Below are 72,089 nucleotides of genomic sequence, written 5' to 3'. Positions count from 1 at the left end.
CGCGTGTGCTTGGACGTATTGGTCAAAGTGGTCATAATAGTTATGGGGGCTCCCCCCTCACTCACCGCGTCTGGCGCTGGGTTCTCTTCCGCGGGGGCAGACGAGAGGCTCACCCCTTCAGGTTCAGTGTCATCGACATCTCCTGGTTCGTCCTCACAGACGGCTTGCACGGCCCCCTGGGACCCCCAGAGGTCCCAGTTTGCATGGGGTTCGTGCCGTTGACTTGCGAGGAGCGGGAACGGGTGCCTTTTGCTTCTTTGGGCAGTTGGCCGCCATGTGGCCCGGACCCCCGCAATATAAACATAATCCGAGGCGGCGACGCATCGAGGTGGATTCGGCGACAGGAGGTCCCGACTCGCTTTTGCGCGCAGGCGGCAGCAGCCGCTGCAGGTTTGGCAGTAGGCTTGCTGGCTGCGGTTTTCCCCGTCTTGGAACGGGTAAGTCGGGCCGCAATGAGGTTGCCAGTTGTAATCCACTCAGCAATGGTTTGTGGTTCACGCACCATATCTGCCCAGGTGCAGATTTCCGGGTCGATCGCATCATGGAAGTATTCGCACTTCATGCGTTCAGGCCAGTCTGGAAGTTTGCTCACGACCAACCGAAACTCACGCGCAAATTCCGCAAAGGTTTTGTTACCCTGCTTGATGGTTTTGATACCCTTAATGGCCTTGTTCACCTCCTCCGGATCCTGGAAAACGTGAAGTCAAGACCTTGGAGCAAGGCAGCCACATTTTGAAGTTCAGGGGCCCTCCTAGTTCATGTAATTCCACAAACCATTCTGCAGCATCCCCATCCAGCACGGATCCGATGTCTCGCGACTTTCTCGCTTCGGACCGATAGAGATCATCAAATTCGGTGCATGTAAAGGCCCAGTTGTAGGATAAAATATGGCAACCTGGAAGCAGTTCCATCAAACCGCTGGGATGTGGGGCTTAGGTAGCCCCTACTGCTATCGGCGCCACTTTCGTGGAGCCGGGCCGGACCCGTCCGGGCGGTGGTTGTGCAAGTGGGATCGGCGGGGGGGGCTGCACCGGGGGAATGACTCTACGTTGCGGCAATGGAGCCTCCATTCGAGGAATGGTGCGAACAGGGGCAATAGGCGAGTGCGGACGAGCTGCGCTGTCAGTGCTGGTTAGGATCGCCCAAGGCACTTCGACATTCCTCCGGATCAACACTTCTCTTGAAGCCAACTCTCTCTCACAGCGTGTGAGGGCCTCCCGATCCCGCTGCAGCCTGTCGCCTCTGCAGTGCGCCTCGACTCTTTGATTTTCCAGTGCTTTAAACACTTTCGCTGGACGCTGGGAGTTCGAAGTCTGGAGTGTTCTAGAACTTGATCCACGGACAGTGAGGTCTTTGAGAAATTGGTCCCTAAGAACATCCTTCTCTCGGCTAATTCTCGATTCCAATGCGACTCGGCTGCTGTTCACGCATTACCAGTTCAAAGGCCAGTCGTTCACTTTTCGAGGGCTTCACGCGCTCCTGCTCCCGTTTCTAGTTCCAGGGCCTCAAGGCGCTCTCTTCGAGGGCTTCAATGCCTCCTATTCCCAGTCACGCTTGGTTCTCTCGAGGGTTTGTTGCTCAGACCAAAGATCCGTCCGAAATGGGGATGCAAGTCTATTGCAGGTGGCATGGGTTGCCCCCTCAAGTTCATGCAAGTCCGGAGAATCCCGGAAGGCACCCTCAGCAGGCATGGCAGTCGCCTCGAAGTTCTCGTAAGTCCGGAGGGTCCTGGGCGCGGGCATCCTCTGCAAAAGTAAGTCTGACCCTGGAACCTTTAGGTAAATCCAAAACACCCTCCATGGAATCCTGGGTGCTGGAAGTGACGCTGGAGTTCTCTGGGCGTGATCCAGTGCTTTGCCAGTGGTCTTCGGGAGGAGGTTCTTCGAGGTATTGATCCAGAAATTTCTCCAGAGATTCCTGGGTGTCCCCATGGATGGTCGATACCCCGATTTCCTCCCTCACTGTTCGCATCACCGGTTTATAATCCATATGTTGACGGGTGGTGACATGCCATTCTTGGGGGGCACGGTCCATCGACACCCCGCCACCAGGATCGTAAAATTCCTGACGCACTTCCAGGCGTCCGGCCGAGACCGTGCGCCGAGCCATCAGGGGGGCTTCTTCCACTTGCTCGTGCAGTTGGAGGAAGGCTAAGCTCCGGCTGAGCCGAGGCTTGGAGAGGGTCACCAGGGAGATTGATTCCACTGGTTCCTCCACAGAGACCATTGTGTGGAAGGAAGAGAGGGAGCCCTCTTTGGGGGCTACCACAGTCTCTTCACATTCCAAGTTCAACGGACCCTCAGAAGTCAATCTCTGCATGTTGGAAGACATCAGAGATCCACAGAACGGATGAGGATGGTGCTTGACCACGATCAAACCGAATATAGAGTTGTGAGAATCCGCATAATGTAAGGAACCTCAAAGGACTCAAAATATAGCAACTGAGTTCAGTTCTTTTATTTCATAAACTTCAACGATCACACTACACGCAATGCTGATTCTGACCCTCCCGGGCTCAAGCTGTCGCTTTTACGGACAAGACGGCCCCTCCCCAAACTCCCAAGCACAATTCCCACGACAGAGCGGAAACAAGCTTCAAACACATATGATAAGCGCAGCAAGGTTAAAGGCAGCAACCATCCCGGGCACTCAGCCCAGAACGTGGAATGTGCCAAGGCCAGGATAGCGGAGCAGAAACTAACCCCCAACCTTACATTGACCTTCCCTGGTCTAGATCATCAAAATACTTAAGCCTTTCACTTATTAAGTTATTTAAAGGTGAGTTCAATGTAAAAGAGTCATTGAGGATATATGCAAGAACAACAGATTGTCTTTACATAAATCTGCTCTCTGGAAGCAATGCATACATTAACATTCATATGCAAGTACAATAACCAAGGTGGACTGTCTCACTTTTACACCTTTAAAACTTGACTGTACTTTTAAACATGCCATTTCCCAAGAAAAAAAAAAGATGTGATAGTCACACAGTGCCAATGGATTATTAACAACACACTAGCCATTGTCTTAATAATAGTGTAGTCAGCTCAAAAGATATTTTTCTGGAGTCTGATAAGCAAAACTATTGAATAGATGTAAATCTGTTTAGACAATGAGGGACTGCAGTTATAATACTATGTATTCTTATTTGAGAGCCAGTCTCATTTAATTCATTGGGGTTAACTGCTAAATTAACATCCACAAGATCATTCTATTACTTAATAGTTCCAACTTTGAATATAGTAGGACTGATCTCATCTATTCCAAGCAAATAATGCAGATGAAACAAAAAGCCTCCCTCTGTCTTCAGTAGCTGTAGGATCAAGTGTTGCTCAGTTGCTCATTAGCTTTGGCAACATCACAATGAGTCCGGCCTATTATAATGAACATCTAGAATTTAGTCATTAAAAACCCTGCCCATTTTGAAAAAAAGTGAAATAAAGGTATGCAAAATGGCACAAACATTTAGGACCTGAGTTTTTTCAATCACCACTGATTTGTGCCACAAACATATCTCCTAAGTATTTGTGTCATTTGCTCAATCACTGCATATTGCAGACACAGTAGCAATTAATGGTGAATGCAACAATATGGTGAATGCAACAAATTTCCCAAAAGCTGTAATATTGCATTTTGTGTAGTGTGAAAATATGATATTGTTGAAACAGAAGCATCATCTTTAGGGTAGATGTGAGGACTAATAAAAAGTAAAGATGCATTTATTGCTTTTGTTTGTATAAATATCTTTATTTCATTTCCAAAACACAAAAAAGAAACAGTCATTAATACACACTAATACAGTAATAACCATTACAACAACTGACCAAATAAAGAATAAAAGGGGGGAAAGGGGAAAGTACAGAAGTTTAAAAGGATCTAATACTGCAGAGAAAAAATAACTAGTTCATGGGACTTCCTTCTGTCCTGTCCTGTATGAAAATCTAAGCTTAGAGAATAAATTTATGGTTATTTATTACATTATGCAATTGTAACTGTAGACTCAGGCTTCAAAACTGTAATATTTAAGCATTCCTATTCTAAATAGTCATAATTGTTTCTAATCTGAAATTCCTACCATCAAATAGTTAGTTTTCAATTGTTCAGACATATAGTTCATAAATGGAGACCAAGTCGTGATGAATTTGTCCAAAGAGTCATCTAAGTTAACAAGTCAGTTTTCTAACTGGACTACATGCCAAATCTTCTCTATCCATTTTTCCACTGAGGGTATCTGTCAAAAGACCAGGAGTGATGGGTGCACACCTGTCTTGTAAATCCTCCTGCCTGGCCTGGATCAGAATCCTCCTTGTTCTCTCCCCTGGATTTCCAGGTAAACTTCGCTTCCTGGTCACCCCCTGTAGATCAACCCCTCTGATCTACAACCATTTGGCCACTGCTTCCTTTGTGTAATTTATTCAAAGCAACTAAGCTTCCTATATCCAGAGATCAAAGGTCCTTGTCAGGCTAGTGTGAATCTGCCTGATACTGTAATGGAACAACCTCTTCACAGTATCTTGTTTGATTTCCAACTTTTTGCCAGTACAATCCTAGCTGTTGTAACCAAATAAAGAAACAAAACATTGTCACTCCTTACCATTTCTTTCTGACATATACCTAATAGATTTGCTTCAGGAGCCATTACAAATGTTATTGGCAACATTTTCTGAACTATTTCATGATTAGACTTTCAGTGCCTTCTTTTTCCCCACATTGCCACCATGAGTGGACAAAGTTCCTTCCTTAATTCCACATTTCCAGCACACTGGGGAACAGTTGCTACTACAGGGGTGGAGTACCATCCATATAATATTTTGTAAAAAATTTCATTTAGGTCCAGACTTAGTGTAAATATTTTAGTGTAAATTAATATTTTTCACAATTTAGTCCATTCCTCTAACTTAAATAGTTCTTCCAATAGTTCTTTCAAAGTTTTTCCACTTAATCATAACTTCTTTTATTATTTTCTCTGTCTTCAATGATAACTGCTTATATATTTTCCTATTAGTTTAATGTCATCTTTACACAGCGTTTCTCCAAAAACTGTTTTATCTTGTCCAAAACCTAATTTTTTATTGTCTGTTTTAAAACATTTTGCTAACTGAAGGCATGTAAACCAGTGGCACTCTTTTCCTTGAATCTTAATTTGATTTCTGGGTTTCAATCTAATTTCTTTACCTTTTCTTTCTCTAATGTCGCAATATTTCAACAAATTCCACCTTTACTATCTTGTTTTATTTGCAGTGCTTCTGTTCTCAATAACCACACTGGTGTGCTCTTATGGAATCTATCCTTGAATTGTATCCAGACTGTTAACAGGGCTCTTCAAATAAAAGAAGTCCTAAAACTTATAAATGTCTGTCTTTCTCAGGCCATAGTCATGTCATCCTTTGTTAATATTGTGGAGTTCTAGTTTTAAAAGTTTATCCTTTCTTAACATTATCCATTATTTTAGCCATACAATGGCACAGGTCTCAGAGTAAGCCTGTAGATCTGCTACTGCCATGCCCCCTTTTTCTTTAGTGTCAATTAACGATGAGTATTTTATTCTGGGTTTTGTTCCATTCCAAATAATGGTTTTTCTATGAGGATTATAGGAATGTTTTGAAATAGATAAATTTTTAAATGCTAAAACATTCATTTTTATTATTGCTATTCTTTCCATTAGGGAGATTGTAAGTTCTTGCCATCTTTCCATTTCCGGGCTGATTTTCCTCCATACCTCCATGGTTATTTTGAAACAGTGTTTTATTACTCTTTTCTATTATAATTCCTAAATATTGTACCCTTTTGGTTAAGCTAAATCCCAATTTTTGTTGCAATTTCAAGTCCTCTTGTTTACATTTTTAGATATCATTTTGGTCTTCTGTATGTGGCCAAATTAACAGCAGAAAGTCAATGAGCAGACCATTTTAAATTGTATTGAAGAGGAATGTCTAAATATTTAAAGATTTTAATCTGCTCTATATTGTCAATAGACCATTTTTGTGGGTACCAACCTTTAAAGAAATTAAAGCCAGAAATTATATTCACAGAATGAAGCAAGCCAAGAGTCTGACCTAAAATACAGTATAGGCAGTTAAGATAGAAATAAAGAGAGAAGTAGAAGAACTGACAAGGGACCCAGGAAAATCTTGCAGGGCAAAGGAACACAGCCAGAAGAGGCAGGAACAAAGTGTGAATGTATTGTTAGTTTTTTCCAGGAATGGAGCAATAAATCTTAAATCAACAGACGCAGGCACATATGCTGTTTGCTTTCTCTTTGCCTCAGCTTTCTGTGGGCCAGCTTCCCCTCTCTTTTCACTGAGGAAAGCACCCTTATCATCACACCTTCAGCCAGATAGTAGGCTGCTGAAGAAACTCTCCAGGTGGGGCATAGAAATTTCCTAGAATTGCAGCTCCCCAGATCAGTTTCTCTGGAGAAAAATATCTGCTTTGGAGGGTGGATTTTGTGGCACTATACTCTTCTGAGTTCCTTCTCCTCCCCCCCTCTGGCACCACTGCCCCCATCAGAGTTCTGCTATGGGTCACCACACAGACTGGGGCACCAAATGAGGGCTGCACAAACAGGTTTTGGGCTTGCTTGCACCTTGGGGTGGCAGCTGTGGACATGAGGGCTAGAGAGTGGAAGTCAACAAGACTCACACAGGTGCCTCCTGTAGTTGGTGAGGGCGGAGGGCACAGGGTGCAGCAGCCTGAGGCAGCCACCTTTGTTCCTTTTAAAGCAAGACCCCAGACCACCAACCCTCTGGGTTCTCCTCATCTGCAGGAGCAGTGCAGACAATGATCCCATAAGTAGCTCATAAGGATTTTCAGTCAAAATACTTTCAAAAGTGATTTGCCATTGCCTACCTATGCATCACAACCCTGGTATTTCTTGCAAGCCTCCCATCCAAAGCCAGGGTCAAGGCTGGAAGTGTGTGTCTGGCTCAAGGCCACCCAGCAATCTTCCGTGGCACAAGTGAGAATTTGAACCTAGGTTTCCCAGGTCCTAGTCTGACATCTTAACCACTACACCACAGTGACTTGTAAGATTAAAATAAGAACACAACATATCAATGCAGTAAAATGTTCCCCTTCATCATACAGTTATAACCCTCTGTCAATAAGCAATAACATAACTAAGTCCATAGGTCATATCAAAAAGCTTTTAAAAAAACTTTAAATAAGCTGAATTTCAGTATCAGCACAGTATAAAACCACTGGATGGCAGCAATGTTATGAACAGATTATACAGCCCCAACCTGATGCAGTCATCCAGTGTCTTCATATCATGTAACAGTATTTCATAGAATTATTGTAAGTCAAAATTATGCTACTTAAAGCACTTTTCAGTCCCTTCTCACTTGATGCCCATGTGTGAAAACTGAAGAACAGTTCTAAATGCACACATATCAGTTTTCTTAATTACCTGGCGGCTGTGCATGAAGATTGTTCTATATTTGCATTATTTCAGTCTCTCTGGACTTTACATGTGGCTTTGCTTTGAAGCTCCTACACTAAACAGCTACATGGAGCTACACAAAGCAAAATATTTCCAAAGCTTTCTCGTAGACTAGAAGCTCCCTCCTCCCTCTGATGCTTTCCTGCCAAAAAGACTGCATGACCAGGAGGAGGGTCCTTGCTCACTGAGTCCTGTCCATGCAGTTGTCCAAGACTCCCAGAAATTAAGGTTCCAGAGAAGGGGTAGCATGCAAGGGAGGAGAGGGAGGGGGCCCGGCATCTGGACATGGCATCTACCCTTCCCTTGCATGCTACATGGTGGGGCAGGAGAGAGGGAAGACCACTCAATGGACAGGTTACAGGTGAGTGCAACCCTGTTTTCATTGTTGTGGCTTCTGTGCAGTCCCACACTGGAAGATTAGTAAGCTCACTGAGTTAAGGAGGTGGGTGTAAACCTCTTAAAGGAAGAGACCATGGAGTTGTTGAGCATCCCATAATGACATACATTTAGAACTACCTTGTATGGAACTCTCTTCAAATGTCCCAACCAAAATAAATGCAGGAACGTGGCAAAGAAAAGCAGCACTCTGGTGGAAACAGCTGTGATATGTACAGTGGCACTGACAAGCCATGCAGTCAAGACAAGAGTGTGATAGCTTCAACCACCCCTCAAGGATAGGTTGTTGGAGGATGCTGACTTCTTCAAGTCTGACAGACCAAACAATGTAGTGTTGGGTCCCTAGCAGACCAAAGGCCAAAAAAAAAGGTCACATTTAAGAATGTAAACAGTGTGCAGATGTTTGGCATCAGAAACAAGTATAGAGATAAGAAACAATCCCTACTAGGGAATTCTGGCCAGGGCACTGCAGCAGAGGTGGAATACATATAAAATAAATAAAATAAAACATACATACACAATTGATGTTGCATTTAAACTGGGCCTTAAACTCAGAAAGATATTTTACATAAGACAACTCCCCCCCCCCCCCACGACTATTGCTCTCATACAGGAAAACTTAATTGAGAGTACCACACCATGCTGCAAAACAGTTTGCTGCCAACCCCTGGAGACTCCTGGTTTTGGCCTAGGACTCAGCCATGTTGAACAAAGTGGGATCTGCTTGGTGGGAAAAACCTGACTCTGTGTAACAGCTCTCCGTTGTCCCTTTGAGCTGTGTTTCTGTATGTTCAGAATGGGATGACCCAGAAAGGGGTGGAGACTGAAAGCAGCAGGAGGCTGCAAAAACTCATGAAGTTGGAGGAATCAAGGCTACCAGGCTGGGATCTTGATTGATTTTTTTTATAAGCTCTTAACACCTTGTTTAAGGTAACTGCAATGTTGTTGGGAACTGGCGGGAAGAGAGTTGTTTATTTTGCTATATTGTAAATGTTAGAATGTATTGTTTCAGGGGGGTTTTGTGTATGTAATTGGTGAGAGTTCTTTTGGGGACCTTCATCATCTTGAATCCAGTTCACCAAGCCTCTACAGTCTTCATGAGCCAACCACCAGCAGGAAGAAATGGACTTGGCATTATCAAAATGTAACTAGAAGGACTTGGAATGAAACTTGAACAGGACCTTGAAGTGTGATGTTAAATGTTAATGTTTGATAAGTGTCATATGTTAAGGAAAAGTAAACATTTTTTTTTATTTAGTTGTTGCAAACTTCTTCCAAATTCTGTCCCACAGAGCCCACAAGCAGAGATTACATTTCCATGGGATTACAAAGCTTCTGCCAAAGCTGCTGAGAGCAGTGTATCTGCGAATGTGGCCAATAAGGAAATTGTATTTGATATTTGCTTGTACTTAGACATGATTTCTTTGCTGCCTTTCTCCTCAAATAGGGGGCAAACGTCAAGGTATTAAAATTTTAAAACTGAATTTAAAATTTATATGCAAAATGTTTAACAATACAATAAAAACATATATACATGCAAACACAACACAACCAGGGAGAAGTGCCATGACTGAGAAGGCCCTCTCTTGAGCTGCTATCCATTTAACCCTAGATGGCAGTGTCACCTGTAAAGATGACCTGAGACAATAGATAGGTTCATAGGAAAGAAGTCAGTCCTTAAGGCATGCTGACCCCAAGCCATAAAGGGCTACAGCTGGCAACTATGGTGTGGCCAGAATGCTTTTTTCCTCTTTAGGATTAATGAAGCAATCCCCCCTCCCCCTTGGATTTATTCTTAATGTTAAGAGGAACTATTAATGCCAATGGGTGTTATATTTTAGGTGATTAAAGAAGATGCAACTTTTTTTCCCCAACCAGTATCTAGTTTTATGTTTGTCAGGGATTGTAATGGCCCATGGCCATAAACACTAAAGTATGAATGACTGCACTATTTTTTGAACTTTTACCTAAGATCAGGATTATTTTACAATTAATTGGCTTTAAACAGCCCCATCCAAAGCTGTCATTTGTGCAGGGATGGGGCTGTTCTGGCACCACCATCCCTCCATGAGCTTTCCTGCAGTGCAGAAAGCCCCTCCCCTGTTTTTAAAAACCCACAAACCTGTAAATCCCCTATACCAGAAAGCAGAGATGTACCTCAGAAAATGTGCTGTATCGCCAAGGTTGTGGTTTGTTAAAGATCAGCCAGCAAACTGGTCATCCACCCTCCCTGCAAGGCTTGCTGTCCCCAGAGGAATTGAGGCTAGGGCTAGGACATTGCCTGGGAGGTGACATCTGCTCATTTGGCTGACCAGGAGTGGAAAAAGAAATGGACATGATGGGAGAGTCACCATTTTGAGAGGTTCCAAAGCTGCTGTTGTGGTCAGGGAGACATTTCCCGCCAAAATTTGAGGTCGCTGAGGGAGAACTCAAGGGTCCTGATCCAAATTTCCCCATCATTCACCGGGTATAAAATGGAGCCAGTACAAGGGGTGGTAGCGTATCACCTCTGACAGCCTTTTATCTCTCAGTCACAGCTGATCTGAGGGTCCTATGAAGCAGAACAGCAGGTGCTGGGATGCACCCGGTGGCCTGGACTGCATCACCACAGGACCTGTGGAGATCTCCTTTGGATAAGGATTGTCCAGACTACGACGCCTCAGTGAAGCAAGAGACACTTCCTCCTCGCTGTAGTCAGAGCAAACTGACTTGTCTTTAATCTTCTTTTCCTTCTTAGCCCATAGATGAGGAACATGAAGCTGCAGTTTTGGAATCTTTTCTTCAAACATCTTCAGGAAAGTTAAGTCTAGCTAACCTAATAACCAGCTGTTATGTAATAGAACCTAGCCAACTAACTATTAGATCAGTGGAGCAAAATCAGTAGTGACCTAACTGAATGGCAGGATTATCAAAACTGTATGTGGAAGCCCCCTACAGTCCAGAAAAGTGGCAAAAGATTTGCACAGCCCTGCCTGACAGTTAGGCGTGACCTAACCAGCTTGGATGACAAAGCCCCATTGAAGGAGAAAAGGGAAACCCTCCAGCTTCCCTGGAGTAGTGAATAAATAGAGGCAGAGGAAGGTCTGCAGACAAAAGCTGTAAATTGTCTATAAGGAAACATTTCCATCCTGCAGAATCACACTGCTGCTTGGCCTTGACCCCATCTTCCCATTGGGATGTGAGGGGATCTTGCCAGGCAGCACACGACCAGCTAAAGGGAATGCTTTGAACTATCTGTTGTATCACCTCCTTTACCTCAGGGGTAGCACAGGAGCTCCCCATTTTTCTGTAAACCCCTATAGGGTTGTCATCCTCCAGGCAGACATACTGAAATAATAGGGTAAACGCAACTGAATAGTCTCAATCCAATAATAATTCACTCCTAATGGCTTACTACCATCTAGCTAAAGCGACACCATCTTTCAAAAGAGACAGATGTCAGTAAGCCATTGAATGCACATTATTATTGGCTGAGATCCTCCAGGCAGATCTCTTGGAGTTCTTCTAGAATTATGGCTTGACTAGTTCCTCTGGAGGAAATGGCAACTTCATAGGGTAAACTCTATGCCATGGAATACCACACCTGCTGAGTTCCATCCCCTCTCCAACCTATGTCACAAAATTCCCAGGAGTTTCTCAAGCTACAGCTGGCAACCTTTCCTCCTTCATGACAGATATTAAATATGTGAGAGACTTTTCAAATTGTAGTTTGGGCAAATGGTCTGTATGGTATAAACATCCAATCATATAAAATGTCTATCTTAATACCGTGAGCCCACTTATTCATGGTACGATAATCCAGATGACAGTTAAAAACGAACCAGAATTGAACAATTCTCATTTATAATACATTACAGAAACTTTGGGAATGTGTGTTATTTCATGTTTAACCAAAAGACAATAATATTTATTGCAACTGAAGTCTACAATACAGTATTGCACACATGATTAATAATGTTATGATCTTACAAACTATTAATAAAAAGTTTACTTCAGATTGTGCGTCAGGTGCTTAAATATGACAACTTTGTATATTTTCATAGGATGGTAGTGCACTATCATTCAAAATGTCTGTAATCCAAAACAGACTATATAATATACCACAAAGAAAGAAAATTTAGAAGATTACACACATCAATACCACCTTTACATAGAACATGTTGCATTCACAGCTCATTCTTCATCCACGCTGATAAGGCTCAAACACTAGAGATGTTCTCAATATGAAATTTTTAAAAGCTTCTAGAATTCACAGGATGCAAGATTGCAGCAGCTGACATTCCTACATATCAATGGAGTAACATTCCTGATCTTTTCTTAATAACTGGAAATTCAGTATGCTATAAGGATACTGCCACCTTCTCCCAATAACATACAAGTTGTAGTATAACTATCTATGGCAGTTGATAAGATTACTATAGCCAGCAATCTTGTACTACAATATATGAATTACTGGGAGAGACTATGGTTGCCACTGATACAATGGTTGGTATCAGTCTGCCTACAAAGATAACTGTAACAGTACCAAAAAACAAACAAACACAGAAGGCCATTTGGGAAATACCTCTGTAGATGAGAAAGAGGCTTGGTTTTATCTTAAGCAGATGAGAAGTAAAATCATCATTTTGCAGGAAACAAGAATAACTTAGGTATAAGAGGGTGTAAGAAGGCTTTTAAAATACAAATGAAGATCACCCTTTGTTTCTCCTGCAGTATGCAGATGGCTTTGGAAGTTAACAACCCTGCTCTTATTTAGCTTTGTTAACAAAACTAGTAATAATTCAAACTGCACAGTGCTGGTTAACAAAATTGCACAGCCCAGAAATTAATATCTTTGTTGCATGATGATTCAAAAAAGACTTAGAAGGATGAACTGAAGACAGAATTTGCATTCAGAAGTAGGCGGCAAAAATGTTAATGTAAGAAAGAAGCAATGAAAACAAGGAACCATAGTAAAACACCACAAAAAGATTCTGCACTGCCTGTCACAAAATAATAGTGGTCAGAAAAGCTACCTTTTAAAAATACTGATGTCTTCCCCAATGAAGAAGAGTTTGGATTTATACCTGTTTTTCTCAACTGTAAGGAGTCTCAAAGGAGATTATAAACTCCTTCCCTTCCTCACCGCACAACAGACACCTTGTATGGTAGGTGGGGTTGAGAGAATTCTTAGAGAACGGTGACTTGTCCAAGGTCACCCAGCAGGCTTCACGTGTAGAAGTGGGAAAAGGAACCTGGTTCACCAGATTAGAGTCTGCTGCTTATGTGTAGGAGTGGGAAATCAAACCCAGTACTCCAGATTTAGAGTCTACCTCTCCTGACCACTATACCACGCTGGCTTACCATGGCAACAAAAGGATCTTCTCCATCTTACAAGGGCAGCAATGGTTGGAGTGGGGGCAGGGGGAAGGCAGGTCTCTAAAAAGTAAATATTTAAAACGCAGATTAACTGATTTCCAACCATATCCTCTCAGCATTGAGTTGATTTTAGAAAAGCTCTACAGAATTTTACAAATGAATACTCATGGAAATGTTTATCACATGTAATGTCTAGTTTTGTTTCAAAGTGCAACAGGTAATTTTTAGAACTTGTAATGTATACCATACTATAATTCATTCTGATCCAAAATAATAACTTCCTTTAGAGTCCATATGGTGAATAACACAGACAACTGAAAGCAGCCCTATAGTTTTCTGCTGATCAAATTAGAAATGTGTTATTGTACCTGTGTTCTCAGGTCTTGCAGACAAATCTCTCTGTCTCTCAAAACAGAACCTGTGAGGGCTGAAATTTAACACACGGATTAATTTGAAAATGCAGCACTTTAATTTTCTTGGAAGGCAGCCATATTTCACAAAGCCTAAAGACATGAAAAAGTCCCAAAAGATTGTTCCAGAAAGTAGTTCTGTGGTGTTAAAACCAAGGAATTAGTCCTGAGATTTCAAATGTTGAAACTTTCTCCACAGCCACAGGTTCCTTTGATGTTTGGATTATTGAAAACAAATTCACTGGACAGTTTGTCTTCTATATAGTCCATTTCAGTTCCTAGCAATGTCAGCTGTGCTTTCTTTTCGATAAACACTCTAACACCTTGACAACGAGAAGAAGGAAAAAGCTGATGAGTGTTCAAGAAATTTTGCTGTCTTTGATGTATTTGCTCTACATAAGGTTTTTTCTCCTGCAGCTCAGAGTGCATTGCAACAATCCAACCTGCTGTTCTCCATTAACATTTTTCAATCCCTAAAAAAAGACTTCATAAATATAATTCTGAAGCATTTTTCCTAGTGCCCAAGACTGTGAACAGAAATGTGCACTTAGAAGTTAGCTCAAAAATGGAGGATTTGCTCATGAGCAAGCTCATCCACTTTTCAGGACTTATAAGCAAGCATTCTAATCTACAACAAGAATACTGATACTAAATTTGTTAGTAGGAGAGTGTCCACTTCATCTTTTCAGTACACCGTGTTAGTACTGAGGTGGACACACAATTTAATGTGCCGTCCTGAGTCCTAGGATGAAGGGCATGAGAAAAATGGAGAAACACAAATATTCAGATTGATTCTCAATGATTTCACTGAGAAGTTTCTATGACTATAATTGAATACTGATTAAATTAATAAACTCTAAAGAACTGCAACAAAACATAACGCCACATTTAGCTGTCATAACATGCTTACCATCCTGTACTACTTCTTCATCAGAATCTCCCTTTGTTTTTGAATATTCCAGAGTGTAAGAAAGTCCATTACAACCTCTTGTACGAACACCAACTTTAACTCCTACCTGAAATGATTTTTAACAATTAGGAAACATGTTAGTATGAAACAAGATTCACATTTTCCAAGCAGTAACAGAAATTTCTTTTTCAAAAAGCACTCCGCTTCACCAGAGGACTTCTTCCTTTTAGTATAAATCTGTTATGACTACTGCGACACTGAATGGTTGAAGTTACTTAGTTTTCTATTACTGCAAAACTGCATCACTGAAATCAGTACACTTAGAAGAGTATCACCTGCTTAGGACTGAACTAGACTCAGTAAGCCTGAAATTTTACAAAGGGTAAGATCTCCTGAAATGTCATTTCTCCAAAGGAACTTAAGTGTCTCAATTCAGATAAATTTAACTATGCTTAAATCATGCTAAAATAAATTAAACCATTTAGGCACAACAAAAATTCCACTAATTTAAAATTTCACAACTTTAAAATGACTAATTTTTGCCAGTTTGTGAAATCAGAGAAATAATTAAGTCTATATAAACAGAAGTTAACAGCCACAGAGTATAGGATAGAGAAAATTCTACATCAAATTTCTATTCTATTTACATTGGCTCTTCCAATAGCTAGGGAAGCATGGACATAAAAATACTAGTGCTAAGCTTGCCAAAAATTAAAAACCCACATTTTCAAAGCTTATTTGTCTGATGCAATATCCTCAAAATCAGAAGCCACTACATCAGGGAGCTGCAACCTTCTTAATCTTGCAGGGACCTTTGGAATTCTGACATAACACCATGGCCACAGCCACAACATGGCTGCCAGACATGAATGTTGCAGGACATAACACCATGGCCAGCCACAAAACAACTGCCACAGCAATGTTTTTTAAAAAGCTGCACAGCCAACCAATTCTTAATTGGTCAATCAGAAAAGTATTGTGGGCCCCTTGGCACATGGGCATCACTGTGCTATCTGATACAAGAGACTCGATAAATGCCATTAACTACACAAAAAAAGTAAGCTTATATCTATCCATAAGCAGCTCACACTCCTACAAGTCTCATCAACAACACTTGTTTTCTTAAACAGTCAAACAAGCAAATTAAAAAAGTGGTATCAATATTTTACTATTTTAAATTGTATTAAATGACTACATCTCTTTCACAAATCCAGCTGCTATCATTATACTCATCAGCGGCTTACTGTGAGTTACTATTAAATATATGAGAAATATCATAAACACCTCCCTTTCTACTTACATGGTCAGGTTTGTCTTTCAGTAGCTGTTTTATCTTATTGACAGCAGAGGGAGTCTGAAAAGAGATTTTCATTTAATTATTTTGTGTGACATGAATAAGTGTGCCTGAAAGCAACTAATAGGACAAATCCTAGTAAGGTTGCCAGAATACAACAAAGATGCTCTCTGCACATTTAAACTTGAAGAAGATTGTTCAGTGCTGCTGCTTCCATCATTCTTTCCTTTAGCACTTTTGCAATTGGCCTCCCAACCGGGAAAATAATTAGGTATTTAAGATTGAAGTTTCACAGAAGACTGTGACAGATTAACCATAAGCACAACATACTGTGAATTTCCTGAAATCTAAAAGGCATCATAACAGTTCGAAGGACCCATATAAGGACCAAAATTTATGACATCATGTGGCATTTGAACAGCAAATAAAATAACGGAATACTATTTTCCTATACTGTTGACTGCTCTGTACCAGTGGTCTTCAAACTTCTTCAAGGAATGCTTTCCATACTTACTTATCCTCTAAAGAACTTCAGTATGTCTGTCATGGATAACCAGGATGATTGTTTGAAGCGCTGGGCCCTAGGATGCCCATTCTTTTCATGTGGGGTTCCAGCAAAGCCTAATAAACCTTTGTCCATGCCAAAAGAACCCACATAAACATAACACCTGTTGTCAGTGGGAAGCTTTGCATTGATAGGTAAACTGTTTTCCAGGGAGGCTGTTTCAGCATTACTGAATCTCTCTTTAAGAAACACCAGGTCTTTCTAGAACAGTATCTGAAAACTATTACCTTATAAACTGCACACATGCAGATGTAAATGGAATATATAAACATACACCTCCTACATAAATACAAGGCCCATAAAGTTTTAAAATAATTTCAGAAACAGGGTTACTGTGCAGGGTTGAGTGACTTCACATACCTAATTATTTAGACTGTTAATAAGAAAAACGAGTAGAACTATGCCATAAATTCATTAGAAGCAGGAGGTGTGTACTAACACAAAAAGGAGCAGGGGCTAAGCCTAACTACTGGGCATTCTGAAGGAGCACTAAATGTGTTGGAAAACAGAAGAACCATCACAAAGATGTCGCTCTCGACCAAGCACTGCACAAGAAATAGATTGCCACTATTAAACAGCGGCATCCGAGGCAGAAGTCCACCAGGTAAAACCTTTTGCACAGCTCAGAGACCGGAGGAGGAGTGGTAGTGGCCTCCACCCATTACACAACCATAGTAAAATACACGACCAGTGTTTAGAAGGGACAAGAACCGTGTCCAGCAGGGAGAAACAACTAACGCCCCATGCGGGTTCGCGGCTCCAACCGCGCCTCCTCTAAACATTGTCACCAAGAAAGAACCGCAGGGACGCCTGCGCACCACGCTTGTTTATCATACGGAAACAGCCCCGCCTCCACTATGGGGGTGTGCTGGGCAAAAGCCCCCGACCCGCCGCGCCTGCTCAAAGACTCACCAGCGTCAATGCCGCTCTGGTAGCTTGAATCTTCCTCTTGCTCACGGCCCGGACTGTCGCTCTGACCATCGAGGAAGCCATAGCAGCTCCAACCGCTCCTTTCCAATCTTCCCCTCCCCCTCAACCCTGTCCTCTGAGGTTGGCCATGAACACCACGGACGAACGGACGCAGCGCGTGACGTCCCGCCGCACTGTTTACGTCACACGGAGGGGCGGGAGGTTGTTGGCACGGCCTTTGTAGCTCGTCCGCTGATTGAGCACTAGCTTGGCGTTGCAATTTCAGCCGTTATAGAAGAATTCGGTCTCCAACCTCTTTTCACCACGGGCAACCAATCAGCGCTACAGGCGTGAGAGGGGCGGGGTCCGGCGAAATTCAATTCTCGTGTTGTTACAATTTGTGTGAATATGTGTGTTTGTGTGTGTGTGTATATATGCGTTTAGTACTGCCTTACAATGGAACGTCCTGAAGCGCTGGGCAAAAAAAGACCACTGAAGAGTCAATTTAGAAAAGAAACGACTAAGAGCGTGATTCAGACTACTGTTGGAGGCAGCCCACCGCCTGTAATGGGCTTTCCAGACGCACAGGGAGAAAAAAAGGTAAAACCCTCTCCGCCACCAAGAAGCCCTTCATGGGGCCAGTGGACTTACTTGGGTCAGGCAGAACTGGCTGCAAACCTGGGGTGGAAGTCAACTAAAATTGGCCCCATCCCTTGGAACGCCCCCCCCCACCCCCGGCCCAGTGTCTGTTCTGGATGCCAGCAGAACCTCAAGGGAGCCCAGACTTCTGGATTCACCTGCCACGGAGCTGAGGGATGGGACAAGGACGTAGGTAAGGGGGGGGGGGGTTCTCGGGTTCAACTCCCCCCATTTATGTCCGAAGCTCCGCCCCCCAGTTTGTGGGTTTAAAAAACATTTTTAGGGTATTTTCGGTTTTTGGCCTTCAGCGGGCGCATTGTTTAGGCTAGCAGCCCCAAACTTTCAGGGATTGTTTGGGGAAGTCTCCTGATGATACTACCCAGGTTTGGTGAGGTTTGGTTCAGGGGGTCCAAAGTGATGGACTCCCAAAGGGGGTGCCCCCATCCTCCATTGTTTCCAATGGGAGCTAATAGAAGATGGGAGCTCCAACTTTGAGGGTCCATAACTTTGGCCCCCCTGAACCAAACTTCACCAAACCTGGGAGAGTCACTCAGTAATACCACCCAGGTTTTGTGAAGTTTGGTCCAGGGGTGGTATCATTAGGAGAGTCCCCCAAACAATCCCTGAAAGTTTGGTGCTTCTAGCTTAACAATTGCACCCCTGACAGCAGGCACCCCCCAAATTTCCCCAGATTCTCCTTTTAAATCCACCCCCTTCGGCATGAATTTAAAGGGAGAATATGAGATCCTCAGAGTTTGGATTTATATCCCCCCCTTTCTCTCCTATAGGAGACTCAAAGGAGCTTACAATCTCCTTGCCCTTCCCCCCTCACAACAAACACCCTGTGAGGTGGGTGGGGCTGAGAGAGCTCCGAAAAGCTGTGACTAGCCCAAGGTCACCCATCTGGCATGTGTGGGAGTGCACAGGCTAATCTGAATTCCCCAGACAAGCCTCCACAGCTCAAGCGGCAGAGAAGAGAATCAAACCCGGTTCCTCCAGATGAGAATGCACCTGCTCTTAACCACTACGCCACATTGAAAGTGATGCTGTTTCAGGGTGGGGGATAATCCAGCCGAAAACAGCATCACTTTCAATGTTGTTTAATTGGAGACCCCAGATTCTCCCTTTAAGGTGGATTTAAAAGGAGAATTTGGCTCTCTAGTTTAAACACCATTGAAAGTGATGCTGTTTGGGGGTGGATTCCAGTATCACAGCGGCTGCCCGGGAGGGGCGCAAAACTCAGATTTTGCACGAGGCACCATTTTCCCTCTATGCTTCTGCCCAGAGGGGAGGACAGAAGGAACTGCCGGCTGCCAGCTGGGAGCCCAGCTGGTGAGGGGCAGGGCAGGGCAGGGGAGTCTGCCATCCCCGGCCTCGGAGAGCTGCTTTTATAAGCGCTAGGATGGGGGCAGGGCTTGGGGAGGAGTGGCCATGGGGCGGGTGGGGGTGTGCCCCCCTGAACCTCCCCATAAATCTATACCTACGTCCCTGGATGGGCAGCTGGTAGAACATTTGCTGCCTGCACTGGCAGGGATGGGGACATGCTGTCCTGGCCCTATACCACAACCTAAGCATGCCCCCCACCCCCCAAAAAATCTGGATTGTGCTGCTTGTAGACACCATGATTGAAGTTTATAAAATTATACATAGAGTGGGCACAGGTTGACAAATAATTTTTTCTCCCTCTCCCTATGAAACTGCAGAATCCCCATACAGCATTACTTTCAATGGGGTGCATATCTGAACACTAGATGGAAATACACTTCCATCTAATGGAAAGAAATGTACTGGGAGGAGCTGGCTTCACATGCTTTATTGAATGAACTAAAGACTTCTTCCAAGCCAAACTTCTGCATCAGGGCAAAAGTTCTAGTAGAGCTGGTCACCTATGTTTTTGTTTGTGGGAAATTCAAACCTGAATATATAACTCCTCCAAAAATATTTACATTTACAGCAGATGTTCCCTAAGCAATATTCAAGTAATACAAAGAATTCAGAAATTTACACTTTTAACTTGGCTGTTTATTTCAATGTCATAAATATCAGTGACTTAAATTTACACTGTATGCTTTCATTGGAAAGGAGGTATTGTAGCATCTCCAGAAAATCCTGACATTAAACCTTGATGACAATAATTCCTTGGTTGGCAAATGGTTCTCTACTTTTCAATAAAAACACTGTGTTTTCTTTTAACTGCCAACATACCCTTTTGTTTTCTCTTTTTATTTCACCGGATGCGGGTGTGTGTTATAAACAGTGGAAAAGTAACAGAGCAGCAGAAAAGAGAACTAACCTGCTTCTCAGTCTTTCTTTGCACAAGTACAGCAGCATATCAATTATCATAAAACAGAAGAAAGAACTCACTCAATGGCACTGGTTTTCCACAGAAATTTTACATAAAAGTTTACTTAATGTCAATGCTTAGCTCCCCATAGATTAAAATATTTCTAAATTATGGCAGTAGCAGTTCAAAAACATTTCAGACACTTAACACAAGAAATCAGTAAATGTTCATCATTAATAAATACCCCCTTTATCCTTCAAAAATAATATTTTGAAGGTGATACTATATTTGGCTTGCACACCATTAAGTGCACTCAAACATCCAACGCTTTGAAGTGATTTGGATTGAAGAATTCCCTGATCTACATATTTTACCTAGTAAATATGGACATCCTGGTTTTCTATTAAAATGCTCGAACTTATTATGAGCAGGGAAATTTATAGTAAGAACATTAAAATGCATTGCTTTTTCATCTTAAGCAATTTAATTAAAATAAAATGTTCTCTTTAAACTTAAGTTGAAGACTGCTTATGCTGCTGCTTTGTGAACCTGGAGCCTATAAACAAAAATTAACATTTCTGAAGAAAAGGGTCATCTTGTATTGCAGTTTCAAAAGATTGCTTCAGTCTTTCATGCATCTTGATGGGGCCTCTTTTGTGAAGCTTTTCCCTGAGTCATGTATTTACTGGAAAGGCTGCCTGTGCATGGGTAGAAAATACCACTTAATTGAAGATATAACCACAAAGGAAGCAATTTATACAACTTGCCATTAATATGTGTTTTAGTTTACAATGATGGAAAGCCATTTTGCAGTCACAAGGAGAAATTGGATACAGGCTAAATTTGAACTAAAAATCTCTTAGAACTTTTAGAATACTTATCATGCAACAAGCAGTGACTTCAACATGCTATGACATAATTGGTTTCAAGTACAAATTGTATGGAACATGTTTTACAACAATTTTTCAGTAATTCAAACACATACATTTTATGAAGGACTTGAGGCCTACAAGGTGCTCAAGCTAGGAGAATACAGGAAAATAGATACCATTTCAGCATGTTGTGGAAAAACAGGTTTTAAAATATTTGAAAGCTGAGCATCTAAAACATTTTTCTTTTACAATGTGCATTAGCTTTTCTCACAGCCCATGTACTTAGGCACTCAACAAGAGAAAATTAGCCAGTCCAACCCAAACCCTAAACCTCTCGAATTTATATGGGTGTACCAGGGGAAAAAAGGCTGCACATACTTGTAACTGTTGTTCATCAAGTATCTTCTGTGCAGGCCAGCTGCGTAAATGTGACCAGGAAGGCTTCTACAGCAGAGAGCAGGCTGGCTTCCTGTCAAAACAGTCAAGTGAAAGGAGGCTGCAAGAGCACTCCTCCCCCAGCTCTCCCTTTGCTGCTGTGAAAGAGCACCAGTTCACTAATAACACAGCCCACAGCAGGGAAAAGCGGAGGGATGCATGCCTGCACAGAAGACACTTGATGAACAACCATTAAAGGTAAGTGCAACGTTGCTGTGTCTTCAGTGCAGTCCTGCACGGGAGAGTAGTCAGCTCACTTATAATGAAGAGGGTGTGGGCCTGTCATTGAAATAAGGATTATAGTACTGCTCTCCCAACAAGTGCTTCTCTCCTGGAATCCACATCAATGGAATAGGGACAAAGAAATGTAGATGAAGCAGACCAGGTTACCACCTTAAAGATGTTGAGGCAAGAAAAGCAGCTAAAGAGGCTTGGGTCCTGGTGAAAAGAGCCTGACAATTCACTAGCACTGCAATAAGCTGACCTAACGGTGGAAACCACCCACCTTGAAATAGCTTGGGAGGAAACAGGCTTGCTCTAATTGAAGCCTTTTAAAGCAAACAAATAAATATTTATCTTGGCAAAAGGAATTAGTGTGACTATTGGCGAGTGGATGACACCCAACTGCTGAGAAAATCCACAGTGGTATTGGACTCTCCAACCACATGGATAGCAACCAGGGAAGAATTTTGTAGTATGGATAACCAGGAAGCGTTGGCACAGAGAAACTTGGAACCTGTCTCCCCTTGTTTGCTGATGTAACATTTGGCAGCTGTACTGTTCAAAGCTATTAAGAAGATATTTTCTGGGGACTGGCTGAAGGAGATGCAAGAGCGTACCTATCAGCTCTGACTTCCAACAGATTTATATGCATACTACGCAGTGTCTGACCAGTGACCCCAAACACAAAGAAGGGATCAGTGTAAATGGTAAAGTCATGAGAAACAGTGTCCAAGGGAACACTTTTGAACAGGTTAGCAGGAGACACCAACCATAAAAGGGACTTCACGACTACCCTAGGTATGAGGAACCAATGACATTGAAAATCAATATTAAGTCTAAGTGATCTTAGAAAGCAATTCTGTAAACATTTCACATTTAATGTTGAATGACAAAAGTTGTAGAGGCCATGTAGTCTAGAAGCTTCTGGACTTGACTAGTCCCTTGAAACGTTTCTGACAAAAATGGTAACTAGGAACTGAATGGCCTTAAAATGTGGCTGTGAGAGATATGCCTTGCGGAAAACAGAGTCCAACCCAATGAATTCAATTTTTTGTATGGACTGTAGGCAGAACTTTTCATTATTAATTGACAAACATTTGGGTGGCTAGACCTAAATCACACTCCAAGGTATGACAGGGAGGAGCTACAAACAACCAGTCATCCAGGTATGGGTTCACAGCGTAACTCTTGGAAGTAAAATACACAACCATAGAGGACATGCACATTGTGAAAGTGTGAGGAGCCATAGCTAAATCGAAAGACAATATATTGAATTGATAGACAGAACCATTGAATTTAAATCTCAAAAACTGTCGGCAGGACTCATGGATGGCTAAATGAAAATAGTCATCCTCAAGATTAAGAACTGTGAACTAAGGGTCGCCTGATTGTTTCCCCTTAGATAGGGGGTCACTAAGGGAATCAACACCATGTTTTGACTTTTGTTTCTGGCAGGAACATTTCCCCTGTTGTCTATGAATGAATGGTGATCTATAATGGGAAGACTGGCACTGCTATGGTTTCCCATATGAAGACTGACCATAATGATATGGAAAATACTTTAAAGGTTGATGTGGTCTGGGAAGCAATACCCAACAACTTGGCATTGTGATGATTTTTCCTGATCCTATTGAGGATGATATCAGCTCGCCAAAAAGTGTCTTGCCTTCAAGGGGAAAGTCTTTTACTCTAGCTCTAAAATCAGGGGTTATAGAAGAGACAGATAGCCAAGTGTGTCTCCTTAGTACAAATGCAGAAGCTGTAACCTGCCAACTGACATGTCGTGCAGATTTTAGCTGTTGTTTGCCCAATCTGGAACCGTCAGCAAATAAAAGCTTGCTCAGAGTTTTCTTTTCCTCTAGTAAGGAATCAATGAATTGCAATATGCATTCTCAAATGCAGATCATTTGGTAGCAGCCCATGACTATAGCAAAGTTGAGATCTTAAGGCCTAATGCACCTGGCAAACACACCTTGTGACCCAAAATGTCTGCTCATCTCCTTTATTTATGGGTGAGGAATGATAACTCCATGTATAAAGGGAAGGGAGGACATCTGGAACAAAATAATTAAGTATTGTGTGCTAAAACAGAAACAATTTTGTACAAACTCTCCACTTTCTTTGTAGAGGCTTGACTTTACACAGGCTTAACACAGACACTGCTGACAATTTCACAAATGTCCTTAATTTAAGGGAACACCACCAGCCATGTGTCAGTACCATCCAGCACAGTAAGACCTCGGATCTGACTGAACACATGTAATGTCTAAGTCATTCAAACAAGCTGCTCAGAGTACAATTTCAGGTCCTCTACTTTGGAGAAACCAAAGGTGGATGTCCAATGTACAGACTCAATACCAGATTTGAAGGCATGGCTGTCAACAGAATCCTGACAGGGATATGGGAATGGGACAGAAAGAGCACGTATCAATGATAGCTGATGAAGAAAAGATCTCAGAAGACAGAAAGTCATATGACACGAAGGCACCATGTCCCAATAGGTGCATGCAGGGGCATAGAATATGGACAGGAACAAGACCACTGTGAAAGGTGATGGAAGCCATGTGTCTGAGTAGGCAGATGTAGCCTTGACTTAGAATTCTTGCCTTGGCTTGCAGGCAGTAGAGGGATTTTAAAACGTCATATCTCGAGAAAGGAGAGGACTGCCAGCTAAACATAAGAGAGGGTGTTCTCCGGCGATGGAATTGAAGACTGACAGGGATTATGGAGCCCATGACTGGAGATGATGACGGACCACAGGAGATGATGATGGACCACATGGAGAATGGAAACCTTGACATGAAACTCTCCGACTACAATCATGATTAAGATTGTCATGCCCTTATATAAAACCGTGGTGCGACCGCACTTGGAGTACTGTGTTCAGTTCTGGTCGCCACATCTCAAAAAGGATATCAAAGAGATAGAAAAAGTGCAGAGAAGGGCAATGAGGATGATTGAGGGACTAGAGCACCTTCCTTATGAGGAGAGGCTGCAGCGTTTGGGACTCTTTAGTTTGGAGAGGAGACGTCTGAGGGGGGATATGATTGAAGTCTATAAAATTATGCATGGGGTAGAAAATGTTGACAGGGAGAATTTTTTCTCTCTTTCTCACAATACTAGAACCAGGGGGCATCCATTGAAAATGCGGGGGGGAAGAATTAGGACTAATAAAAGGAAACCCTTCTTCACGCAACGTGTGATTGGTGTTTGGAATATGCTGCCACAGGAGGTGGTGATGGCCACTAACTTGGATAACTTTAAAAGGGGCTTGGACAGATTTATGGAGGTGAAGTCGATTTATGGCTACCAATTTGATCCTCTTTGATCTGAGATTGCAAATGCCTTAACAGTCCAGGTGCTCGGGAGCAACAGCCACAAAAGGATATTGCTTTCACATCCTGCAGGTGAGCTCCCAAAGGCACCTGGTGGGCCACTGCGAGTAGCAGAGAGATGGACTAGATGGACTCTGGTCTGATCCAGCTGGCTTGTTCTTATGTTCTTATGTGAACTCTGATGGGGAGGTGACTTGGACTCTCACCGTTGAGGGGATGGATGACAAGGAACCAGGGTGTCTCAGTGCTGAGAGAATGACAGGGATCTATATTAAGAATCTGACTGATGTACCATGAGTCTCAATGTCAAGAAGAGAGTGGTGATACACACTGAGGAACACCCTCCAGCAGGCGAACAAAGAAAGTTGACTGTGGATGGGCTGGAGACATGCCCAGAGGTCAAGGTGGAAGCAGCCTGGCCTGAGAGGTATTGTTGACCTGCTTGTTAAGACTTCTTTACAGGGAGTTTCAAAGCAGCCCAAGAATTTAGTGAAGTTGCATCAGAAAGAGTTCATGACGACATTGTAGGAACTAACAAAGTCAACAGAGTATGGGTCCTCTTCAACAACTTAGTCAAGGGAGTAAGGGACTTCTCCCCAAAAGCAGCCTTCCACCCGAAAGCCCATTTGTGCCTAGCGTTGGGGGTAAACAGACGACAAGACGTACAAGTTTCGGGAATGCAAGTCTCACCCAGACTGAAGAGATAGTCACAGCATTGATCATATTGGGCCATTTAGTACTGTACTCCACCCACTTTTTAAATCAAGCCATTGTCCAAGAGAAAAGAAATTGTGAGGTAAGTTGAAGTTCTCAGTGCAGCAAGACCACTTTCCACAGCAGTGAAGAAAGAGCTGAGGGAGGAGCACTTTCACTGCTTCCTGTCACATGATCATTTGCATAGGAAACCAGCTCCTTGCTTTGAGGCAGGGGAAACACTCTTAGCGCTTGAAAGCTCTGGAAACCTTCCTGGTTACATCTCTGCAGCCAACCTGCACCTGTGCAGTTCCATGCAGGACTACACTGAAGACACAACAATGAACAATGGTTTGACTGTGTGTGCTAGGGTTGCCAGCTCTGGGTTGGGAAATATCTGGAGATTTTGGGGGTGGAGCCTGAGGAGGTAGGATTTGAGGAAGGGATTTCAATTAAGAGTAATGCAGTAGGTTCCATCTTCCAAAGAGGCCATTTTCTCCCAGAGAACTGATCTGTCACCTGGAGATCAGTTGTAATAGTGGGAGATCTCTAGCGAACACCTGGAGGTTATAAATCCTCGTGCACACATGCTTTTACATTTAAATAATGGGTGCTGTCAGAAAACATACAAATTACATACCTGTCTGGGGACTCAGGAGTATCTTCCCTTGCTGCTTCTTTTTTTCTTCCTGCAGAAGTCCCTTAAAACAGTTAAAATTGTATTAGTTACTGCATGATATCATTTTATTTTTTAAAAAAGTTACGACTTATTTGGGTCCTAGTGGGGTCCCAAAGCAGATTACATTGTTCTCTTCTTCCTCTACTTTACCCTCACAATAACCGTATGGGATAAGTTAAGCTGAGAGTATGTGACTGGTCAAAAGTCATTCTGCCAGCTTCCAGAGCAGAGTGGGCATTTGAACTTGGGTCTCCCAGTAACTAGCCTGATAATTTTAACCACTAAATGAAGAAACAGTGTAATACTTGAAACATCTAGCTTAGGGGCTGTCAACTTCTGGCATGGAATTCTGGCATGGTGAGTGCAGCACAAAATGGTTGCTACAGTTTTACCTTCATTCACATTGTGAAGATCCTTACATTGTGGTGGCAGTGAAGCCAAAGCAATGTTTTTTTCCCCTAAAAATGTGCACAACTTCATGTGGCTAGCCAGAAGCCTTGGTGGGCAAAAGCTTCCCCTGGACATGTCCACTCTGTAAAAATGCTTGGTAGGCAAGCGCTGGGCAGGTACCACGGTGCCAATCGGTACCACACTGGGGACCCCTGATGTAACTGAAAACGTAGGCATGTGGCGAAATGAAAGGAAATATGTTGCACACTAAAGGTGCAAAATCGGAATAAATATATTTTAATCTGATCCTAACATCGATAGTACATATATCACAATACAATATACCCATCAACCAAGGTGTATATACACTGATATTCTTATACTTGTAAGTAACAATATATTACAATAAAATCAATTCTCTAATCTTCAAGGAAATTAGCATAATTGTCCATATTGTCAATGCTTTCCTATTTTTCTTACAGGTAAGTCTTAGACATCCAATACAAGATGAAGTGCAGTCACTGTGGTGTAAATATTAGTATCACTTGTCCGTATATCCTTCCATTTCACCATATACCTGCTGTTCCGTTGAGACACTGATTTCATACTTAATTATTGTAACTTAAAATGTGACATGAATTATAACTCCTAGAAAAGAAATATTTTAAAGAACCCCATATATGACATATTGTTTACCTGATTTAATCTACCAGAGTGTTTAATACCACTGGATACATAGGACGTATATGAGACTTCTGACTTCAGAAGACCTAAAAAAGTAAAAATAAAAGGATTTTTAAATTGGAAAAACGTCCTTTTCAAAAGAAATCTATTCATGTGCACGAAAAAATATATCACCTAAAGCCAAGAAACAGTTTAGTAGAAATTAACCCTTGGGAGGTTTTAAAATATTTTATATTACATGTAATGCGAAGATTATATTTGAGGAACTACAGAAACATGAAAGAATGAGCATTGGTTCAGATTGAGCTGTTAACTGTATAAAATGGACTTTATTTTGACGGGCTTAATAAATTTTGTAATAATTATTAGTGGCAGCAATTTGTTTACACGGACAGACTGAATATTGTGTAATCTACAACTGATTACCTTATCAAATCCAATGGTGATCAGTTACCATTAGGTTAACATTAAGAAAATAATTATTATTCTTTATGCATAATAAGATTTACTATAGATATTATTGTGGTAGTGAGTTGGTAATTATCATTTTGTGCACCACCACCCTGTATCTTATTTGTCTTATCTGTGTAGATAACTATGCAGCTAGATTGTGCTACTGAACAACTGCATTTTTTGAGTTAAGGTATAAGAACCCACAGCTGAGCAAAAACTGGTTTACCGCACAATGCTAAACAGCATTATACCCTATATATTTTTAAAACTCATTGGGCTTAGAACTGCGGTGGCAAACCTATGGCACTCCAGATGTCCAAGGACTGCAATTCCCATCAGCCCCTGCCCGCATGGTCAATTGGCCACGCTGGCAGGGGCTGATGGGAATTGTAGTCCATGAACATCTGGCATGCCATAGGTTCGCCACTACTGGCTTGGAAGGTATAGCTCTATTTAGGCATGCACTGCTAAAATCCTACCTATATACCACCAATAAATGAAGTTTCTTAGGCAGCTGGCATTTGAACAAGAATGTTAAGCCAGAGTTTAATAAACCAAGATTTATAAAGAGTGGTTTATCATGAATAGAATAGAATAGAATAGAATCTTTATTGGCCAAGTGTGATTGGACACACAAGGAATTTGTCTCCGGTGCATATGCTCTCAGTGTACATAAAAGAAAAATACATTTGTCAAGAATCATAAGGTACAGCACTTAATGATTGTCATATCATTAATATATGATATTGTCATATCATTAAATATATTTAATCATTAATCACTTAATGATTGTCATATCAATGACAATTGCTTGTAGCCCCTTTTTAACATGCATATACAATAGATCAGCATAAAATGTTGAGTCACATTCCAGTGTGAAATATCATGTGACTGATATAATGCAATTTTGCTTTAGGGTTAAGAATATGTTTTCCAAAGTTATCTGGAATGACTTCCTCTATAGATACGACCACCTGTTGGATGCATCCAGCCAGCACAAGCCATTTTTACTTGTGGCAGGCGGGCTCTTGCTTGTTGTAATGCTGCTGTGCTCCTTGCCCGGTCAGTGAGTATATAAAACAAAACAAACTTTTCTGGTTTTGGAGGCCTTACATCACATTCTAATTTGACATAATATCTTATTGCAAGTATGAGGGCAAACTGGAGTTTGTGTCTTCCTCAAAATGGATTATGAACAGTGACTTAATCCTGGTTATTTTTGTGAAAAAGAATCAGACTGTAGTTACCTCAGGTTCCCATATTTCGACTTCACAGATAACTGTAGCTATTGGTGTGTATGTGTATTAATAATCGGAAGCACAATTTTATCCTTCCCAAGTATAGATACTACATAGGAAGTGATTATAGGCAAGATAATATGCAAAATAAATTTAATTATTGTAAATAAAACGAAAGAAGAAATGGACTGAACTCTGGGTATAAATTCTTCTAATTGGATTTATATCCTGCCTTTCTCTCATGGAAGGAGTCTCACAACAACTCTTTCCCTTTTTCCAAAAGAACCATGACTGGCCCAAGGTCACCCAGCAGGCTTCATGTGTACGAGTGTGGAAACAAATCCAGTTCACCAGATAAGAGTTTGCCACTCATGTGGAGGAGACTCAAACCTGACTCTCTAGATCCAATTTCACTACTCTTAATCACTACACTAGGTAGTCCTCTGTGCAAGCACTGCATTATTACTGACCATGGGGTGACATAACATCATGACATTTACTAGGCAGATTACATTTACAAGGTGGTTTGCCAGTGCCTTCCCCAGTCGTCTACACCTTACCCCCCAGCAAGCTAGATGCTCTAATATTACTATGTTCAAACACAATCTAGTAATATAAACTATTATGATAGTTAAATGTGATCATTATTACATAACACATTCACTGAGTTATACAGACATTCAACAATCTTGTTATCAGAGTCTAAAGAAAAAATATATAATTCTTAGCTACCGGGAGGGTCACTTCTAAAACCATTTAAAATATCAAAAAGAGAGAGAACATTAAGGTTCAGTGCTATATGGTTAAAGTTATGGTAGCCCTGAAATCGGGATTCCATTTCAGATGGCAAGGCAAGCTAGTTTGCTAAAAACCTGAAAATGACTAAGTCAAGCTTAGCAGCATGGGAGGGATCCTACAGTTAAGCCCCAGACCTTAAACACTGTATATACAGCACACTAATTACCTCTGACCCCTGGAATATCTTCCAGTTCATCTCAAACTTGCAATTTAGAAACATGTAAAATATTAGCATTAGACTGCACATAGATTTCATACCTGTAGCTGCTTTGTGCTGTAGGCACTCTTTTTTAATGTGGCCTTCCCTTCCACAAATAAAACAGCGCTTCTCTCTTAAATCCCTGTCTTCTTGTCGCTTCCATTTCTCTACTGGCTGCTTAGTAGTCTTCTCTTTTCCTATTTCCATTGTTCCCTTGCCCAATTTGTTTTTATGAGAAGTACATATCTGCAATTTCCCATCCTTCAACAAAACATCTCGTTCTGTAGTTTTAATTGGGGTATCTTTGTCCTCTTTACTTCTTTTTTCTTTGTTTTCTGTATACCTTTGGTTTTTGGGATCATCGCTGTCAAGCCTTCTTCTCTGTCTAAGAAAATCCAGTATGAATTATAATCTTAAAGTGAGAAAAATGCCTCATATGCCACACACTTTTATCTTGGATGTCTGGAAAAAACTGGCAGTCATAATCCTTTTGCAGTTGGATATACAACCTTTTCAGCTTTAATTTACTGCATCCACTGGGTCCTCTCACGTTCTCATTTTGTAATTTGCAGCCAACCTACCTTTCATTTGCAAAAATTTCATTTGCTAAACCCCCCTCAAAATGACCATTGGTCACTTACATTGAAGGGTCATTCTCCTCTGAACCAAGGAGGACATCTCCTAAGTATGGATGTTTCTCACTCCTTTCATAGGCGGGAGGAAATCTACCTTCCCACCCTTTTTCCCAATCCCAGACACCCTAAAGAAAAGGTGTGGCATACGCTATATGTCAGAAGGGCCCTTAAGGCTTACACTGTGCACACAGAACCTATCAGAAGCACTGATACCATGTTCATATCTCTCCCCCCCCCCAAACAAAGGGAAAGTGTTATCTAGCCGGCCCATTGGAGGTGTATTCGGGATTGCATAGTGGAGGCTTACAGGGTTTCTGGGTTAACTCCACCTGAAGGAATCACAGCACACTCAGTGTGGGCCATGGCGACAAGTGCCACTTTCACAGGGGAGGCCTCGGTGGCAGAGATATGCAGGGTGGTCTCCTGGTCCTCTGTCTCCACATTTACCAGACACTACAAGGTAGACAGATACAGTGTGGCCGATGTGGCTTTTGGCCTCACGGTTCTGGAGCATGCCCTTGTACAAACATCTAACCCACCCGTATAGGGACACTGCTTTGGAAAGTCCCATACTTAGGAGATGTCCTCCTATTCAGGGGAGAATGACCATTGGTCACTTACCATGAAGGATCATTCTTCTCTGAACCAAAGAGGACATCTTGCCCACCCAGATTATTAAAGGCAGCAAAGTCTATACTACACTAGGGAGAAGTTCGGAGTTCAGGACAGCTGTTGTTTTATTAATATTGTTGTTACTGTTATGGCCAGTTTCCTGTTTGTTTCTTAGTTCAATTGGCCCATTGGCTGATGAGGGAATCCTCCCGTTTTCCTTAGTTTTGTCTTCTACCTCTTTTGGGGCAAGCGATGGTGGATAATTTCCTTTTCTGCTACACTACTCTTTGGAGGATCCAAACCAAGAAGGAGGAGGAGTCTTCCAAGTGAAGCAGGAAGCTGATCTTCAATTTTTTGCCTCTCCAGCAAGCTGGTGGGAAACACCCATACTTAGGAGATGTCCTCCTGTTCAGGGGAGAACAACTTTTTGCTATTTTGGGGCATTTTCATATCACTATCCTATCACAGGATCATTATTAGTATACATTAAGTATCTACAAATAAATACACAAACCTATTCAATTTTATATAACTGGACATTCATCTTGAAAATGAATAACAGAGTCAAAATGCAGTATTTGTAGGAGCACAATTTGGCAACACAAAAAAGGAATATTTTGCTGGAAGCTCCTGAATTTTATTACTAAAAGATTTTTAATCCAAATGTTTCTATGAAAAAATCACCAAGAGTTTTCTACTGGGAGTTTCAGAACTCTTTCAAGACTTAACAACTCTTACAAAATCAACTTATTAATTTTCCCTTTTAATACATACAAGCAAAGGTAACAAAGCCTTGCTTAAAAAAACCTTCAAAAAAGTTGAAGAGTGCTATTATATTAGAGTTACTAAACAATGACATACGCACGCACACACCCACATAGTGCACATGTAATGTCCCCAATTCCCTAATAATAGCAGACTGGGAACACAGCATCTACACTACACTACAACTAAAGTAGTTTAGACTACCAGAAAAAGCCTGCTTTGAGACAAGAGGAAAAAGTACTCACTTCCTCCGCATAGGACAGTCTTTCATAAAATGTCCTATTTTACCACAAATTCGGCAACATCTATCATTTGGAGCCAGTTCTCCTTCTGTCAGGACTTCTGGGTCAAAAAAATATTCCTAACCAAAATAAAATAAAATAAAAAGATGATTACCATTTAACTCTCTGAAAACAGCAATGAGTTCTACTCAATAAAGACCATACATGCCATCTTAAAAGACCACGGCTTTCCTAGAATTTCACTGAATTCCTGTGAGGGATCTGGAAAATCACCAGAGACCTTTAAAATTACAAGTGTGGACAAGGGCTGTTAGATAGTGGAATGCACTACCTAGGAGTGTGGTTTATGAATAACCCTAATTTCCAGTCATGCAAATATAAATCAGAAGCATAATTTGATTGTGGGTAAGTTTTCAGTACTGTTGCATTACTCAAAAACACAACAGACTGCAAAAACCTTAGTGCAGGAACTGTGCCACAAAGCTTCAGTGAACTCTCTGCATAATCAAAATTCTTTGACAATATACAATAATGCCTCAAGGCAGACACTTATTATTTACAATTGTCCTTCAGTGAGCCCTTCAGACTATGCAAATGTTTGTGTTCTAATGGTGGAATGTGCTGTTTAATAAAAATAAATTGTACATATTCATACAATCATTTTCCCAATACTTACCATTTTGGAAGGGTATTCTTTAGGAAATCCTCTTACTGGGATACCAAATAAACGCCTGCCATTTATAAAAGCCTTCATTATAAAGTTTGTCACTAGAATAATCAAAGAAAAACAATTCATTGTATAAATGGCAAAAATAGATGTAGTTGTACAGTATACTTAAACCAAGGAGTCTTACTTTTTCTTGACAATCCAGCTCCAAGGTTATGATTCAAATCAAAAGGATCTGAAAGAAGAGTGTTGCATACGTTAGCAAAGTCCATATAAAATCTTATGAACAAATAGAGATTGGTGACCTGAAAATGAGGGAATGCACTACACAGAATCAATAAGATTTCTTTGCATTGTGTTTTTTTAATATGCACACAGACAAAACTTAACTTTTGAAAATGAAAAGCTTTTCATGAAGAAAGGGTTCAGATCTATAAGTTCTACGATTCAGAATAAGGGGGAAAGAGAATTAAAATACAGCAACCTCAAATATGAGGGAGAAAGGACTAACAGGAAAAGCTGCCCTGCACTGACTAGAGGGATGGAAGGTCAGAGGCTATGCAGATCCAGCTGCAGGGCCAAATGGTAAACGCCACTGGAGGTTATTAGAGCCCCTAGTCACCTGATATGCAGAACTTAACAGTTATGACTGTGCAAGGGATAGCTTGAGGCATTATGAATTAGGTCAGCAAAATACACGAGAAGTCAAAACCATACGGGCTTCCTTCTGACTGTATAAGAAATTCTGGATAGCTCCTATAGAACATAGCATGGGAGATGGTGTTAAAGCAGGTTTAGGATTCAAAAAACTGCAAAATATCTGAATTTGTGAACTTTATAACAATTTAACTATCTATCTCTTCCTGTTCACTTTTCCCCATGGTTAACCCTGTGTATTTAATGGAAAACTTGCTTGCAGTAATTGTTCAAAAACAGGTGATATAGCAGCTATTATGCTCTACTTGTAACAATAATTTGCTATGATCAGACTGCTACGCAAACGGGGGAAGGCAAATAAGAAACAAGAGATAAAGAAGTTCTTTAAGATAAATGACACTCAAGAGGTAAGCTTTATAGTTTATGAAATTTGGCCTTTGTAGCATGAAAATATACTAACATGCATAAAATTCTCATAAATGAAAGAAAATCTCCCATACCTTCAATAACAATGTATTTTGAAGTCCACTGTTTCTTGAATGTTGTAAGCAAATTTTGTCTCCTGATGCAGATAACGTGCTCTTTAAAATCAAATTCTTCAGTATAAAAGCGTAAAAGTCCCAGCCATAACTCTCCAATGGATTCATTATTTTTACCAAAGTCCGGCCAAAACGCTGGCTGGAAATGAAACCCACATACTAAATATTTGGCTTCGATGTTCAGTGCTTCAGAACGATAATTTACAATGACGTATCAAATAACTGTATAATTCTACACATTCAAAACCAGTGCTCTGTTTCACTAAGACATCTATGCTGTGCCCTAAGGATGTATACTAGAGAAGGACAGAATACTGATTATAGGTTATCAGTTGACTGCTGGCAAATTTCCAGTAGAATGCTACATCCGAATGAAAAACTCATACTATGGCCTCTGTGCTCTTCAGGTGTTACCACCTTGTATGTCTAAGGAACACAGAGATGGAGGAGGTACAAGTAATCTCCTTCCTTGAGAGAGTTAATGCTGTGTTTTTGTGTGCAAGCTTGCAAAAGTACATACGTGCCCTGACTAGATCTAACAAGGTGAAGTTTTTTGCAGATCTTTTAGTTTGAAATGAGCAGCCCCCAAGAAAGAGGGACAGTGCTGACTGGAAGCCTTTTTTTAGCATCTAGAGCATTCACCCATTTCCCAGCAGGATTCTAGGGAGACCTCCCCCTGAATCCAGCCATGTTCAATCCAGCTCCAGCCACCCCCTGCTGTGGCAGTCAAGGAAGGAGACCAGTAAGTACTTTCACCTACTCACTGTGATCTTCTGACACCTCCAGCAGAAGAACTGATGATGAGAGTCAGATTGAGCAGGATGGAGCCAAAAGGAAATTACTTTTGCAGATCTCTTTGTTATTGCTCTCCCTCCAAAGTAAACATGTGATTGAACACCAACTATCCAGTGCCTTGTGGTAGCAAGCAATAAAGAAAGCAGTCTCTGCAGGGTACAATGCTGACAGCGTGCAAGTAAGGGTGAAAATACTATCTATGTACGTTTGCCTAAGGGAAGGGTTACTAGTAGGGAGTTCTCTGCATTTTTACCCAACAAAGTCACCAGCATTTTTTTGATCGGATTAACAACACTACATGGGATTCACAGCGTATCACCTTAACCATGTGCATCAGATTTTCACACTCATGTGTGAAAAGGGAGGCTGTAGAAGAAGTGCACGAGTGGGCCTCAGCGTGTTTATTAAAAACAAAAAAAAGTGAAATTTGAACTCCACCCACTCTTGCATACATGTAAACCACTTATTTATAGCAAAGCACAGACTTAGTCTACAAAGAATGCTTTCAGTTGCACTTTATGTATAAAATTCTTGGCATAGAACCTGAATCCTCAGACCCTTACCTTCCATTTAAGAAATTTCTGCTTCTATCAATCAGTTGATTTATCTGATATAGACCTAATGTTTTACGTCGTTTAAAATTTTCATTGTAACTGGGCTTATCAGAGTATCATGACAAATGAGCAACTCAAAAAAGGAAAAGAATTATTACTAGATGTGGTTTAAAGTGTAAATATAACCATTAGGTAACGTGGCAGTACATTTGAGAAGGGTAAATTTTAAAGTTACATATGCAATTGGTTAATCTGAAAAGGAACTCACCAGTTCATCTATTCTGTCAAAGAAATAGACATTCCAGCCATCAACTAAAATCTCAGGCTTCTTTTGCTCTTCATAAATCTAGGAACAGATGTATTAGACCATCAAATGTAAGATGTGCTGTTTCTGAATTGTTTTGTGACTGTGCAAGTGTGCCAAAAATAAACATGTACTGTACCTCTTGAAGAACAGGAATGACAGGTGGTTTCCTTTGCTGAAGGAAATAAAGCACCATAAGAGTATACGCATAGGAGGACAGGCTGCCCCGAGATGCATCACCAATGTCACACATCTGAAGAAGAGAAAAAATTAGTTGCAGGGAATAAATTTGAGTGACATGATGTTTTCTTTCAGTGTCTGAAAGACTGCTTACCTTTGTAAAGACTTTCATTGTGTAACAGAGATATTTTACTCTGGGATCAATAGCTGCATAGGAGGATAAGAGTCTTGTGTTATGCAGGGCCTATAAAATATAAATATGTTAAATGTGAACAAAGCCAAAGATTTTCTCTCTACAAGACTCTGGCTTGGAAAACTCTTCAAGAGAATTTTACCTAAAGCAGTTCGGCATGTTTCAGATGACATGAAATTCTGAGTAACAAGTATGCAGTAGAGATGTGTATATACACAGACACCCAAGTGTGCATACACACAGACCTTTTATTTTTTTGATCCTGATAATCTTATCAATAAATACAATAACTAATTTGAGAACAGCAGGATGCCACCACACACAATTTCAAAGAAATATTCTCATAATGGCATGGATCCTCAGAAAAACTTTTTAAAAGTTTTATAATGTCTACAGTTCAGTGCCAATCATTATGCCTTTTCCTTCCCAAACTCAACTGATCAGCTATACACTTGATGCTTCCTGGTCTTTATTTTGTCATCATGATCACAGGAAGGACTCAAATGTAATTTGGAAGTTTTGGGGTTAAAAAATAAATCAGTTGCATATTCTTGCTTATAAAAACACCCACAATAACTAGCTGGAAAGATAAGCAGTTAGAACAATATTCTTACCAATGTATTATACAAGCTGATGTCTACTTCAAGACCACTTCGAACATGGAAAAACTTGACAATTGGCACTTTAGCAGTTGTTATGGGCAAGATATTTCTTAGACCTAAGGAAAGTACAAGGACCCTGATTTTTTATCCATTTCGTTCAAAGGCAAAGTAGACAACAATTTCAAACCAATACTGGTATGTATTCAACTAGGTTTATGTTGCAAGTTTATGCACATTTACTTGCCACAAAATTCAGTAGATTTTGCTTTGGTGCAGTGGTTTTCAAACTGTGTTCCAGAGAAACATTGGACCCCCCAGAAGCCTAATCAGACATTTCCCAATGAGAAAGTGGATGTACTTTCCTGAAAGATGCTTTTTCCTACAATTCATAGCCATAGGAGAATATTGGGTGCATTTTAGAGCACACTCCCAATTCATATATAGTATACTGGAGTTCTACAGGTCTAGTTTGACTTAAGACATATCCCAAATTTTCAATAACGAACAGGGGTTTCACAGCAAATAAGTCAGTATGGAAAGGGCTGTCCTTGATAATCAGTGTTTAAGTGCATCAGCAATTTAAAACACAACAATCACATCTTTCTATTAACTGTGATGAAGTTGAAAGTAACATTTTTAAAATAACCCAGATAGAATCAATATAAAGCATTCCAAGCATATTTAATCTTTGGGGAAAGCTATAGTTGTCAAACTATATTTGGTTTCAGCCTGGACAAAGAGGGAATAAGTTGTTTTTATTTATTTATCTTTATTTATTCCTAGCCCACCCTTCCTGTGATGTGTTGTTTTTCATATTAGTTGTATTAAATTGTTTGTATGGCTTTTGCATTTTGACTACTCAATGTATGTCCTTGGATTCCTGGGAAAAAGGCAAGTATATAAATATTTTAAGTAAACAAATTTGGTATTGCTCTTCCAGCTCATCCAATTTTATAACTCCCTCACTCATTAGATGTCCACAAAAATTATTTTAATGAAGCTATATGAACATTATATGAACACTTACTCCACTACTGACTGCTTGGAAAAGAATGTTTTAAAGCTAAATACAACAATGTTTTACTACTGAAATAAACTCATTTATTTATAACTTCTTTTTCTTCCTGTAGGAAGCCAACTTTGCACTTCAGAGTACACATCAGAAAATTTACAAAACAAACCAGGTCATTATGTTATTTTGCATTAAAACAAACAAAAAAATCTGTATGGAAGAAAACAAAATTTTCATTGTTTTAATCAGTTTCGAAAATTAAGGTTTTTTTGGAAGGTGCGCTGGTAACAACCAACAAGACAGCAGGAGACACAGGCACACAGGCATTAAGGTTATGGAACAAGACCGAAAGCAGAGGTACAAGTAATGTACCATAAGCAAAAAGGCACAAGAAGCCTCATTCTGGACACTGGAGCTCTTTGGAAAAACAACCATATGTATATCACGACACTTTTCAGAAGGATAAGAAATGTGATTTCCCCTCCTTAAAACTGTGGTTAATAATTCTGCAAAAGACCTGTATACCAAATCATGGAAACTGGCAAGCCCCAATTAAAATCATAAGCAAAATACTATCTTTAAGGCTATACTAAAATATGAACTAATAGAAATTAATACAAGCAACTTAAAAGGACTAAATTGGCTTTATTAGTGGCTCTTAGATAAAGCACCTCTGATGCGTCAATTCACAAACCATTTATAAGGTCTGCTGGAACTTTTAATTCCTGAGTCAAATCAGGTTTTGATGTTTACAATATATGGTATTTAATCTAAATTATATCTGCTTATTAGTTTTGCAACCACCTACTATAATATAGGTTCCTGTACAGTTAAAAAAGAGGTATTTCATTCAAAGTTACCTGAATGTTTTTTGAGTACTCTTGCAAGTTCTTCAATAATTCTTATACAATTAAGTCCCTGTAACAGAAAAAAACAACAACACTGGTACAATAAGAATGGCTACCCTGATGAAAGAAAAAAGAACCTTTTTCCAAATTATCACATCCAGTTATTACTAGTGGAAAGACTCAGTGATCAATTTCATTGTATAACTAATCAACCTATAAGTTTATTGTGCACTAAGGTTCCAATACCACTGAAATATGCCATACACCATAGTATTCGGGTGTTTTTTAATTTACTGCTTTCATTTCAGAATAATCTGTGCTACATATCTCAAAGCCCTGATAAATTGTTTGTCTGGATACTCAAATCAAATGAAGAAAGGTTACTTTTAGAGTGCCAGTTACCTATTAGACTAAGGAGGTAGAAATAAACACATTGTTTACATTACACCCCATCCCAAACCTACTCCCATCCCTACTCCTACTCCCAGCAGTGGGAAAGGTGCTTAAGTAATGAAAAATCGTCAGGCTCCAAGAAACCATTACTAGAGCAAGACTGATTTTTAATAACAAAAATGTATCCTCCCATCTTCAAAGGAAGCTATCATACACCTTTATCCTGAGTTTTTCTCCTTCAATGCAACCCCCAGATAACATCTGTTTTGTGCATGTGGAACAGTAACAGTACAGGAAACAGAAAGATGAAAGACACCAAATCAAATGAAATTTTTAATTAGCTTTGATAATGCAAGTTGATTAATGTGCACTTTCTTGAATAGTAAACTTTATTCACATCAAATTGCCTACACTTGCATTTATCTAGTTGCCAAGATTTACCTCCGCACTCTCGAGACCATCAATGGTCATACAGATATCAAGATCACTTTGCTTGAAGCCAAATCCATTTTTTGAAGACCCAAATAAACTTAATTTGGTGCCTGTAAGGAACAAGCACAATTTTCAGCATTTGTTGTAGCATTCACTATAATCAGGTCACTAGAAAGTATGAACAAGCTGCTTTGTAAGAAAGGAATGGTTAATAAATACAATGCACTTATTTTTTTTCTGCTATGTTGCACATTCCGTAGTTTTTATATCAAGTGTTAAAGACATCATTTTAAACATGTGAGTTGGATCCAAAGAGCTGTGCTTTCCAAACAGATTTTCCATACTTCTTTTTGCAGCTGTTCTGCACCAAGTGCTTTTGAAGCCTGGGAGGCAATTGGGGACAGTATGGGATGATGTGGATGGGGCTATATCTTACATGGAAAATTTACATGGGATATTACAGACACATTCTTCTTCCCTGATGAAGGAAAATTTTGGATCCTGCTGACTGACAATAAAGTTAAAACTTGGTGTAAAAAAAAAGAGACCAGAGATACCTGGAAATTCTTGTTGAATGAAACTTTCAAGATTTTGTCTTATATGTTCACGTGCCTGATCTTCTATTATATTTGGAGCAAAATCCTCTGTTGAAAAGACAGTAAATCAGTTTAGAAACGAGATAATTACAGTAATTGAAAAAACTATAAAACAGACATTTCTTCCAAAATGTTTAGGATGGTATTGAACAACACCTTGGATTGAATCTGATGCAAACCTCCTCTGACAGACAGGATTTCTGTTTGTGCAGTGGGACTTCTGCCCTTGCCCTGCAATCTCAAACCCCCCTCCCCCAAATCCTGCTTCAGAAAAGGCATGAGAGGAGAATGAGTCTGGCAAGGGATATCAGTGAAAATCGCCCCCTCTTCCACCACTGGAAATGTCCACTGAATTTTACCACTTAGTTGTCCAACAGTTTTGAGAGCTCTAGAAAACTTCTGGATAAGCACAACAGAACAAATATAACATTTGTCATTTAATGGACAACAACCTAAAGCAGTAGAATTAGTATGATTTTATAAGCCTAAGATTTGGTGGTGGGGAAGATTCTCTCTGCCTGTTTCTCTTTTTTACAGTAAGCAAGCACGAAGAAACAAAATGATCTCTTTAAACTGGTTCTGGAGGGCTTTCCGGGCTGTGTGGCCGTGGTCTGGTGGATCTCTTTAAAGTTTATTAATAAGTGTAATTTCATTCACTTGAATAATTCAAGATGTTCAGGGCAGACTACCAAATAGCACAGGGAAAGGATATTTAGCCCTTTCCATGTCCATTGCTTCCCCAGTTGATACCCCTGTCTAGTGTTTTCTTGTTCCTCTGCAAACACACATCTGAAACTCTGGTTAGGGAAACTGGCTGCAGAGGAAGTGGAGCCTGTGAGTAGGAAACGTTCCTGAATACTTGTAACTTCTCCATATACTTAAAATCTTCCAGAAACTTGAAAAAAAAATGTCTGCCAACTTACTGTAGCACTGGATACACACTTGATCTAAAATAGCAGAAAATTTGGATGTTAATGGTGGCAAAGGATCTAGTTCAATTTTTTTGAAGTCTTCTGGACAGTCCCTCTTTAAATGACCCTCTCGCTTGCATAAGCTGCATACAACTGTAGGAGTCTGTATGAATAGAAAGCAGGACACAATTAAATATTTCTCTGAATTTCTTTACGCTTTCTAGTTCCATCAGCTGCTATGGGAGGAGAAAGCCAGCAGCCAGCCACAGGTTATATGGGTAGTGGGGGCAGAAAGTGAATTTGTCTGCAACAGAAAAAGGTCAATTTTTGAATGGGCAGGTGGAGGGGAAAGCATATTACTCTTTCAATTCCTTGATAACTCCAGAACCATCTGACTCCCCTAAAGGTAATCAGGAGTTATAATGAACAAGTAGAAAACTAAAAAGGTGCATCCCTCACCTTTGCTTCCTTCTCTCTTCCCTTCTCTAACAATAATCCTCCTTTCTCCTCTTCCTCTTATATGTCAATTAACCTACATATCTTTTGCCCATCAATTTACCTCTCCCTTTTGAGTCACTCCCTATTTCCCCTTTCTCCCATCCCTCTTATCTTTCAACCACCATCTCTTTTGCCCCCACCTTTTCTCCATCAATCTACTCCACCTTTGCTGCTCCACTCATTTAACCCCACCATTGGCATTCCACCCACCTATCACCTTTGCTGTTCTCCTCACCTACCCCCCCCCCCTTGGTATTTTATTTTGGGGGAATTTAAACACAGCATTTTTTTCTCCAATTTTTTTCAGCAACAATAGGGGTTCCCTCAGATTTGCAGAATCGCCTGCTTAGTGAAAATTGTGGATTTGGAGATCCATCCATGGGGACACATTTGAGAAATACCATGCAGATATAACACATAGGTTTGATGAATCCCAAAGCTTATTGTAGAAGGTTAATAAATTTTGTTACTAGACTGATTAAAATAGAGGCCAGATTTAGCACTCCAGTTGGCTGTTGTTGGCTTATGCAATACAAAAGTAACATTACTACTCATCAAGGTAGAGAGACTCAGGAGGTCAGCATAATTCTGAATACAAACTTCCACTTTAGTATAACTTCATATTTCATCTCACATCTAAGGTATTTAATACGAAGTCCACTATATCCTCTCTCAGTCTAGTGAAGGAATACTAGATTTTGTCATGAGTAGAATTCAAACTAGTTAATCTGGTTACAGACAAAAGTTGTGAATGGGAGAAAGGTTCAGCTAAAAAGAGCTATGGGGGAAAAACAGGTTTAGATCACATGTATTCCACATTCATCATTCTGAAACAAACATTACTGTCATGAAATTGCATGCAACTCAAATGAAATACTTTTTTTTAACAATTATCATGCAGGAATTTTAAAACACAATATTTTAACACTTAGATGTTATTACCTTGCCTTTTGTGAAAGCAGCTTTATTGAATTCATAGAAGAATTCTGATGCACTATGCTGGTCTGTAGGTAAGCTGCAATTATAAGACTCTTCTTTCTCAACATCTTCTGTGACTAAAGATACCTTTGGAAGCTCATCCATATTCTTTCTGGGCTCGGTGTCTTTATATTTAACAGATATGAACAGTTCTTCCTCTTCAGAAAGAACTTCTTCATCACAAGATCCAGTGTAAATGTTGTCCAGCTCATCCTCAGTATTAGTAATATTGCCATGTTGCTCCTGATTTACGACCTGTTCTTCCTCTGAGTTATCCATTTCATATCTTAATTCCTGAGTTAGTGGTTCCAATTTGATCAGAGAATCTTCTAGGTCATCAGTTCCTTCAGAACTTCCTTCATCCATGTCAGCTTTTTCAAGAAGCATCCCACTACATTCTAAATTAAATTCATCAACAGCAACCAGAGTGTTCTGAAAATTTTCTACATCAGAAATGCTATCCGTTTCAATATCATGCTCACTGGTCAGAACTGCAAGATCTCCACTTTCACTATCTTCATCCAAACCCTGGTTAATGCCCAAATGTGTCTGCCACTGTCTAGCAGGTTGGTTCCCTTCCTCCTCTTCCTCTTCATTTCCGCTTTCAGTGTCTTCACAGTTTGGTTTAAATTCCTCATTGTCACCAGAAATAAATTCTTCGATTATGCAATCTGAGTCTCCTTGGGAAACTCCGAAATGTTCTATGTCACCTGCCAACTGCTTTTCTACAAGGCTTTCGGTACCAAATGCCTGAGAAAGATCCCCAGGAGCACGTGAACTTTCCTTGATAATAGCTGCACAACTGCTCATGACCACTTTCCCTGCTTCAGTATCAGCATCTTGCATACCAAATACGCCATGTTTCAAGGAATCCTTTTCAAGCCCTTGCACTATGGAGGATTCAGGAGCGTCCTTTTCACGGTTTTCTGTACTCTGCTTGTGGGGCAAAGCAAAATATTTGTAAGTTGCCCGTAAGCAGTGAAGGATATACTCATATACTAGTTGACTGTTAAGGGTCCTTGCCACATTCCTCTTCACAGAGTAAGGATCTGCCAGAAATAAAAACAAAGTGCTTTTTTTTTAAAAAAGTGTATATTTGTGTATAAAAACATGATTAAATCAACACTAAATACAAAATCAGATGAATATAAGAACAGTAGAGGATCCATACAAATCACATTTAGTAGAAATCAAGATGAGGAAATATGTCTTACCTAGCAAAATATAAGCATGGTTATCCCAAACTTCCTCAACAGGGAATTGCAAAGAGTATCAAAGCTGAAATTGCTCTGTTATATGCTCCATGCAAGCTTGCCAGAGTAAAGGCAGAATAAAAAGGAAAAAAAATAGAAAGGTGTAGTGGTTTGAGGGACTAGAAGCTGGGAGATCCAGTTTCAGATCTTCACTCCGCCATGGAAACCTGCAGGGTGACTTTGAGCTAGTCATATGCACTCAGCTTAAATCTTCTTATAAAAGGGTTGGGTGTAAGGATAAGATGGAAGAGAAGGGAATGTTATAAATTGCTCTGGGTCCCAGTTGGGAAAAATGGTAAGGTATACCAGAGGTGAACACACACAAAATAATGGGATATGGGTCCAAACTAGACTGAAACCATTCTGAAACTTAAAAAGTTATCCAGAGTGGTAACCAGGATAAAGGAGATGGTGGAGAATTCCACCCAGGGGGTTGAAAAAAGACTTGGAGACTGAGTGGGAGAGGATGTTATCCACAGGAAGGGAAATGTCAAAAATGGTATAAATATCCTCAATCTTGGTCTCAGCTGCTCCTTAAGGAGATTTTTCACTTTACAAAAGGCTGTTATGCTGTTATGAACATCTGCATGTAATGAATGCCTAGCTTGGTCCTAAGTATCATTTCATAAACACCAAACTGCATTTCAGGAAGTGACTTGCCTAGAGACCCTTAATAAACCAATGGGTGAGCACATGCTTAAACCCAGATCTCTCAGGTATACCATTCATCCATCAGACCACAAAGGCTATCTGAATAAGCCTGTCCAAGTAAATAGTTACATTGAAGAATGAGCTATATGGAACAAGGAATATTAGAATTGCAGCACAGAACAAATGTTTCCTTTTTTTACTAGTTCTCAAACATTTGCAAGGCTTCACTCATTGTTTGTGATCTAGCTCTTCACTGGTTCTCCAGTTGGAATGCATGAGATCTGATCACAAGTCCCAGTGATTTATTAACAGATGCTGTAATATATAGTTGGAATCACTGTGATACAATCAGAAACATTTACCAAAAATGTTTTGCTGGGAGAATTTCCTGACCAACTTCTGTGGGTTGGTACTACAACTGATTAAATTATTTCTTATGGAAAGGGAATGCACAAAGAAAGTAACCAGATGCATATGGAGCCAGGTACAAACAAATGGTTTACCAGGACCAATGTATGACTGCCTAAATCCAGCAGCTGTTTTGTGAGCACCTTCCTTACATCAGGATTTCAGTGTTCATAGTACTCAAGAAAAATAAGTTTGAATTTCCTTCACTACAGTTAACCCAAAGATGATGTTGCCCATTTGAGGGGATGCCAAAGATGAGACTGATACTACTTGCTTATAGTATCTCAGGAAAGCAAAAGGCTCGTAATCACACCACTCCCACAGCATCTGCTTTTTGTCCTTCTGCACAAACCAACTTTGGGGCGAAGGGAGGATTAGGGTCAGAAATAAGTGTACAATGATGCTTCTGCTGCACAAGGATTAAGATGCAAAAGGACAGAACTCTGTTTCTGTCATGTTCAATATAGAGCCCTAGTTTTTGAGTACATGTGAGACCATCTGTGAGCAAACTTGGGGAGGGGTGAGATGCTTCTGACTGTTGAATATGCAGTCTTTACAAAAGCTATCAGTTCTCCATTATTCAATATGCTTCCCCCTCCATGCAGGTAAACTAATTCCAGATACCTTCCACAGCAATCCGTTTTTTAGGCCAGTCCTTGGATTCACGAGAGACTTTTTCTTTGAGGCGTATACTGATGACCAATTCTGCCAAATTGAACTCCAGGGCGTAGAAACGTAGCAGTTCAACCCAGAGCTGTCCAACTGGGACTGAACACTGATGGTCAGAATCAAATACTAAAGGAACCTGCCAATTAAAGACTGAATTATTCTTTAAGCCAAGTACACATTCATATATTATCAAATGTTTCAGAACAGAAGAACACAGTGATAACAGTTTCTAGCAGGGGAAAAAAATGGAAAAGAGAACATGAATAATCCTGTTTCACCCAATATTAACATATGGAATTATTTTGTTCTGTAATATGGAATTAATATAAGAAATTTTGTACTTAACTTCAAGAAAAATCTTCTGGGTTCAATTATCTCTAAGTTTGGCCAGGTGCAGAGTGTTGCTTGGTAACTGCTTATTTCTCAAGGACACTTTCCCACGCCCATTCTAATTAAGCATATTTGGTACAGCTGAAGAAGCTTCTAGTTGGGAGGGGTGAACTACTCATTTCAGTTGAGAGGGGGCAGCTTGCTCCAAGTCTGGATGGTTGAGTCTGGGCAGTCCCATGATTGGTTGAAAGGGGTCACCAGACTATGGTCAGCGTTTTCCCTAAAGAGTCATCATGGCACTGATAGGCATTCCTTTTCTGCTCCCCCACCCCCGAAGTTGCTGCCAGAAAGAACTTTGCTTATGCTTTGTACAAGACCAAAAATGTTGTGTAGGACTTCAATGGGCATGCAGAGTTAGCTTTGTTCTTTTCTGTGTACCTATTATTGCCAAACTGTAATTTTGTTTTAACCGCCTTTCTAAATTTCTCAGTAAAGCTCTACATTGCTTTTTAAAGTGGTGTGAGTGCACTGATCAAACTCAGAGTGCTTTGTTACTGACAGGAACAGGGGATTTTGTCACTATACTAATATTAAAAAAGAATACAGCTATTTCAAATATTGCAATATTGGCTACAATTTCTATCACAAATATATTCATACATTTTAGTTATGTAGTAAACAAGATTATCTCTCCCTCCCCCTCTCCCTGTACTGCCAAGTCACTGGTGACTAAAGCTGCCAAAAAGCCAGACATTTTTCTGCAAACCTGAAAAAAGGCCCAGATTGCCAGAAAAATACATTGGGAGATTGAAAAAACTTCAAAATGACAGAAGGAGAGCTTATAGCTTTAAGCAATGGATTGCTTTGGTGGCAGCTCCTAGGCAACCTCAGCATTCCAGTCGTAGAGTCCTTCCTCCAAAGCAGCAGCCATTTGCTTCAGGAGGTCATCTCAAATTCAGTGGTAATTCTGGGAGATTTCTAGGATATCCCTAAAGACTGGCAACACCAGGTCTGGAAGCAACTTCTGAGTGACCTTGTACCAACCAACTTGCATGACTCAACTAAGCCTGGTTGCTTGCTACTGTTCCCTATGAAAGTTAGTGTGCTGCAGCACTTAAGACTTCACAGTACAGTCTGAGAGACCCAGGTTCCAATCCTCATCTTGCTGTGGAAGTTCAATGGGTGATTTTGGACCAGTCACATACCTGCAGCCTGATGTACCTCACAGTGTTATTGTGAGAATAAAAAGCAAGACAGCAGAATGGTGTAAGCAAGATAGGAGAATGATGTAAGCTGCTTTGTGGAGAAAGGCAGGGTATAAATGAAATAAACAAATAATAAACATAGCTGAAAATTTCAGGCAGATAAAAGACAGGTTGTTGAATTGCTGAGATGAAGAGAATGAGGCAGGGAAAGATGAGATGACATGGGGGTGCCAGAAGATGAGAAAGAGAAAATAATATGGGAAAGTGATATGTCCCACCCAAGTCACTGAGAGTTCCCCACCATGCCAGCAGCAACCAGATTGCAAAGACATTCCGATTTAAATTAGGAACAGAAAAGTTTTCTTTAATAATGACTAAACTATACTACCTGACCCTCAGCTGGAGAGCACCACTAAGCACAATAATTTATTCTCTGTTGCTAGGAGGTGGATGATATCATTGCTTAATTCTTCAGTTTCCCAATTCTATGGCAGGTCCAAAGAACTGATTTTATATTGCAGCAGCTATTAAGAACTGTTGAAGTCAGTGTGAATAGTCTAACCTCAAATATTTTCATGATGCTACCATAGAAACATAGAGTTGGATGATGTAATTGCTCCATGCTTACTTTGAAGTATATAAGCTGAAAATTGCAACTAATTACAACTAACTGCATCAAAAACCTAGCAAAGAACAAATGTTCTAAGATTTATTCTTAAACTTAATTTTATCCTCCATAAAAATACGTTAACATACCTTGCCATTCTTGGGAGAAGATTCCTTTGAAGAATCAAGTTCATCAACAGAAGGATTGCACTCCCACATCACAGTGTCATTTTCAACTTCCTTTAGATTAAAGTTCACTAATTTGTTTAATGAAAATCCTCCAATCTGACATCAGGAATACAGAAAATAATCATCATTAGAAATAATCATATTTGAGGATAAAATTCAGCGTAATAAATATAAAGGACACCGCATTGTAAGTGATACTATTAGATAGCTACTAAAACAAATTATGAAGTACTGTTATGCTACATCCAGGGATAGTTAGCCTAGCAGTTTATACAGGAGCTGTATTCTAGTTACTAAGCTTAGATTTTAAACATGACTCAGTTTACTCCTCTCTGCGTTTAGCTACTCTTATTCTATACTCCAGGAAGGCATACACATGAGTCTGATGAAATACACACATGAAGAAATTAACACATGAGGGTATTAGCTATTCTAATTTCCTGACAACTAACCAAGCAAAAATGTATAATCTTGAGTTTATTCATATAAATGTGAATTCAAATTTTATGAACATTTATACAACCATTAAGCAAAATATACATACCCATGATCCTAAATAAACAGGCAGAAAGGGTTCTCTCCTCTGTTGCAGAAAGAAAATGACCATTAAAGCAAACACATAAGGTGGTAAGCCACCATCTTCAGCGTGATCTGCACAACATAGCTGTAAACAGATGGAAAAAAAACATTTTGAAAAATTCTTCATCAGATAAATATTCCAAAACAACAGTATATAGAGACAGACGCCCTTCAGTAATAACACAAACTAAAAGAGTCATTAGAACAACCAGCAGCCTGATTTCTTCTGCCACTTTAACTTCACTAACCCAAAACAAACGACGCTCCTACAGCTACAACAACACTCCATACAAGAGAAGTGCAATGCGGTCGCAGAGCTGTAGACCAAAAGCACAAGAAAAATGCAGTGAGGTAAAGGCAATACTCCTATGTAAGCACAGGGCAATACTAACCTATGGGTTGATGTCACATCATAACTTTTACCAGGCAAACTTTGTTTATGGGGTGGTTTGCCACTGCCTTCCCCAGTCATCTACACTTTATCACCAACATCTAGGTACTCATTTTACCAACTTTAGATGAAAGCCTTAGTCATCTTTGAGCCAGCTACCCGAAATTAACTCCTGTCAGGATTGAACTCAGGTTGTGAGCAGCGTTTTGATTGCAATACTGCAGCTTACCACACTGCACCACAGGGCTCTTACCGGGGTAGAGGAAAAAGAAATAAGTCTGTAACATAGTAAAAAGAGGGGCAGAAACCACAGCCTAGAAAAATCTAGCAAAATTAAACACCTGTTGTTACACATAATACTACATCGCTGTTACTTTCGAAAATGAAAAGGATAGAATTCCTGATATCAGGGAGGAAGTAAACTCTGTGTGAGCCCAATCAGCAGCTAACCTCCTAACAAAGGTTAGGAAATTAGGAAGCATCATGGTTTGGATCTTGTATATACTGTTGTCCCTTTTATGCTGCTGGGGTTAGGAATGCAGTGCCCCCCACAATCTGGGAAACTGCCTAAAAATTCTTTTTTTACAAGGTAGCTGCCTCCAGGTGGAAGTGAGCAGCGGGGCTACAGGCTTTTTTGATGGCCTGTATACAGCGATCATTCGGCTTCTCTTGGTCTGCTCAAGAGGTAGTAGATGGCAGCATTGGCAGTGGGGGCTCCTTGATAGTGATGGACATGGGTGGCTTTTCATCGGCAGCCGCCCTTGTAGTACTAGGGTCCACTTTGGAGGGGGCTCTTGTTGGGGGGTGGGGTCCCACAACAAGCCGAAACTGCAATGTGGAAAGTCATGATATGGAAGGGACAACTGTTTTTCATTTCCATAGCCCTGTAACAATTATGAAAATTAAGTAGATGTGTATACATTTGCTCATTTTGATAGTGAACTCTGGGGAGGGGGGAGTCTTGGAGAAAGGTCCAGTTGTACCTGCAGAACCAACACATTTTTTCTTTAAGTGCTACTGGAAGAATCTTATTCTAGTACAACACTATACCACAGTTAGTCAACTGAACCTATCTTTTAAAAAACTGAGTTAGCTCTGTCTTAATTGAGGCAAATTATCTATTCCAAAATGTAAAGAGCGTCATGCTGAGCCTTGATCTTGGTTATAGGCAGTCAAAAGGAACAAATCTTCACACCTCCAAGGTCCTGTCCAAATGGTGGGTCAAGAAATATTTACACCTCTCCGTTACAAGTAGAACTGATCACACAGCTATCACCAGGAAGAACATACAACAGATAAAATAATCTTGATTTAAACATTCATTTTATAGAAATGAAATGAAACCTTTAATGGCATATCTGTTATACACTGGGAATTAAATTAATTTTAAAAAATCTGTTTAGACATGAAGCATGAAGAAACTAAAATATTAAACCGTTGAATTAAAATTGGTAAGCATTTGAGAGCGTATCGTAATCACAGCACACAGAAATCTGGCAGTTGGTTCAAGAGTGGCAATAGAGTTACTGTCCAGCAGGAACAGAGTTTTGGCAGCATCTGCAGAGTTGCCTAATCCAGCCATAAAAGGATTGAGGAGATTTTTCCGCTCGGCTTCATATAGAGGACAATGATGGAGAACATGGTGAACAGTTTCCTCGAGACCAAGGTTACAGCTGCAAGATTTGTTTTATATATATAAATATAAACTAGTCAGACTTACCTTCGCCCAGTACCTGAAGGCTACAACTAGGGACACCAGATGAGGTTCTAGCTTTCCCAGAGCAGCCAAATGATTTGTTGTCAGACAAGCATTTTCATTCCCTGCACTTACTCGGCAAACAAGGCCACTAAAATGATAAAGACAAAAATGTAAAGGTCCTTTTAAACATCATAATTTAAAACAGAGGAAGGAACTACAGACAACACAGGAAGTTGAAGCTGTGTATTTCCTTCTGCCCTCTTCCTCAGTAGTAAGTACTAGAAGTGTGATCACATGTACGTGATCATATCACATGTTTTTAACCAAGGCATGGAAAAAGGTGAAGCAATTCAGCAATATTGCCCTATTTCCCATGACCTACAGTTCTAACCATCACATAAAAAAACAGTTTGCATTCTTAACTCTTATAGCCTTTCTAAAAAGGCACATAACTGAATTGGGAAGCTGTATCCTGGATCCAGTGTTGCTTAATTTGGGGAATTATCTGGTACAATAATAAAAACCGCAAATCACAGTACATAAATTATCTGGTACAATAATAAAAACCACAAATCACAGTACAAATCACATACTCTGGTTTCTCTTCAGATCGCATAAATCTTTCATAGGTAACAAGCCTTTATTGGCATAAAATAAACATACAAAATCAGCATACAAAATTTGCCCATTATTGCTCACAATTATAGACACTGGTACTAAAATACTAAATACTAAAATATATGCATGGTCCTTCTGTAACTATAGGACATTCCTTCAGCTAAGTTAACTCACTTAAACGTCATCGGATACTGACAGAAGCTAGAAAAATTACTGCTGGCTATATGTGGTCATAATACATAGACATTGGTTGGTATTCATCTAGACTTACGTCTATTATTGTTAGCAGAAATTTTGCTACATTCTCACACACTGTGGGATCCATGTTGTTCAAAAGCATAAATCTTTCGCCTTTTACATAATATCATATTTTTAATTAATAAACATAAATTAATTAATAAAAATAAGCATCTGTACTTTAATCATTAGTGCTTTGTACAACAGGCACATTTAGGAAATAGTTGAGGAATTTTGACAGAAATGTTAATATCTGTATCAAAGTGCATGTTATGTTTGACTAAGTGCACATTGCATTTCCTGGTGAATCGTTTTTGTTCTTACTAATAGCTTCAAACCTTTAGTATCTATAAAGAGATACATATTTACTAAAATATTGGTGTTGCTTCCAAGTACAGTGTTATAAGTCTTAACATTTATATTAGCTTTCTTTCAAGTATCCTACTGGGGTCACTTAGAATGCAATCCAAAGCAGAGTTACATCTGTCTGTCCACTGATATGAATGAATTTAGGATATAAAAGTGTTTAGGACTGTATTGCTGGTTAACCACATGGCACATCTAAGCTAATTAACTATGCTACTAAAATGTGAATTGTTTCTAGAATCAATAATGAAGCTGGAAGATCTAGTGCAGGGGTAGGGAACCTTTAACACTCAAAGAGCCATTTGGACCCGTTTTCCATGGGAAAAGAAAACACTTGGAGCCGGAAATAATTTTTGACATTTAAAATAAAGATAACATTGTATACATTGGGTTTTTTTACCTTTTATTCCACTCATTCTGAGAAGCGCATGGATGCGTCTGCCCTGCTGCCTGCAGGGCGAGCAAGGATGGGGCCAGCGGCTCAGCCTTGCCAGCTGCCGGGAAAGCGCCCGCCCCGCTCCAACAGGGCAGGCGAGAGGGGAAGCCCGCGGCATGGCCCAGCCGGCTGCGGGCAGTTGGTGCGCCCGCCCTGCTGCCTGCAGGACGGGCAAGGATGGGGCCAGCAGTTCGGCTCGTGGAGCCGCAGTGCAAGGGCAGAAGAGCCGCATGCGGCTCTCGAGCCGTAGGTTCCCTACCCCTGATCTAGTGACTAAGTAATGATGGCAAAAGTTAGATAAATCTAACATATAGATCAATACATAACATGTCTTTATTTAATAAAGAGTATGCAAGCTAATCTTTCAATATGCTATTTTGTTGAGATTAGGATATAAATTTTTAAACTTGCTGGGAAATGGCTGTAACACCCCCTCTCCTCCAAGTCCAACTGGCAACTGCTCAGGGACATTAGCAGCTGAAATCTCTCCAGAAGCCAGGATAGGAAACAGACCATTTCCTGCTGCAGGGGTAAGGGTGGGGATGGATTGATAGTAGTCACATTGCAGGACAAAGGCTGGGTGCTATACAGAGCTGTGAGGCAGTTGCTAGGCCTTTAAATCCTGGCTCATTTTATCACTTAATGGTGGGCCAGAACTGACACAGCCACTACCAAGCAGTAAGGGGTGCCTGGGTCTCTGCCCACACTCCATCTGTGGATAGGCTTTCCATGTGAGGGCCTGAGACAAGTGCCAGTTTTGAATAGCCTGAAATGCAGCTTTTACAAGCGAGCACAGATGGCCTGTGTAGACCTTCATTTCTAAACAGAGAATATAAAGGAAGCTGGAAAGTAGGAAGATGATCAGGGTAACAAATGAATTCCTTTCCCTCTCAATTCAAAGGCCTTGGTGAAACTAGCTCAGTGGAGCACAGGTGTAGGGCCAGGACCCCATCCCTCAACAGAATACTTCTATGAAACAGCATCCTATTGAATGCCACATGGCTTACTTCTGAGATAAGGCTATATGTCTACACTTACAGACAAGGCTTTTGTTTTCCCTAATCAAACATATTCAAGGGAAAGGAACAGAATGAAAACATGATTAGAGAATTAAGTAGTACAGAACGAATAACCATCTTAATTCTAAGCTAGAAATGATTTCATCATATGATTATTTTTGCATGTAAACTACTTTGGAACTGCTGAGACAGAAAGAATCCTGTTCATCTATGGAAATGTGTAATTTCCATTGCCATATGTTAGAACACCAGATAGAATTGCAGAGACCTTGCTTTTGGGGGGGGGGGGGTGCTGTGTGGTTTCCGGGCTGTATGGCCATGTTCTAGCAGCATTCTCTCCTGACGTTTCGCCTGCATCTGTGGCTGGCATCTTCAGAGGATCTGATGTTGGGAAAGCAAGTGGAGTATATATATCTGTTGGAGTGTCCAGGGTGGGTGGAGAAACCTTGTCTGTGAGTAACAAAGAAGGCAGCCAGGTCAATAGTTGAGGGCATCTGAATAGAAGTATGAGTAACAATGAAGACTATAGCATGGGCATAACACTGGAGATAACAAGGTCACTGGTGGTAGCATCTGAATAGAAGTATTCTGGCCTTTGTTTCTTTTGTCTATGGTCATCCTGTGTTTGTGTGGAGCTGGTTAGACACTGTCTTGACTCTAGTATTTTTCAACAGTGGCAGCCAAGTTCTGTTCATTTTCATAGTTTCTTCCTTCCTGTTAAAATTGTCCATGTGCTTATGGATTTCAATTGCTTCTCTGTGTAGTCTGACGTAGTGGCTTTCAGAGTGGTCCAGAATTTCTGTTTTTTCAAATAATATTCTATGTCCAGGTTGGTTTATCATGTGTTCTGCTATTGCTGATTTTTCTGGCTGAAATAATCCGCAGTGCCTTTCGTGTTCTTTGATACGTGTCTGTGCGCTGCGTTTGGTCGTTCCTATGTAGACTTGTCCACAGCTGCATGGTATGCAATAGACTTGTTATCTCCAGTGTTACGCCCATGCTATAGTCTTCATTGTTACTCATACTTCTATTCAGATGCCCTCAACTATTGACCTGGCTGCCTTCTTTGTTACTCACAGACAAGGTTTCTCCACCCACCCTGGACACTCCAACAGATATATATACTCCACTTGCTTTCCCAACATCAGATCCTCTGAAGATGCCAGCCACAGATGCAGGTGAAAGGTCAGGAGAGAATGCTGCTAGAACACGGCCATACAGCCCGGAAACCACACAGCACCCAAGTGATTCCGGCCGTGAAAGCCTTCGACAATACCTTGCTTTTTCTTTGCACACCACCACAGGCACTCTAGCATGGAAATCTGCATCAACATCAATAAAGGATTCTAAAGGGGGGAAAAAGGCATAATCACAATATCAAAGATAACTAGTATGTAAAATCCCTCTTGCCCTTTAAAGGAAAATCTTCTACTCCCTTATTTTTCAAAGGTAGATTCTCACTGATGTAATTTTAACATGTTATTTAAAGCTACTGATCCCAAAACCTGGTCAGTTGAATCTATCAAGTACGGCTTCTCTCCAATATAGTTTGATAGATGGAGGATGTTTCTGTGTTTGCTTTCACAGGAAAGCAAATGTGTTCGAATGCAGCGGAATTAGTGTAATCCGCATGCTTATGCTGATGTATAGGCAGGGAACAATTTGCCATCCTGTTCCAATGACAACAATGAATGGCATTCTGTTCCTTTCTAGCCCTGATACACAGTGAACATCACTATAATACAGCTTCTTTTAATCCCTGCCACTCTTTAGCTAATATGTCCCATTGAGTGGATCTTTTTCCAGTCTGAATGCATATTTATAAATGAAATGACAATTTTCATCAGCACTTGTGACCAATTATGGAGCCAGCACACAGTAGCTATTTCAGTGTAATCAAGATGAAGCATAAAGGTGAAATTCTGCATACTGTGCCAGGTCATGGGCAGGCTAAACAACTATTCCAGCATTCCAACACTTGTACTAAGTCTCATGGAACTTTCTGCACATGCTATATTCATAAATGAACAGTTACCTCAATTGTTAGACACATTCCTTCACATGCACTGACTCAGTAGATTTTTCTGCAGCACTACTCAGTAGACCTTTCTGCAGCACATGGTGAGAGGAAACAAATAGCTATAGATCACAATGAATGCACCTTACCACTGTTTTTCAGGCATTCTTGGACAAGTAAGAGAACATCTGGTTGGGACATCTGTGAAGAACAATAATACATATCATAGAATGTTGATATATTTTAATTAGTATTTTGAAATATTAGTGTAATTTTTTTTACATGTTAACCAAATACATATTAGGTTTTTAAAAATAATTTTACTGAAGATTTCAGAATAAATTAAGCTAATTTAATGTAAAGGAATAATATTCCAATAACTATATTGGACGCTTATTTGGATTTTAGATCACAGCAACAGTTATATGTTACACCACCAAACAACACTAAATTTTATTTTGCTTTTGAAAATGGCTCAGATTTTTTAAAAAATCCAGGTTATCATCTTATTAAAGTAACATTATAGCAGTTATCAACTGTTTTACAGATTTATTGAAAAGCTATCTCAATTTATACAGTATTTATTAATGAAAATAATTACACTCACACTGGCTGGAAACTGGGTATCGAGATTCACGTCAGAATTTTTGAAACCAAATCTGCTATAGGAAGAGCCATATAGTCTTAGAGAACAATCTATAAGTGAAGGGAAATAATATATTTAATTCAAACTTGCAGAATAAAGGAACAATCCAGGTTATCATAAATAATTTTACTGAAGATTTGAGAATAAAATAAGCTAATTTAATGTAAAGGAATCATATTCCAATAACCATATTGAAGAGAGGATTTTATATATGATTTTAAGCCTTTATGTCATTGTAAGCCATCCTGAGCCCTTTGGGAATAGGGCAGGGTATAAATAAATAATAAACACCAATTTTTCCAGTAAAGTTACAAGGACCATAAGAGGCTTCACTTCCAAAATCTTCCACTGTTTATTAAGGTTCAGGGAAAATACATGCATGGCTGAGACATCATAAATTATGATCAACAATCTTCAGGTTAAAAACAGGTATTTCAAACCGATACTACCTGGCAGTTTCTGATGAAGTACATTTTCCATTGTAGTTTTAATTCTGAGCCTTTGTTCCAAGTCTTCATTACTTAAGCCAAACTCCTGCACTACTTTTTCTATGGCAACACCAATAGCTTGGATCTGCAAAAGTGATGGTGGCGGGAGGGCTGTCAGCAGCTGTTCTTCTTGCTTTTCCTTTAAAGATAAATACAAGAAAAACTGCATATTTTCACAACATTTTCAACAAACTGTGAAAGTACACTTCTAGCAATGGTTAGCCTATCATATTGTACAGATGAAAATTCACAAATAAAATACCATGGAAAAAGACTGAAATTGTGTACTGTTACTCTGACTGATGGTACACAAGGAGTAATTCTCAACTATCAAAAAGACCTTATTTTTTGCCAGGAGAATACTGTGTTTCCCCGAAAATAAGACAGGGTCTTATATTAATTTTTGCACCAAAAGATGCACATGGGCTTATTTTAAGGGAAATATGGTACCTTCACAATTCATTAAGGTGGGCTCTTGGCAGCCCCGTTGCTTCCCCCTCACGTGTGATGCAAGCTGCATCCTCATTGGCAGGGAGAATCCTGCTGGATCACACCATCCTGATCCATATCTACCGGTAGGGCTTATTTTTGGAGTAGGGATTACATTTTAAGCCTCCTCCAAAAATCCTGAAAAATCATAGGGCTTATTTTCGAGGTAGGTCTTTCGAGGTAAGCATCACACAAGAACTCTAGGATGCCTAACTCATTTGTTATGAGGACTGGTTATGACATAAGTGTGACTTGGTCAGGACCGGCCCTGGGGTGGGTGGCTACTTTGGTTGGCAAGCCCACAGTGGGCTCGCTAGCTGAGATCAGCACTGAGGGAAGTGGTCAGCAGTGGGGTAGGGGCTGCCTTAGATGGATTTACCAGCTGAGGTAGCCACTCACCCCAGGGCCTGGCACGATCAAGTCAAGACTGGTACTGGTGTGTGGCTTGCCAGGTCAGACTGAGAGCAAGGTGTGATGGTGGCTGTCACAGTTCCCCTTCACCCACCTCTTTCTTTGGGAAAGAAGGAAGGGAAACCTATGAACCAACGTTTCATCTCCCACAGTCTCTCTCAATAGGTCAGTCAGAAACCAATGTAAACCACTTAAACCTGAATGTTCGTTTTCCAGTAAACTTTACTTTGTAGTGTGGGTTTTCTTAAAAGTTGCATTTAACACTAGAACAGCCATAACCTAAGTGACTATTCAAAGAGCCGTTTTATTCACGTTACTACTATGGGTGTCTGAGACCTTTTTCTAAACCACATAGCATAAACAACTTGGTATACTTAAATAACCATTTCTAACGCTGAGAGAACCACTTCCCCTTTTGGAAATTATCACAAGCTAATGGTTTTCCCCTTATTTCTCAGATTTTCAACCTTGATTTTTAACTTTGAATAAACAAGGCTACAGCAGCCAGCCATACATTTTGTCAATTACATTTAGAGTTGCCAAATTTTCCACTCACATTTTGTAACAATAATTCAGGCACTTGTAATCCCTATAACTGACAAACCCAGTACTGAATATACTGCTGGTGAAATGTGTTCAAAAAATGCAACAGTAAAATATGGTAGGTTGAAAATATACAGAAATAATTGCTGTTTTATAAGCCTTAATAGGTGTAAAAGTATGTTACCATTACAGAACATCAGTGCTAGCTGTTACCATTTTTTAGCATTTGGAAATAGCTAAAATATAGATATTTTGAATTGTATTTTCAATGTGTACAATACACATGAATGTAAATGCAGTTATACTTTGCCATTAGCTCACCTTTATGTTTTTCTTATGTCTTTTTTCTTTTATATGCTTATGAGCAAATGCCACAGACTCTATCAAAGTATCACATAATCTACAAGTATATTTAGCTGTTGGGTAGCTTCGGGGTCGCTAAAAAGAAAGAAACATGACAAATTATTAACAAAACTTTGTCAAAGACTCACTTGAATGCAGAATTATGTGTATACTGAAGATAATTTAATAGCACTGAAAGTAGCAGCACAATCTTACAGTAAGTCTACAAAGAGATAGCCTTGTACCATCAGTCAAGTAGATCAGATCCTATTTCTACTTGGCTTTATATGTATGGGGACTTATATATTGAAATATTCATGGATCAATTAAATTTTTTTAGCTATTATCTGTTAATATTGCTTGTGATCTAAGTTTATTACTCTAAGTCCACAATAAGCATTTGTTCCTAAGTACTGAAACCATTTTTGTATATTCTCACCGACTATGCTGGAAAGTTATCACCTCCAAGTCTTTAAGTCTAATGACACTAGCTAATATTGTGAATACAACTACCAACCACTTATCCATATTCCTGTTTCTTTGGTATTTCACATACATTACTAGCTTCAGTGTCTGATTGGAACTTTAACATACTCTATAAACTATTTGCCTCAAAGATTTTTTCCCTTGAGAAGAGATGAGTCTGATTTGAACTAAAAGTAATCTGGACTTCAATCTTCAACTGATCTGCTCTGTGGGCACAGAATATGGATAAAATCTACTATCCTAATCTTAGAAATGACCTAGCTAAGTCATTCAACTTATTTGTTGTGACACAATTTCACACCAAGGAGCACAAAGTGCATACTTGGAATCCATTTTGATTTCCCTTTTGAAAACTGTGAAGAAGTCTACTTCTACATTACAAGTGGAGGAGTTGCAAAAAGTCATATGGGAGAATCTCATTTCTCCAGCTAGCTGATCCTCCTCCCAATATTATCTCAGCATACTCTCTCCCTTCCCATAGTATCCCCTGTAGCTTCTCTTCATTCTCTGCTACATTCCTTCCCACTTTTCTCAGACACATCTCCCCTGTCTGTACTTGACTACACTGTGCAAAATTTAGATCTGCATTCTGAGTACAAGTTCATACCGTAATTAATATAGATTTTATTTATTTGATTTTTCCCATAAAATGTATATTTTTGTATAGCAATAAAATTAGCATTATACGTACACATGAAATTCCCTATATAATGCATAAAATAAACAATATTAAACAGCTACTTTGTATGTCTAAGAAAATAAATTATAGAAGCTTATCATAAGTACTGTTGTTTCTTCTACTCTGAAGGATGCAACTAAAAACATTCTTTTGAAACCATTTTTAAATACGTAGTCTCCTTTATGTACAAGGCTAAACATGCTCAGTTTTCTTATTCTTGTCTAAAAGCCATTTACTAAACATAGCTCTTCCTGGTTGAGAGTATTTAAAGGACAGGAAAGTGAAACTGCACAAAAGGTTCTCCAGTCCAGTCGATATATTCAACCCACAATATTTATTTATTCTTGTTTAAAACAGTTATATGGTGCATTTCCACCCAATTTAAGGCCTCTGAAGAAGTGAATAATCAAAACAATGTTTAAAAAGCAGATAAAATAGGGTGACCATCCGTCCCTATTTTTGCGGGACACTCACACTTTTGCGTAGAGTGTTCTGCGTCCCGCTGGGCTTATGCCATTGTCCCGATTACGGACAATGGCCCCAGCAGCACACTGCCTTTTGCGCGGCGCTCCCTGGTCAGAAACAGGGAAGCGCCCCAGAAGGCACTGCGGCAGCCGCGATAATCTTCTGGGCTTCCTGTTTCTGACCGGGGAGCGCCGTAGCAAACTTGCTTTCTCCTGCGATTACGCGCCGCGGGCTTCTGAGGCTTGCCGTTTGCCGCCTTGTCACAGGGCAGCAAACGGCAAGCCACAGAAGCCCGTGCACTTCTGTGGCCGCGCGCGCGGGCTTCTGAGGCTTGCTTGCCGTTTGCTGCCCTGTGACAGGGTGGCAAACGGCAAGCCGCAGAAGCTCGTGTGCTTCTGCGGCTGCGCGCGCGCGCAAAGCCGCTTCCCCGTCCCGGGATGGAAAGATGACCATCTGGTCACCTTAAGATAAAAACAATACTAAAAACAAATAAAACATGTAAACATAAATATAAACACACATAATAAGGGAGGAAGCCAAAGAGAGAACACAAAAAAAAAACCCCACAATAGAATTGATAATGCAGAAAGAATTACCTTTCTCAACCTGTAAATAAAGTCTCGCTTCAGTCGTTCTTCAGCCTGCTGCAACCCAAGCAATTCTTTTGCTGTCAGTGTAGACTCATCTATAACTGGTCCATCCATATCATCATCTTGATAATTCTCTTCTTTTCTTGTCCTTCTTGATCTTCTTGGCTTCCTATGTTTCTTCAGTTCTGTTCAACAGTTAGCAGAACAAAGCTGTATTTAACACCGTGGCAATAACTTATGGAAATTCTCAAAAGTTCAATGAGTTGCCATGATTAATCAAACCACTGGTGAAAAACTCTGTAATCTAAAGAGGTTTCCAGTGGAAACAAATGAATTCTGATGAACACTGGACCCCACCCCCACACCCCAAAATGAAATGACAAAGTTTTACGGGAGAAGTAGTATGAAAACCTTTATTTAAAACAACCTATGGCATTAGATAATAACAATTCCTAATGTAGACATATACAGCATTTTCAAGGAATTGTTTTCGTTTAAATGAAAATAAATTTGGCAACAATTAATATACTTTAATGCATTTAATAATAATACATTAGTCAAAAGTTCAGTATTTTCAATGTTAGGAAATTTAGCAATATCCAATTATGCTGGTAACCCTACTTATTGGGAGTCTATGAGAGTGCTTCTGACCAAATAATACACTTTCTTTCCTTTACTACAAAATTTGGTTTCTACATTCAACTTATATATTTTTCTACGTCTCAAATAGCAAAACATTGAAAAATTCATGTGCTTAAGTAGCAAAGGGCCCAATAGTTCTCAAGTCTTGCCTTAACCCTAACCCTAATTTATTATTTTTATTTAATTTATTTTTTGTTACAATCTATGCATTTCCACTGCAGGAATTTTTCCTTGTGAATTGCATTCTTGGCTATTTCATCATGATAACTGGAATTCTGCACAGTGCAATGTAACATTAGAGCCCACTAGCTGCTAGCCAGAGCCCCTGCCTTAACCCTAATCCTAACCCTAACTAATTATTTTATTTAATTTATTCAGTCATAAATTGTTCCCAAGGGTTAAGGCAAAATCCTGAAACCTGAAACTGATCATAACCCTATTCTCAGAATGCACCCTAGAACTCAATATAACACTAAGGCTAGCCGGAGTCCCTGCCCTTGCCTTAACCCTAACTAATTATTTTTATTTAATGTATTCAGTCATAAATTGTTTCCAAGATTGTAACAAAAAATAAATTAAATAAAAATAATAAATTAGGGTTAGGGTTAAGGCAAGGGCAGGGGCTCAGGGTTGCCTTAGTGTAACGTTGAGTTCTAGGGCGTAGTCCGAGAATAGGGCTATGGTCAGTTTTCGGTTTGTTACAATTTTGGGAACAATTTATGATAGCATCGCTGGAAGGAAAGGTGAATGGAGGGACTGAACTGGAGGCAGCTCCGTGCGTGAGGGTGCTGCTTTTCTCATCCCCTCCACTCACCTCTCCTTCCAACGCTGCTCTGGAGGGACACGGCCATGCTACCCTCCGACCTCCAGGCCACACAGAGCCGCAGCATAAGGCTGAAAGAGGTCCAAGGGTACATAAGAACATAAGAACAAGCCAGCTGGATCAGACCAAAGTCCATCTAGTCCAGCTCTCTGCTACTCGCAGTGGCCCACCAGGTGCCTTTGGGAGTTCACATGTAGGATGTGAACGCAATGGCCTTCTGCGGCTGTTGCTCCCGATCACCTGGTCTGTTAAGGCATTTGCAATCTCAGATCAAAGAGGATCAAGATTGGTAGCCATAAATCGACTTCTCCTCCATAAATCTGTCCAAGCCCTTTTTAAAGCTATCCAGGTTAGTGGCCATCACCACCTCCTGTGGCAGCATATTCCAAACACCAATCACACATTGCGTGAAGAAGTGTTTCCTTTTATTAGTCCTAATTCTTCCCCCCAGCATTTTCAATGAATGCCCCCTGGTTCTAGTATTGTGAGAAAGAGAGAAAAATGTCTCTCTGTCAACATTTTCTACCCCATGCATAATTTTGTAGACTTCAATCATATCCCCCCTCAGCCGCCTCCTCTCCAAACTAAAGAGTCCCAAACGCTGCAGCCTCTCCTCATAGGGAAGGTGCTCCCTCCCTTGGGCGTGTCCCTCCAGAGCAGCCACCATCCCCCCTCTGCCCCACGGAGCAGGCGGCTGCCTGCTTTATCGGGCAAAGGAGGTTTCCTGCCCGGCGCTGCTGCCTCTCGTAGTGCCGCAGCCACCATCCCCCCTCTGCTCCACGTAGCAGGCAAATGCATGGTTCGTCGGGCAGAGGGGGTTTCCTTGCCCAGCGCCTCCGCCTCACAGCACTGGAAGGAAAGGTGAGTAGAGGGGCCGAACCAGAGGCGGCTCTATGTGGAGCCAGCTCTTTGGCTCAGTAGATCTTTGGGGTTGTGGAAAACGGGTCCAAATGGCTCTTTGGGTGGTAAAGGTTGCCGACCCCTGCACTAGACTAACGCCATGCCTACAAACCTGTGATCTAATAGTTATAGTCTTTTATCTGATTTTATTGTTTCCTTTTGTCTTCTTTCCTTTTAATATTTACACACTTATCCCATCTCCTTCATGTCACCATACCTTCTTTGTGTTCCCAATTTTATTCTGCCACTAGATTCTTTTATTTTTAGAGAGAGAGACAGACAGACAGACATATACTCTTAATATATTTTATCCTTTAAATAGTGAGTATTTTATCTACCTTGTGCTGGTCTACAACTGTAAAAAATATTGATTGAGACTTACAAACGTGAAGTAATTTTCCAGCTCTCACTAGAGGGTTTAAAACATATATGGAGGATGGTGGTGGCAGAAAAGCTATGAATCAATCACCTCCCAAAGTATGCCATTTTAGCCACTGTAGGGCAAATACCACTTTTGCCACATATACTGCACACCAGGAACTGGCCTTGGCTTATTTGGCCTTCAAAACATGTGCTCTACCACTGAGCCAAGTCCACTCTATTAGGGCTGCTGTAAGAATAACAGTTTGTACTGTAGCATAACCAAATAGCATATATACATTTATTGTTGCATTATACCCTTACTATTTCTCAGAGATGAAAAACAGAATAGACAAAAACACAAAAGTAGCTTGGACTGGAATTACTAAATAAAAGCATCTAGAATAGTTTAACTTAAAGAACGTTATTTGAAAATGTGTACATTACCAGGATTTCCTCTCTTATCTGACACTTCTTCATTTGTAACATCTCTCTGAAGCTGTCCCCGTACATTTCTGCTTCCTAAATCCTCATAGTCATGAGCAGAATTCTTCCTTGCTCTGATAACCACAGGAATTCGTACTGCAGACTTATACTCTCTCCAACCGTCGAGATTGGTACGATGGTTGTCAGATACCCACTTCTTAATTTGGTCTTTTTGAGAATCATTTACTCTCATTCCTTGATTGTGAACAGTATTTTTAAAAGAGTTTGGACTACTCAAAGCACCATGTGCTCCTTTCCTGGGACTTGTTCCATAGTGACCCAGTGCTCCCTTTCTTTTCTCAGTTCCCATGTCCATCCTATTGTTGCTTCCATTTCCATAATCATCCACAACTTGGTAATCATGACGAGAAGGACATTTCTGGAAGTCCTCTTCATTTACAATTCCCCGTTCCTTATTGTGCTTGGCAAAACAAAGTTTTGCAGCCTCCCCCATCATTATAGCTATTTGCTCTTATCCTGCAGGGAAACAGAGAAGAAATACATTTTCCAAATGAAACCAGTGATGCTGAATAAGCTTAGGAATCTGAGATTCACATTGTCATGCAAGTGCCTGTGTGGTCAACTGACTCTCAGGTAATTTAGATCTTATAAAATGCTGTCATAAGTAAGAGATACAGGCTTGGATCTTGCCTAGATTTCTGTAGGTTGGGGTGTGATTTCTGCCAAACCCATCTTCACCAAGCAACTCTGATTACCCCACCCCCCACTATCCTTGTGGGTCTCCGTCCTCATTTTGGGAGCGTTTTGGGTTGCTGTGGGAGCAGTCTGGGTTGCTGTTGGAATGGGGACCAATAAGAATCACCTACTCCCGTGGTGGCGAACCTTTGACACTCCAGATGTTATGGACTACAATTCCCATCAGCCCCTTCCAGCATGGCCAATTGGCCATACTGGCAGGGGCTGATGGGAATTGTAGTCCATAACATCTGGAGTGCCAAAGGTTTCCCACCACTGACCTACTCCCACCTGCCTGAACTCACATAAATCTAGCTTGGAGCCAACCCATATCGATTATCTGAAACATAAGAATGTAGTCATAAGAATCAATTTTGTAAGAGAAATATTCTAATTTCCCATGGTATACTGATGTCACATACTGCAGTATATAACCAACATTCCATTCTTATTATTCAATAACTTAGAAAATACGCAACATCCAAAAAGATAAAAACATCCATATAGGTAAAAACAGTAATCCACATACATAGGTGAAACTTTGCAGCCAAGGATATATACCTTTCCTCTTAAATTTATGTTAATATAAGCTGGATATGAGGAGTGACATCTCTCAAAAAACATCTTTGAAGAATCAATTCAAACGGTACACAGTGGAAGCTGAGTGGGGTCTTAGCGAAAGCAGGCTGTACTAGACAAAAGCCTAAATCAAGAATTGTAAACATACTGTGAGAGAGATCCATTTAGAGAGCAACCTACTTTCTATGAACCGGGACATGCTTGCATTTATACCGGAAGGAAACAATCACCTGTGCTAGTATATTAAACTAGTTGTCCATGAGGACACATAATAGTGAGAGCCCCTCTTGGAAGGGTCAAACACTGGGCAAGAATAGAATCATACTTGTGCCCAAATACCTTCTTGTGGCTTGCTGCTCTTTGTCCCACATTACTGCTATAAATACAAGGCTGCTTAATGGAATTGGTGTACCAAAGTGTACCAGCAACCCCACAGCTGTCTGATGAAGATGTGATCTGTGGCAGGAAAGTTTTTAGAATGTTCCCAGTGGGCCATTGCTCTGGGGAGGCCAGAACAAACCAATCCCTGGCAGCACTCCAAGGTCCTCTTGCCTCGGAACAGATCAGTGGCAGCTATGACAGGTATAAGCTCGCCAGTTGCCTTTTCCATACTATCAGCAGCTCGACTAAATTTCCAGCAGAGGTGATACATGTACTCATTCTCTCTAGCCATCATTGGTCAGGTGCCAGTCAAGCCATTAGGAAGAAAGTAACAGGTGAGTCTATTTCTATTTTTGCTGCTGCTGGCTAAGTCTGAGAATACAGCGCTACTCAGCTTAGCTTGCTCCTGGGACATTTTAATGTCCCACATTTATGGGTGGCATAAGTAGACTCCCAAGCTGTTGGCTTTTCACAAGTTACACAAAACTGAATTATTCAAGAGGATTTTTTTTACACAGGTAATAGAAGTGTACTGAAACAAAACTGTTCAGAAAATAATCTGGGTAAAGGGTTAGGGACTGTGGTCTATACTACTAAGTGTAGTTCATCCTATATATGTCAGGTAAATAGATCATTGAATAGTTTAACATATCATGTTAATACTTATGCTTTGCTTCAGTTCTGTTTCCAAATTTCTATAATTCACATCCTATAGTATTGCCATTCTCATGAGTGCACTGACTTACTTTGTGCCTTGAGTCTCAGTGAAAAAGTGACCACAAATAACGTAAATAAACAATCTGAACTAGGAATGGCTAGAAATTTGTTAAGCCAATAAAAGAGGTGAGGAGGCCAGTTGCAGAAGCACAGCATACTGAAAACATCCCTCAAAACACTTCCTTAGTATCAGCAATCAGATGGGGCAAAAAAAAGATCCAATCCTTACCCTTACAAAAGTAAGTTGGCAAGAAGTTTTAACATTGTCAAAGATCTGTGATGTGTTTTGTCCATTCATCTACTGTACAAGAAGATCTGGGGCACATCATCACTAGCACTGTTAGCCCCCTATCAGATTAGTGATTACAGTATCCTTTCCACTATGTGAGAGGAAACAAATATATATTTTGCTTGTAATTCAACCTACATATACCAGCCAGGTGAATTTGGGCCTTGATTTTTTAATTGGATTATTAGATCTACTTGTGGTTTTATCTGCCCTACCTCCCCCACCCCACCACTGGTTTCAAAGTCTCAGTTGACTTAATTACCTGACATACATTAATTACAACTTTGAAACTGCCAGACCTGCCTGACACTGTATTAGCAATGATGCCACGCATCATTAACCATATGAAAGAATCAATCTTTAGAAATGGAAAAATCTCCACAGAAAAACAGCACTGGGGAATGTTCTGTCCATATCTCTCCTGGTTTTAACTGTTCACTTATAATGAGAAAGGAGCATTAAGCCTGAAAAGGGCCAAACAACAGACTTTAATAGGTACTCACAAGGTCATTGTTAATGGGACTGCAATAAACACATCTGAGCCACCTAAAGTACAGCAACACTTTAAGAAAGGATTCAAAATACATCAAGTACTGGTATAGTTTTCAGACACATGACGCTAAAGAGGATGGCAGAAGTTCCTTTTCTTATGTCCCTCATATATGAATATTAATGCTTAGCCAAAAAAATGCATAAATTGATATGTATTTATACACACACACTTGGATTTGGGACAATTTAACACACACCTGGGAAAATATCCTTTGAGTGAGATACTGAGGCCTAATGTAAACATGGCACAAAGATTCCTGTACAACTGTATATAGGTTCAGTACTGTTTTAAACTGTGTCATTGCCCATGCAAAACAGCTACACATGTTCTGTTGGCACACCAATTCAGTACCAGTAATGGTTAAAGCCTGAAATGCAAACTGCTTTGCATAGGTATGTAACAGTTTAAATGGAACCTTGAGTTACAGCAGTTTCAGGGGAAAGCTTTTTGCCCTAACCCAGGGGTCGGGAACCCGCGGCTCGCGAGCCGCATGCGGCTCTTCCGCTGCTGCTCTGCGACTCCATGAGCCGAGCCGCCGGCCCCATCTCGCCCGCCCTGCAGGCATCGCCCAGGGCCAGCTAGGCCGCGCGAGGGTGAGCCCAGGGCCAGCTAGGCCGCACGCGGCCTTGCTTCCCGCCCGCCCCACTATTTGCGGGATGAGCGCTCTCCCGGCGGCCAAGCTGAGCCAAGCCGCCGGCCCCATCTTCGCCCGCCCTGCAGGGAGCAGGGCGGGCGCATCCATCGCCCACGGACGGCTAGGCCGCACCGCGGGCTTGCTTCCCGCACGCCCCGCTAGTTGCGGGGCGAGTGCTCTCCCAGTGGCTGGCCAAGCCGAGCCACCGGCCTCATGTTCGCCTGCCCTGCAGGGAGCAGGGCGGGCGCATCCATTGCCCAAAGCTGGCTAGGCTGCGCCACAGGTTTTGCCTCCTGCCCGGCTCACTGGTTGCGGGGCCGCCAGCCCCATCCTCACCTGCCCTGCAGGCGTGAGGGTGAGCGGGCAGGGAGGGTCGCGAGCGAGCAAGTGGGCGGGGGAGCGGACAGGGGAGGCATGCGAGCGAGTGGGGGGGGGGGTGAGCGGGGAGGGTGAGCCAAATGGCTCTTTGAGGGGAAAAGGTTCCCGACCCCTGTCCTAACCGATTCCCCAGTCTCAGCTGCCACTCTTCGCTGCTTAGCCTGATGACATAAAAGCAACCTAAGAATCTTTTAACGCCTGGAAAACTCAAAAAAGGATCACAGCAAAAGCTTCCGTGGGCTAGAACTCATATGAGTCATACAGAACTCACACATGTCTCTTCGGCAAATAGGAGGAAACGAAACTCAAACGTATTCGCTCAATACAGATTTCACATTCATTATACAACCCGATTTGAGCAAATCGTCACATATGAAACCGACGCACTATTTATGTAAGTACAGCGCGTGTCACTATTTTCATCTTTAAGAGGGGATCGTGGTTACTTCGCCAACTGAGCATCTCGAAGGAAAGGGAAAAGGGACGCTGCGGAGGTCCAGCTCAGGCTCAACAACAGGAACCTGCGAGAGTCGCCTCCTTCCTCACTCTGAGCCGCCAAGGCCGCAGACACGACTTCCCCCAACCAGCCACTGTTGCCCCCCACTCGTAGGCAGGCGAGGACGCGCTGCCCCCTCCCCAAACGGCAGTCCCACGGGCGAAGGACTTGGACAGCGCCTCCCTCCGACTTGCGGGGCGAACGGAAAAGGAGGAGGAGGAACTCACCGGACAAACAACCTAACCGCCCTTGGGGCCACGGCGTCCTTACTACCCCTTGTTCTACTACCACAGTCGCCGCTTTTCTCACGGCCCGTCACTGGACTGGGTCCATCCCACCCAAGCGAGTCCGCCGCCGTAGGAAACCGTCCGCCTTCTCTGCCCGCTCTTCCCTCCGCCTCTTCCCCAGTCCAGAGTCCGTCGCACCACCGAGCTTCATCCGGCACATTGTGTTTACCTCACGCGTCACGGCGATGTGACGTTACAGGGGCGGGGAGTTTGCGCGTTCGCCGTCCCTCCTCCCTCTCGCCGTTGCCATGGCACCAGAGGCAAGAGCAAGCCTTCTTATCGCAAGCAATGCAGCCGTCGCTTTTCAGAAGGAACAGTGTTCACCCTAATACGTATTTGCAACGCCGGCCTCTACCTTTGAAGGAGTGAAGTAATAAGATTGTTTTGAGACATAAGCACGTGCTTTCCCCTCTTTTAGCAAGTCATTGTGCGTGCAGATTCCTGCTTATTCGTTAAGCCCCGCAATCTAATCTGCTTCATATAAGAAATTTCTAAGGGAAAAGACATATCTTTGCAAAGGGAGGAAATACAGGTTTACTTTTCTAAAATAAAAGCTGGGACTTCAGGAAACACTCTACATCTGTAATTAATATCGCAATATCATTGTGCTGCTTTAAAAAAAATTGTATACACCCTGGTGACCTAGGGGAGAAGGGGCGGCTACTTCCAGGGGACTGGGGTAGGGAAACTGTTGAGAAACCTGTCACAGGGAGACCTTAACAATGCTATGCTTTGTCTGCAGCTGCACCAGACCCTGCAAAATATTGTCCCTGTGTGGAGAGCACTAGGGAAGGGTGGGGAAAAAGGAAAAAAATGTTACTCAAAGGCAATATTAATTTTAGGGATACTCAAGTAACCCTAGGGTTCAGTTCATTTTCTGCTTTGTAGACATGAGCAGGGAGCCAATTTTTTTTTTGTCAGGCAGTTCAGCTGTTTGTAAGCAACTCAGGCCCTGTTCCACTGGTGCCTGTCTGTATAGTAAAGTATCTGGCTGTCCTCAGCCAGGACCTTTTTGGTTCTGCCCCCCACCTGGTGGAACTGTCTAACAAGATCCAGGCCCTTGGAACTAAGCTCAGTTCTGTAGGACCTGTAAGATGGAGATGTTCCACCAAGCTTATGGCTGAGGCAGCTACAGTTTAGTAGACCAGCTGACCTACTCTACTTGTTCTCTCCTCCTTTTGCCCTCTCCTCCCTCTTCTTTTCTATTTATCTCTGTTTTCTTTTCTCCTCTCCTGTGATGATTCCTTTTCCTTTTTTCTTGCTCTCGATGCTTTGAGAACTTCCAGGTCGTTGGTCATCTGCCTACAACTGTTTCTGAATGCATCTCACCATCAGGAAACAATATTATACAGTAGGTATGAAATTAGTACCGGTATGTAATTTTTAATTTGGCTAGTGTTATGATTTTAATTTATGGTTAACTTAATAATAGTTGTAATTTATATTATATATTGTATTTGTATATATTGATTGATTGTTGGAAGCCACCCTGCTAGGGAAAGGGTAGGGTATAAAGAAAATATTTTTTAAATGTTCGAACAGTTCAAGTATAGGTAGCACTGTGTGAGAACTAGTTACCTCCCAGTCATTTGCACTGATCTGTTCTGCAGCCAATTGGTTGAATAAAGAGTGTGAAAACCAGTATGTTATTTGTAAATAAATTCTGTGGATTTTTAGCATTTTAAGTTCATTGGAACTGAGATATTGAAGTTATCTCACACATACATGGGATATCTCACACATACATAGCCTTATGGGATATGTGGTTCCCCCCAATATCAATTATCTGGCTCAACCATTCATGACCCTGGTGGAGAAAACAAAATCACCCACTGTGGTGCAAGTTCAAAGGTAGCTTCAAGCCACAAAGAAGGAAAAGAAACTTTACCTCCACAGCTGCTGCACAGCTGTTTTCCACACTACTCAAGACACATGGGTTATCAACTCTGGGTTGGGAAATTCCTAGAGATTTTGGAGATGGAACCTGGGGAGGGGAGGGACCTCAAAGAGGTAGAATTTTATAGAGTTCACCCTCCAGTGAAAATGCAGCCATTTTCTCCAATGGAATTGAACTCTGTAGTGTGAAGATCACTTGTAATTCTGGGAAATTTCCAGGCCCCACCTGGAGGTTGACAACCCTAGCCAAGGAAAGCCAGTGCTTGGCTCACAGTTGCACATTGCAGGTGTTGCAAATGCTTTGTTTGTGTGCTGATTGTGGAGTTTGCATCATGCTTAATCCGTTTATTTATTTATTTTGACCGACATGTTTAGAGGGGAGGATGAATTTATGCTTCTTGTTGCAGTAATATCACAAGAACCATCCAACAGATGCTGCAGTTCACATCTGAAGTCATGCCCGCAGGGGTCGCAAGGAAGAGGCAAGATGCGGTGATATCATCCGGTGGAGAAAGGCAATAGCCAAAAGCAGCAGGAGGAAGCCTTGCGGGATCCTTGGATCCTGGCAACGCTCTGCTGTGTAATGCTAAACGGCCCTGGCACCTTTATTAGGGTTTTGCACAATAGAAAGGGAAGGGCGGCAATAGAGGCGTACCGGAGAAGGCGGTGAGAGCAGGGAGAGCTGAGGCGGGGAGGGGTATCATATGATACATGACATCATGGAGTTGCCCTGCGATCGCGGGGAGGAAGCGTCCGTGTCTGGAGTCCTAATCCCACACCTGGGGCAGCAAAGAGCCCTTTCGTCCCCTTTGTCCTGGGACACCTGGTGACCCGTGGAGTCCCAGGCATCTCATGACGCCTGCTTGACTCCCCGCGAGGACGAGGTGGGGAAGGGCGTGTGCGCCCAGAGGCCGCAGCTGGCACAGGCATTCCATGCGCTCTATCTCTCGCCGGTTCTGCCTGCTGGGTTAGCCAGCGGGCTCCCACCCCTACATCTCTCCCATTTCTAGCGTTTTTAGAGCGGGGAGCCAAATTAGTTAGGGACAATTTAGGGGAGCAGCTTGCCTCTCCCAGGAAGATTTCGCTCAAGCTCAGAAATACGATTTGAGCTGTTTTGTGCAACATGAGAATCTGGTTTCTCACGCGGGGGAAGTCAAAAGGGTTTCTTGCACACATTACAGGCAAAAGATAGACATACCTTGAACAAGGCAGGATCAAACAACAAGGCATACAATATCCAGAAAGAATAAAAAACAACACATGTTACATTCTCCACACCCTTGGTGATGCAGCAACAACAGATAATCAATAAGCTGACATGATTGTCTAAAGGTAAACGGCCGAAGCTCGCTTGCTGCTCGGAGGCCAGAAGCATCCAAAACGGTCGAGGAGTGGAGTTGATGGACCATGACCATAAAGAGCGCCCTTGAGGCCAGAGCGGCCCGATGAAATCTTAGGCGTTACAGAAGGAAAACAAAGTCGGGGGGACTCCCCACGAGGGAAGTCGCGAGAGAAGCATACTCTGCCTTGGCTAGAGCGACCG

The 72,089-nt window shown here is 41.0% G+C and overlaps 2 protein-coding genes across 3 annotated transcripts; both read right to left on the bottom strand.

Annotated features, from left to right (window-relative positions):
• Positions 1-13,641: 13,641 nt before the first annotated feature.
• Positions 13,642-17,545, bottom strand: ISCA1 (iron-sulfur cluster assembly 1). Its single transcript, XM_048504588.1, has 4 exons — positions 17,287-17,545; positions 15,816-15,869; positions 14,516-14,621; positions 13,642-13,928 (listed from the first exon to the last, which is right to left on the bottom strand). The coding sequence occupies exons 1-4, from the start codon at positions 17,365-17,367 to the stop codon at positions 13,780-13,782; spliced, it is 390 nt and encodes a 129-aa protein (XP_048360545.1). The 5' UTR covers positions 17,368-17,545; the 3' UTR covers positions 13,642-13,779.
• Positions 17,546-19,922: 2,377 nt separating this feature from the next.
• On the bottom strand, positions 19,923-68,810 carry TUT7 (terminal uridylyl transferase 7). 2 transcript variants are annotated; one of them, XM_048504580.1, is made up of 30 exons: positions 68,591-68,810; positions 63,602-64,117; positions 60,436-60,614; positions 58,189-58,305; positions 56,386-56,563; positions 55,898-55,986; positions 55,440-55,491; positions 54,550-54,619; positions 50,619-50,745; positions 48,473-48,592; positions 47,890-48,024; positions 45,554-45,734; positions 42,582-43,666; positions 41,154-41,304; positions 40,192-40,278; positions 39,644-39,744; positions 38,822-38,879; positions 36,962-37,065; positions 36,309-36,398; positions 36,114-36,227; positions 35,939-36,016; positions 34,283-34,460; positions 33,313-33,360; positions 33,135-33,226; positions 32,462-32,577; positions 30,264-30,589; positions 27,529-27,602; positions 26,404-26,464; positions 21,192-21,228; positions 19,923-20,904 (listed from the first exon to the last, which is right to left on the bottom strand). In XM_048504580.1, exons 2-29 carry the CDS (start codon positions 64,095-64,097, stop codon positions 21,224-21,226), a joined length of 4,512 nt encoding a protein of 1,503 aa, XP_048360537.1. In that variant the 5' UTR covers positions 64,098-64,117; positions 68,591-68,810; the 3' UTR covers positions 19,923-20,904; positions 21,192-21,223. The 2 variants fall into 2 exon arrangements, with proteins under 2 accessions (XP_048360537.1, XP_048360536.1); XM_048504579.1 differs by lacking the exon at positions 21,192-21,228 and having other exon boundaries at positions 68,591-68,809.
• Between the last annotated feature and the right edge of the window lie 3,279 nt (positions 68,811-72,089).

The sequence above is a fragment of the Sphaerodactylus townsendi genome, linkage group LG07 (genome assembly GCF_021028975.2).
Source record: "Sphaerodactylus townsendi isolate TG3544 linkage group LG07, MPM_Stown_v2.3, whole genome shotgun sequence".
Lineage (NCBI taxonomy): Eukaryota > Metazoa > Chordata > Lepidosauria > Squamata > Sphaerodactylidae > Sphaerodactylus > Sphaerodactylus townsendi.
Note: the sequence above shows the minus strand (reverse complement) of the source record. Positions and strands in the feature narration are given on the sequence as shown.

Bases quoted from the DNA above. Each gene is read 5' to 3' on its own strand.
- ISCA1 (XM_048504588.1), bottom strand. From the start codon at position 17,367: ATGGCTTCCTCGATGGTCAGAGCGACAGTCCGGGCCGTGAGCAAGAGG. The intron at 15,870-17,286 runs GTGAGTCTTTGA...ATCTCTTTTCAG, and splicing joins CCAGAGCGGCATTGACGCTG to ACTCCCTCTGCTGTCAATAA. The intron at 14,622-15,815 runs GTAAGTAGAAAG...AAATCATTTCAG, and splicing joins TGAAAGACAAACCTGACCAT to GTAGGAGTTAAAGTTGGTGT.
- TUT7 (XM_048504579.1), bottom strand. From the start codon at position 64,097: ATGATGGGGGAGGCTGCAAAACTTTGTTTTGCCAAGCACAATAAGGAA. The intron at 60,615-63,601 runs GTAATGTACACA...ACTGTTGAACAG, and splicing joins AGATAAGAGAGGAAATCCTG to AACTGAAGAAACATAGGAAG. The intron at 20,905-26,403 runs GTATGTAATTTG...ACCCATGCACAG, and splicing joins ACTCCTGAGTCCCCAGACAG to GCAGCCTTTCCAGTAAATAC.